The 72,089-nt window shown below is 36.6% G+C and overlaps 1 protein-coding gene across 1 annotated transcript; it reads right to left on the bottom strand.

Annotated features, from left to right (window-relative positions):
• Nucleotides 1-28,889: 28,889 nt before the first annotated feature.
• LOC106148612 lies at nucleotides 28,890-62,893 on the bottom strand. The gene is made up of 5 exons (XM_013514754.1): nucleotides 62,720-62,893; nucleotides 40,557-40,922; nucleotides 39,117-39,237; nucleotides 34,388-34,501; nucleotides 28,890-29,121 (listed from the first exon to the last, which is right to left on the bottom strand). The coding sequence occupies exons 1-5, from the start codon at nucleotides 62,891-62,893 to the stop codon at nucleotides 29,018-29,020; spliced, it is 879 nt and encodes a 292-aa protein (XP_013370208.1). The 3' UTR covers nucleotides 28,890-29,017.
• Nucleotides 62,894-72,089: the final 9,196 nt, after the last annotated feature.

The following is a 72,089-nucleotide window of genomic DNA, read 5'->3' as shown; positions in this document are numbered from 1 at the left end:
TTAGGAATAGGAGTGCTAAGAAAAACAAAAACACCAGATATTTTTATTATTTCCAAAAAGGTTATGCTACTGTGCATTTATACCAGCAGTAAGTGATCATAATTTTTTCCAGCATGCTAGATAACAATATATGTCACTCTTTTTAATTTTGGCTGATCCATAGTAGTGATATTTTATTGCTATACTAATTTGCATTTTATAAACTTACAGTAAATTTAAGCTTCTTTTCATGGTGTATTGCCATTTGAATTTGCTCATTTGTGAATTATTTAAATCCCCTGCTTATATTTCTTAGAGTTCTCTTTCTTTTTTGATGAATTCTGGTCAAGTATGTAGCTATGTATCCCACACCATGAGCAAGAACAACAAGGCATTTGTCACATCCGAAAGCTTCCTGTGTCCCTTTTTAGTCAATTCTCCCCTCTTCCATTTCTTTCAATTACTTTTTGCCTTTCCTCAAAATGTCATATATGTGAAAGTCTATAAAATACCATCTCTGCTTCAGTTTTCTTTCATTCATCATAATGCATTCAAGATGCATCTATATTTTTCATGTCCGTGGTTTATTTGCTTTTCAGTCACAGAGTGAGTACTCTATCGAATTCTCAGTTTGGTTTCCTAGTTACTCGGTAACAGACATTTTGCTTTCTTCCCATTTGTGGTATGATTAAGTACATATTCACATGTAGGTTCCTGTGTGGACATATGTCCCTCAAATGCCTGAGAGTGGGATCGTTGCGCTGTATGGTAAGTCATGTTTAGCCTTCATGAGACACTACAGAATTGTTTTCTAAAATGATTGCATATTTTGCATCTTTGCCAGCAGTGTATCAGTTCCAGTTCCCCTGAATCTTGGCTAGGATACGATGTGAAGTTTTGTGTGGTTTTACTCATTCTTAAAAATGTATAGTATCAGTGAGATTTTTCTAGTCTTGTTGATTTTAAAATTTCATATGTATGATAGTAGAAGGTTGGGTTAATTCCTCCCTATTTTATGATTTTTAATTATTTCACTTCTCTTTTTCATATTTATTTTCTTTATTGTAGTAAGAACATTCCACATGAAACCTAACTTTGTAACAAATTTTCAAATGTGCAGTGTAGTAGTGTTAATTATAGGTAGCAGAAATCTAGAGCTGAATCATTTTGCACAAGTGAAACTGTGCCTATTGAACAGCTGGTCTCCATTTTTCCTTCTACCCTACTCTCTGCTTTTGTAAGTGTAACTGCTAGATATCTCAGTGAGTGAAATTATGCCGTATTTGCCCTTTTGTGGACTTTATGTAACATAATTCTTCAAGGATTATCTGTGTTGTTTCATATGGTAAGATTGCCTTATTTTTAAGGCTGTAAAATAGTTTATCACAGCGTATATAGTATTTTCATTATCCATTCATTTATTGGTGGACACAATTATTTCCACATCTTCAGTACTGTGAATCATGCTGCAAGGAAGATGATAAAAATATTCTTGATATTCTTATTTCAGTTCTTTTGGATAAATACCTAGAAATGAGATTTCTGGATCATGTGATAATTTAAACAAATTTTTTGGATGTGTCTTCATTCTGTTTTCCATAAAGGCTGCATTATTTTGTGTTTCTATCGACAGTGTACAAGAATTCTTTCTCTACATTTTTACCAATACTTTTTTCTTAAAGTGACGGAAATCATACTCATAAGTGAAATAAATCAGACCCGCATGGGTAAACACCATATTGTTTCCCTAATAAGAATCTGGAAGAGTAAATAAAATCTGAAAGGTACAATAGATATTGTGAAAGGGAATGAAACTTCCCAATGGGAAAGAACAACTGATATGAGGAAAGGAGAAAAGAAAGAGAGAAGGAAAGGCAAAAATTCACACATATATATATACACAAGATAGCTAAAATTATTGTACTACTAATTTCTATTGGTTTATTGAATGGAACAGGTAATGTTCAATTGTTTGATCAGTCTTGCATACCTATATCTGGTAATCTGAGCAACTACTCTGAAGATAACCATAGGTAATACAACAATCATTGCTGATTTCCTATCATCTTGTTTTGAGATTCTGTATCATTTTTTATAGTTTTTGTGTTTTGTTTTTCTCTTTTTTGTTATTTTGTGTTCATTCTTTTCTCTTTAAAATAAAAAAAATATATAAAAGGTGATGGCCCTCCTAACAGGCATGAAGTGATATTTCCCTGGAATTTTAGTGTGCATGTCCCCGGTGATCGATGTCACCGAACACCTTTCATGCATCTATTGGTCATTTCTGTGTCTTTTTTGAGGAAATGTCTGTTGAAGTCCTTTTCTTAGACTAAAACAGAGGTTTTTTTCCCTAGGTAGACTTAGAAATGAAGAAATGTGGATCTTCCAAGTTTTCTGTTTTTGAAAATTGTTTTGGCTACTCAATAAGAATGTGAGGGTAAATTTTTCTACTTCTGAAGAAAATGCTATCAGAATTTTAATAGAGATTGCATTCAATTTGTAGTTTGAATAGTATATACATTTTAAAAATTGAGTCTTCCAATTCATGAACACAGAGATCTCCTCATGTACTTGTGTTTTCTTTAATTTCTATTATCAATGTTTTTTTCATTATAACGTTCAAATCTTTCATCTCCTTGGTTAAATTTATTCCTAATTATTTTTTGCAGATACTATAAAAAATGGGATTGTGTCTTGGTTTTTTTTCAGACAGTTTATTGTTAGTGTATGGAAATGTTACTGATTCTATATTTTGTAAGTTTACTGGATTTAATTAGTTCTAGTAGTGTTGAAGCTGGTCTGCAAAGCAATCCTGGCTCTGGGTCAGTTACAATGGGTCATGAGCCTGGGTCATGAGAGACAGGGACTGCAGGTTCTAGCCTGGAGCCTGGGGCTGGCTTGGCATCAGAGGAGGCTGGGAAGCCACAAGGCCAGTGTGGCTTAAATGTGAGCCTGGACCTGAGTCCATACACACAGGTGTGGTGTATGCAGGTGTAGCAGAAAATGCTCCACACCCCTCCAGCCAGTATGTTAGTTGCCCAGATAATAGTTCCTGTTCCAGATCCGGTTGCTCCTGTCTCTAACAGTGGCTGGTTACTATGATGCACATTATATAAACCAATACCTAATAGACAAGCCATTCAGCCTCTGCACTTCCTGCTTGCTTGTCCCATGTAAGCCCTAGACCACCAGAGATCAGGGCCTGATATTCTGGTGGTGATCCTGGTCAGTGCTCATCGATGTACATAAATCTGCCTCTAAATCCTGGGTGTCATTTCGGTGCTTCTGCTTGCCTTTGCAGGGCCACAGGGCTCTTGATGCTGAATTGGACCTGGAAACCAGGAGGGCACGTCATTGCCTGGTTGTGGTCCAGGACTGAAGCTGGGGGTTGCTGGCCTAGGGCTAGGATTCTCTGGGGGGAGGCCTTGTGCTCGTGCTTGTGCAGTCAGGTGCTTATTTCACCGTCTTTCCACCAAACAGAGGGTGTCTCTCTCCATACTGTGCTCCACTGGTGAAGAGATGATGTGGGTACAGTGAAACTCTCTTTCTTCCCTGCTGCAGTACTTCTTTTCTTATTTCTGTTATGTGTCCAGGCACTATAAGCTCTCCTCTAGACTCCACAGGTCTTGTAAAGCCATTTTCCTGTGTGGTGGTTGTTCCATTTGGCATTTCTGCAAAGTGGGCATGGGGAAATGCTATTCTTCCATCTAGTTACAATCAGTCTTTCACATAAGTCTCTTATGCTTTGACCTATTAGTTGTCCCAGACTGTATTGTTGGATACTTACATATTTATTAATTTTCTAGTATTTCTTCTACTATTGATTTCTAGGTTTATTCTCTTTTCTTTTTGGAAAAGTAGTTTGATATGATTTCAGAGTTTTTAAATTTAAGCCTTGCTTTGTGACTTCATATATAATCTACTTGGAAGAGTGTTCTGTATGTATTGAGAAGAGTGTGTATTCTGCTGCTGTTGGGGGGAGTATTCTATATACGTCTGTTAAATTCACTTGGTCCATATGTTATTCAAGGGCACTGTTACACCCTTACTGATTTTCTGTCTTGGTGTGGAGAGGACAGACACACAGTGACCTTTGTATTATAAACTAAATAGTATTTTAAAGGTCTTTAATTGTAGTAATCAAGAAAATACTTTTTATAGGCTAATTTTTTGATATTTATTCTTTTTAATTAGATTATATGAGATAAACTTTTCATTAGCAAATTTTTTTTTAATTTCCTTTTTCGTTTTTGTTTTTGTTTTTTTTGAGACAGGGTCTCACTGTGCAGTTCAGGCTGGCCTTGAACTCACTTTGTAGCCCAGGCTGGTCTCGAACTTGCAACGATCCTCCTGCCTCAGCCCCTGAGTGCTGGGATTACAGGCGTGCCCCACCATGCCCGGGTGTTCATTAGAAAATTTTAAACAAATATAAATTAAAGTTTCCCACCACGCAAAGAAATCTATTGTTTTGTTTGTTGAATTTATTTCTGATAATATTTCTTTGCACATAGATGTATGTAGAAGAGTCTTCAACTGAAGGAGACTGCTGTTCATTTAAGAACATGATCCTGGTTTCACAGCAGTGCTATGTTTACGGCTTGTTACTGCCTCACCTGCAGTGAGGAGTTACGGATTCTGGCCAAAGAGGGGTCACCTGTGGATAAGAGGTAACGTTTGGGGTTTTATTTACTCTTTTAGGTTCTTACACTAGGGAGACACTATGGTGTTTACACATATGGGTCTGATTTATGTAGGTCTGATTTAAAATCTGTTTTATGCTTAAATCAAAGTGCTTTGATCAAATGCATAATCTGCCATATTTTTACATATTCTTGGACAATGATTTTTTTCATTGAGGATTCTTTGAACATATATTTTTATTCTTATATTTTTATTCTTCAACTTTCCCCAGCTTTCTATCTTGTCCTAAGACATACTTCTTTTCTCTTGTTACAGTAATGTAACACAATATTAATTCCTTTTTTTTTTTGAAACAGGGTCTTATAATGCAGCATAATGCAGTTCAGGCTGGCCTTGAACTCACTATATAGCCCAGGCTGGACTAGAACTTATGGAAATCCTCCTGCTTCAGCCTCCTGAGCATTGGGAATACAGGCTTGCATCACCATATGCAGCTATGCAGGTTATAGATTTTTTTATTTCTATAGATTTTTAAATTTTAAAATAAAAAATTTATTTTATTTCTATAGAATTTTTTATTTTAAAAAGAATAGTAAGAAAAAAGAACAATAGGAAGATAGCATCATCACAAACAAAAGCAAAACAAATGATAGGAATTAAAATGATAGGAATTAACAGTGGTTGTTATATTACATATTGTTATCTTCAACAAAGTTGCTCAGATTACCACATATAAGAATGCAACATTGATCAAACCGTTAAAGAGAATAAAAAAATAATAATTAAAAAAACATTAGAGATGATACAGAGTTTTCACTAGACAAGGTGGTAGGAATTCGCCAATGGTTGTTATACGCATATTGTTGTCTTCATATCAGTGGCTCAGATTACCAGATGTAAGCATGCAAAATTGGTCAAAATAAAAAATCAGTTTTAAGCATTAACTGTTCCTTTCAACAAACTACCAGACATTAGCAGTACAACAGCATAGTTATCCCAGCTATCCTTCTCTCTCTCTCTCTGTGTCTCTCTTTCTCTCCCTCTCTCTATAATTCTTTCTTTTTCTTCTTTCCCTCATCCCAGTTGTTCCTTTCTTTGAGCGGTTTCTTTCCCTTTCATATCATCTATTGTATATTTGGGATTTTATTCACTCTTTCAGGTTCTTACACTAGAGAGACAATATAATGTTTACACATGTAGGTCCAATTTATTTCACTTCTGAATATGGTCTCAAGTTGCATCCATTTACCTATAAAAGCCCTTATGTTTCTTTATAGCTGAGTAATACTCCATTTTATGAAAATACCACATCTTTTTGATCCATTCCTCAGTTGATGGACATTTGGGCTGTTTCCAAGATTTAGCTTCAACAAATTGTGCTGCTATGAACATGGGTGCCCATATATCGCTGTGGTGTGTTTTTAATTTTTCTGGGAGAATTCCCAGAAGGGGAAAAGCTTGGCTCCATGGTATTTCCAATCCTAGTTTTGTGGGGAATCTCCACACTGATTTCCCAGTGGCTTCACCAATCTACACTACCACCAGCAGTGGAGAAGTGCTCCCTTTTTCCCACAGCCTTGCCAGCATTTATTATTACTTGATTTCTTGATTATAGCCATTCTTTCTGGGGTGAGACAGCATCTTAGTGTTGTTTTAATTTGCATTTCTTGAATGACTAATGATGTTGAACAGTTTTTCATATATTTGCTTGCCATTGGTATTTTTTTTATCAGAGAAGTATGTTCATCTCAGATGTCCATTTTGGGGTTGGGTCTTGAATTTAGGTGGGCTGATTTTTTAATTCTTTATATGTTCTACGTAAAAGTCCTTTTTCTGAAGGGCAGTTGATTAAAAATTTTTTCCCAATTCATGGGTTTTCTTTTTACTCTGTTGGTGATTTCTTTTGATGTGCAAGAACTTTTCAATAAGATGAGACCCCAGTTGGTGACTCTTTGAAGCATTTCCTGTGCAGTTTGGTTTTTGTTCATGAACTCTCTTCCTATCCCTATGTCTTCAGGATTTTTACCTACTTTCTCTTCCAGTAGATGTAGTGTTTCTGTTTTAATATTTAGATCTTTGATCTATTTTGACTTTAGTTTGATGCATGGTGATAAGTATGGGTCTAGTTCTAGTCTTTGGCATGTGGAGGCCCACTATTTCCAGCACCATTTATTAAAGGGGCTATCTTTCTTCCAGTGAACATGTTTGGCCCCTTTATCAAAGATAAGGTGGCTGAATGTGTTAGTAGATGTGTGTGCATCTTCTCGTCTGTTCCACTGATCTTCAGGTCTGCTTTTTGCCAGTACCATGCTGATTTTATCATAACAGCTTTGTAGTATAATTTCAAGTCAGTGATTGTGATGCCTCCTGCATTTCCTTTGTTTCTCAGGATTGCTTTTGGTATTCTAGGTCTCTTCTGGTTCCAGATGCATTTTAGGAAAATTTTCTCGATATCTATGAGGTGGTATGCTAATGGTATTTTAATTGAGATTGCCTTGAATCTGTACAACAATTTGGGGAGTATGGCCATTTTCACGATGTTGTTTCTTCCTATCCATGAGCAAGGAGTATCTTTGCATTTTCTGAAAACCTCTTTGATCTCTTTTTTCAGATGACTGTAATTTTCAATGTATGGATCTTTTATTTCTTTTGTTAGATTGATTCTTAAGCATTTCATTTCTTTTTTAGATGTTATTGTGAAAGGTGTGGTTTCCCTAGCTTCTCTCTCAGTCTCTTTGTTGTTTGTGCATAGCAAGGCTATTGATTTTTGAGTATTGACTTTGTATCCAGCTATGCTACTGAATTTGGTTGTTAAATCCATAAGCCTTTTAGTGTAATTCTTGTAGACTCATCATGGACCTTAATCTGGTATTGCTAATTTATTTCATTATTTTTCTGACTTGATAATTTTTTAGTTTTTCTTAATTTCAATATGTTTTCCCACAATAATGAATTTCCCATTTATCACAGAAAACATTGATTCATTCTTTATGCCCTTGTGTGCCCCAAATATTTTTCCTTCTTTGCAAATAAGGCAAATGTCAGATAATTGCTTAATATTTGGATTAAAGAGTGTTTTAATAAAATTTTTGAACTGTTTTGCCTACTACAAACAGTTTCAGATAAGATGCTAAAATAAGCTTGATTTTCTTTATTTTTTGAAGTTGATCCAGTTATTTTTTTTCTATGGGGATATTTGTATGATTTCTTTCTCTCTATCCTTGACAACTAGAATTTCATCAGCATGTGTTCAAGAATTTGTCTCTTTGCACTTACTTTCCACAGCATACTATAAATGTATTCCAGTCTGCAGATATTCACCTACCTTTTTTATTTTTAATATTCTGAAAATATTTCTACTCCCAGATTCTTTCTCTCCCATTGAAACTTATTACTGCTAATTTGTATCTCCACACTCTGCTGTCTATATTTGTCATTTTCCCACCAGCCGCATCCTTCTCTCTCTACTGGGGTATAGTTCCTCTGGTTCACCTCATGAATCATTCCCACATTTGAGTACATATTAGACTCACTTGGAGAACTTTTATAACATACCTTTTTAGGTCCTATTATTTTAACTGAATCAGACTCTGTCGGGGTGGTGTCATTTCTGTATGTTTGAAAAGCAGTCTTTGTGACACTAATGCAGTCTCCTTGTTGACTGGCAATTGGGAGCTGGTATTCTACATAACACTCCTATCTCCTTTAGCTTTGTACTTCACTGCCTCAGACATAAATTTTAAATGTTGTTTTACTTTTTCTGAATTGTTTTCTTGTATCTCCCCATCTTACTTTTGTCTTAGCTAGTTTTCTTTCTTGTCATTTCAATTTATATCTTATCAATGAAACAAGGTGTCACAATTTCTTCTTAACAGGCATGCTTTTCCTCCAAAATATAAGTAGGCTAATATCTTGCATTTATGCATTCCATCGGCTTCTTCAATTGGAAAAGATATAGCCAAGACTAATAAACCATTTTTTATGGTTTAGATCTAAAACATCTCCCCAAAGCCTCAGGTGTGTGCAATGGGGTTGGGTCATGGGGGCGCCATTTGCATCAGTGGATTAATCCATAGCTGAGTTGCTGTTAGGAGGTGAGGCCTGGTTGGAGGAAGTGGGTCACCTGGCATGTAACCTGCAAGAATCTGTCTCCCTCCCAGCTCCCACCTTCTCACTCTGCATCCTGGCTGCCTGCCATGATGTCCACCATGCCATTTCTACCTTGAAGCTAGCAGACCGTGGATAAATCTACTGAAACTGACAGCCAATACAAATCTCTCCTCTTTTAAGTTGCAGATGTTGGGTATTCTGCCCCAGTGATGAGAAAGTAACCAAGACACCATTTGACAGCACATATGCATTTACTTTGAGTCCTCTTAACTATATATCACTGCAAGTTTATACCTTCTCAGAGTACGTACTAGAACAGAGGTTAATCTACAAATAGTTGTTCATGAAATTTTTATTTTGTGCATTATTTTATTTATTATGTCTTTAACGTCAGGTAGTTCTTTTTCTCCAAATATTCTTTTGGATGTGAATAGGTGATTTCCTTCCTGAAGAATGTGTTAGAAGAAAACTTCAATTGCTTATACTCCCTTGGTCTTTTCAGGGCTTGTCTATCTCTGTCTTTACCTATCAACAAGCAGATCTTAAGTTGCACTGCATCATAGCATGACCTCTTTCTTCTTGGCCAAGTTCCAGGTCTAGATAATCTGTGTGGTTTCATTAATGGATGTGGGAAGGAAGTTATTGATAATGGAGGTATGGGAGAACAAATAAATTCTAACTTCCTCAAAAGGTACATCTCATATGTGGGAGGTGGGGTCACTGATGCCTGTTTTATTTCTTTGCTATTTGGATTCCCTGGACGTGACAAGAAGCTTTCTCTTCTTTAATTTGTTTCTAGCTACACTGAGACCAGAACTCACTCTTGGAAATATGCTAGACAATGTAATTAAAAATTTTCCAGTAATCACATTTTAAAAAATTTAAATGAAAAATAAAATTGATTTTAGTACTATGTTATATTTAACACAGCATAAAAGATTATCATTTAAACATGAGACCAGTGTAATAATTCATGTGATATTTTACATTCTTATTTTAGCTCAAAGTCTTTGAAATCTGACATACATTTTACACTTACAAAACATTTCTCTTTGAAATAGTCATATTGCCAGTGCTCACCAACTGCATAGTGCTATCACATAGTCACTGTTGGACACTGATCATTTTTCAATCAACTTAACTTTGCAATTAAATTAGAACTATTCCCAAAAAGTTTGGCAAAACTTTTGTGGATAACTTTGGCTTCTATTACCATTATGATTTTATATTTATCTCAATATTTTTGCAAAAACTTTCCTAAGACATTTGGTTGTATACATTCAGTGCGGCCACCTAGTCATTAATATTACCCCCTCCTCCACCCTAGAGGAACCAGACATTTAAAATTAAAGCATAATTAATTTTATCATTTGAATATTAAATACAGAGAACAACTCTTTATTTGCATTATTACAATTCAAGGAAAAGTCTGATAAGAGCTGCTTATTTACTTCTGCTGCAAAATACATTTAATATCCACATATTGTGTTGATTTAAACTGACTTAGATAATATTTATGAAAAATATTTGGAATATGTGTTATTTCCTTCCCTCAGGGTGCAGACATTTTTCTTGTGTCCATGTTTTAAAAGCCTATAAAGAAATCAAATGTTTTGCAATTTCCAGAATAATAGCTTCCTCTCCCCTGATATTGTTGAGTACACCCCACTATTTCCACCCTCACCAAAGTGAGATAGAGGGTTGGGGACGGGGGAAATAAAGGGTTGTCATCTCTGACACTGTGTGTGATCCCTTTATATTTTTATCTATTACTGTGCTTAAGCTTTCTAAGCCTTTAAAGAACATATGTTTGTCCCTCAAACAAAAGAGAGATTAAACCATTCCAATCAAGAAAATCAGTAGCCTTGTTCTATGGGAAAGTCATGTCAAGTTTGAGACATAGTTCAGTCTATGGTCTGTAGTAGAAGTCATTGTTGTATTTGCTCCAATTAAATGTGAAGTGCTGGTAGGGCTTCTCATATTCTAGTTTATTCACTGTTTTTCCACTGGTCATTTATTCACTTCAATCTAGGATATTCTTGGAGAAATCAGAACAATCCTATGGTGTACTTTTGCAATAGTCTTGTTGAGGACTATGAATAACACCAACGAACATTCAGAATTATCTCCACTTCTTGACGTTACTAATGGTTTGCAGAAACCTGTCTGGCCCAGGTTGTAGCAATATGTGCCATATGATGTGACATGATGTGATTATACTGGGACAGGTAGGATACTTTGCGGGTGCTGGTGGTACATTTAGCTGGTGATAATTTCATTTAGCATAATATCCAGTTAAAAGTATCTCTGCAGAGTAAGCCTTTGAGAATACTAAGAACAGTTTTGAGGCTAGCTAGTTGCCCTTTTCTCTGCAGTGTTGAAAGAGATCATTCAGGCTAAAGTGAAACCAAAAATAAGTCCAAATCACTTATTTTTGGCATCAAATGAGTGATTCTTCCCTGGAGAAAGACAGAAATAGCTCTATTCTCCATTAACCCATAGGTCCTTTGAGCCTCACTCGCTTTTCTTCAGTTTGCTTTACAAAGGTTACTGAGAACAGCTGAGAATGAAATTTAGACAATCCTTCAAGATTCATTTCCCCATGAAATGTTGTCCTTTCTGCCTAGCTTAAGTAGAATTTCCCATGGTGCTTGTTTAGTAGTTATGAAAGCATTTCATCAAAGTGGTGTTCACACTGAAACCACGGATGTGAAATTAATTGGGGAACTTTGGGAGATTGGATATTTACAGGTACCTTTTTGTACTGTATTTTAGTGACACAATTTAATAATTTTAAATTATAGCTTGGAAAATTCTGGAAAAACTTGTGGCATCTAAAAAATATCCTGTTTTTGAGTAAATTCTTATTACATTAAGGTGGATTATTTTCTTGAATGAAAGATGCATTGTCGTCTATGTCAGACCAAAGAATAAATAAGATGACAGTATGGTCTAGATGTAGCGCTGTTGAGAAACATCTGCATAGCAGTTCTCTACTCTAGGCATCTATTTTCTGGGTTTTCTACATGCATAGAAAATAATGCTCGCTCTTTTCCTTGTTTTATAAGAATAAATGTCATAGCAGCAGATATATACAGTGGTGGAAGGAACATGTCTCTGGAGAATAACAGAACTAGGCTAGGATGACAATTTTATCACACATCAGTAATGTAACCTCTTGTGCTGTATTTAAATTCTCCTGTGTTTTTCCTTTGCATAAAAGATACCTACTCCAGAGAACTGTTGCAAAGATTCAGAGTAAATGTGACCTCTTCAATTATCTTACCAAATCTACAGTGGTCATGTAGTAGATGATAGCATGTTTGCCCTGTGTAGAGTCAAGAAATTTTTGTTATTTGGTAAACTTCTGCATTTATCTACTTTTAAATTACTATTATTAATTGATACTTAATATGAGAGAATATAAAAACCATTACAGTTTGCTAGTACAAAAGTCATAGAAATATCTGATACAATAATATGAGGGAATGTATCACTGGCCTGTGATTGTTATACTATTTAGATACCTAATACAGAAACAAAACATACATGTTAATTACAACTCCACCTTTCCTCAGAGGCAAAGCTCGAGAAAACAAATTCCTTTTAAATATTTTTAAATTATTGGAATTTAAAATAAAGTAGTTCTTTCAAAAATCAAATGTAAGGGAAAGTATATTATAGCATACTTCTGATTTAGAAAGAAACTTTATTTGTGGACAAACTCTACTACATTTTTTGTTAATTTGAGTTTATAACAAGTAGTGTTAATTTTAAATTTTCGTGAAAATCTATGGTGCAAACTTCTTTTTTTTTTTCGAGATGCCTCCATAGAGAACTCCTCTTAAAACTGGTGTCCAATGAGGAAGATAAAATGAAACATATTTTACAGGAGAATAGAGGTTTCATGAATAAATTGATGTGTGCCAGTAAATTCAATGTGAAACATTCCTTTCTTGACACAGTAACAATTCAGCTAGAAGCAGGTTAAATTTAGGGACTTCTTAAACTACTGCTTCTTGGTACTCCTTGTGAATGATAAGTACTTCATTTAAAAAATTGTCTGGGGAATCTGATGGACGGGGAAGAAATTATTTTAGTTTTTCCTCATGCTCAGATGTCTTCTTTATTGTTATTTTCAGTCAGTTTAAAGAACCTTTTGCACAATAGTTGTCATTGCAAAATGTGTTACTGGAAAGAAGTTAAAGGATGAGTAAAAAGACAAGAAAGGAGAGGATTTATTTAAAACTTGTGCTTTTTCATTGACACCGTGTGTAATTGTAATTGAGAGGCACCTTAAGAAATAGCAACTTCTAGGGGTCTGTGCACTCGTTTGTCTTCATGCCCAGTCGTGACAGGGGCAGAGTGGCACGTGGCAAACTGTGCTCCCCAAGGACGTTTTTGTCATAGTGGTTGCTGTTTGAGAGATTATTCATGCCTCCTTCCACAATCATTCCTCTGACTACAGCAATCATTTTCCCTACTCCATCTCGGCAGCTAGTCTTATTGGTGTTTCCTCTACTAATATTTGTTTGTATATATTTACAGAAATTTCTTTCCCCTACACACTGGAGCAACATTTCATTCTGTTCAGATTTTGGCCAGACCTAATTTTTATAGCTGCTTTATATTTTCCTGGAATGAACTTCAGTTTATCATCCATTGGAACAAAAAAATTACTATTTATTCTCATGCCTAGAAAATCAAGCTATGTCTGTGATGAAGCAGTCTATGCAGGACAGTAAGAGCATGAGTACAAGGTGGGCCGTGGAATATTTGATAATGTGTAGGCAGACAGCAGTGGGTTAGTAGCCGCTTCCATGGAGGGAATGTTTTAGTTTAGAAGGATGTGTACTAAGTTATGATCTCAGGCAAAGCTTCTCAAGACATTTTGATAATGAATAAGCATGTATGTTTCCAAGAGTGGTCCAGTGTTTGTGGAGTGGCTTTGTGTGTTTGTATATGTGAGAATACATACAATCCAAAGACAAATTATATGAAATTATGGAATATTTTTGAAAAGTAATTTTGCATGTAGACCCTATAGTATGAAGATATTTTAGAAGAGCAAATGATCTACAAACTTGTAACAGCTTGAGGGGCACTATACTTTTGTTCATCTGTGTAATATGTTGCCATGTATAATAGATCTCTGTTAAACTCTGGAGGAAAAATATGTCACCAGTGAAGAAGTTTGTCCGTGGCGCACTGAAAGGCACCACTGATGTTACAATCCTCTGATCGCAAGTGGTATGTAGGTTAGATGAACTGACTCATCACTTCTTCCATCCACCTTTCTGTGCTTTGCATGTGGCAGAGATGAGAAACTTAAAAGGACATTTCCCAGACTGCCTTTGGAACAGAAGCCCCAGATATAATTTAACTTCAGTCAGTCAGATGCACTTGATAAGCTTGAATGGAGAGCAGGGCTGGGAGGGGAAAGAGAGCCTGGCAGGGTCATGCACTCTCCTGGCGCCGCAGCAGACCCAGGAGCCTGCAGTTCCAGTAGCAGCTTCCTGATCCCTAGGGCTAAGCTGAGGGACTGCCTTAACTCTACATTTCTGGATGCAGCTCAGCTAGCAGTTTCCTTAGGAAGCCAGTTTTTTAGTCATGAACTGGATATCATTCCCAGAGGCTCAGCCCTAGGCAGGTTCCTCAGGGCCACTTAGCAATTTTAGGCACATCTCCCTCCTGGTATTAAATAAGTCCCTTTAGCTCTGGCACCCAGAATGTCTGCAGTTATCTGCTGTTGAACAGTCGCTAGCACACAGGTACTTGATAAATCTTCCTCTTCATGTTACAGTTCACATTTCATCAGTACCTCCATTAAACAATTCTAGTTACGGGCAACATTAGCATCCTACTCATCACAGCAATACATTTAATGGAAAATCAGTCCAAAAGTTTTGGGGGTCAAGATGGTATAAGGACACTGTCACTTTTCATGATCTGAGGACTTTCAAAGCTAATGACATTTATTGAAAATATAAGTAGTCATCTATTTCTAAGAACAACAACAAGCCACTTATAGACCTAGAACTTAGTCAATAACCATTTATGTTATTATGGATGAATTTTCAAAAAAATTTATAGAACCAAATGCTTTGTGAAAACTTGACAGTTTTTCTGCTTGTCTTATAAAACTCTGTAGGCGTTACAAGCAGAACCAATGGGATGATCTTTTAGCAAAAAGGAAAAGTTACATTTTGGATGTCTTTTTGCTGATATATGTTTTTCTAATTTTTGATGTATTCTTTTAAATTGTTCTATACAGATTTAGTAATGTACAGATGGAGTTGTCATTTTTTAAACTTTGAATATACTTTAAAGAACATTTTTTAGACTTCCAGAGAATTTGTGAACATAGTGTGGAGAGTTCCTATATATCCCTTCATTTAATTTCCTTTATTGTTAATATTTATATATAGTATATTCATTATAATTAGTGAAGCAGTATTAAGACATGTTAATAATTACAGTCCATAGTGGGTTTAATTTTCTCCTAATGTTTTCTTCTGCCTGAGGATCTATCCAGGATACATTACATTTTGGTTTTCTGTTATTTGTTTGTTTCCTTAGGTTTCTATTGAAGATGACAGTTTCTCATCTTCTCATTGATTGTGATGACCTCAACTGTTTTGAAGAGTGATACTCAGGTATTTCATAGAACGTCCTTTAGTTGAAGATTGTCTGATGCTTTTCTCACAAGATGACTGGAGCTATGGATTTTTGAGACAAAATGCAATTGTCATCACATCATATCACAAAGAATGTAGGAGACCAACATGACGTATCTCTTGATCACCTGGATAAGGTGAAGTTGTTAGCACTCTCTACTATAAGCTTCTCTCTTTTGTTCTCTTTCCAGACTGGACAGATGGAAGTCACTGTGTGCAGCCCACCTTTGCAGCTGGGAAGTTATGTTCCATCTTCTTGAGAGCAGGGTATCCGTTTTAATTATTTAGAATTTGTGTGGGAGATTTTTTCTACTACTCCTCTGTTTATTTCAGTATAGACTCATGGAAATTTATTTTATGATTTGAGTTATAGCCAGTGTTCTTCATGTTTTTCCATCTTTGACCCTTGGGGATTCTTTCAGTTGATTCCTGTGTCCCTTTGACATACCACATCATTGAGCTTCTTGCTTTTTTGTCTTAGTGCTTCCTTGCTTTCTGGGACTGCAAGATGTCTAGCCACGTCTTACATAATCTGTTCTCGTTTTTCATATCAGTGCTTTCTATCAGGATCTGTGGTTCATTTAAGTGAAGAATGATATTGGAACCTGTGATCTGAGCATTGAGGTGTATTTGCCTGTAGGCTTTTTCAACTGACGGAGCAAGGAGATAAAGGAATATACACTAACCTCTCTCTCTCTCTCTCTCTCTCTCTCTATATATATATATATATATATATATATACATATGTCTATACGTATGTCTTCGTGTAACCATCCAAATCTACATTAAGCTAGATACAAGATGATATTTATGTCTCCAGTTGTTATAACCCATTGCCATATGGGTCCTTCTAGTCTCTTCTTGCTCTGTAGCCTCTCATTCCAATAGTGAGCCATCTCCCACCATCAGACACTGAGTTACTTAATGGTTCAGTCTGAATGTGCAGATATAATGCAGTGCAAATGCTTAACTTGTACCCTTGGGGGAAACAACTTTCTCAACTAGCGTACTGCCAGTCAGCCTTCGTTACTGTGACAAATCTTGGGATAAATCAACTTAAAAAGAGGAATGACTTTTTAAGGGCCGTGGTTTCAGAGGTGTCAGTTCTTGGTTGTGGTCTCTTAGGGTCTACATCATGGTAAGAGCACGTGGCAGGGGAGGCCTACTTATCTCAGGTGGTCAGGAAGCAAAAACAGGGACAGGAAATAGTTTGGGTCCTCTTCAAGGGCTCTCCTCGAGCGACCTAGTTTCTTTCCACTTGGTCCCAATTCTTCAAGATTTCATCACCTCCCAGTAGCACCAGAGGTTGATGACAAAACCTTTAATATCTGTTGAGCCTGTGTTTGGCTACTACTGAGCTACCTTCCAGAGTGCTGTGTCAGACTCTAAGCTATCTTCCAAAATGGCTATAGAATTTTTCATTCCCACCAGCAAAGGATAAGAATTTCTAATGTTCTACATCCTCAGTGGCATCTGATATCACCAAGACTTGGATTTTAATCATACGGATAAGTGTCATTTACTTCATGACTGTTTCAATATGAAATACCCTGAAATGCCACACTTCTTTTACACATTTCCTTGTACTAAATATCCTCTTTGAGAGATTCCTATTCTGATCTTTTGCCCAATTTTTAATTAAGTGGTTTCTTTTCTATTGAGTTTTGAGAGTATTTTGTATAGTCTGGATTCAAGTCTTTTATTAGATATATATTTTGTAAATGTTTTCTCCAAGTCTGAGACTTGGTCTTTTATGTTCTTAACAGTGTCTTTTACTGAGCAAAAGGTTTTATTTATTTTTTTAATTAATTAAGTTTATTGGTACACTTTGGATATACACAATGATTTCCATTCATCATAGGGAATTTGTATCTCTACATAATATATGTTGATTTCTTTTTGTCCCATTTTCCTCCCCTGCCTTCAACTCCTCTTTCTTCTTATTTATGAAAGCTTTATTCACATTTTTTCTCCTTTTCTCTTTTTTCTTTTTCTTTCCTTCTCAAAAGGTTTTAATTTAATATATTCTGGTTTATCAATTTTTTCTTCCATAGATATGTAGTTAGTGTTGTACTTCAATACTTATTACCAAACTCAAAGCTTGATTTTCTTCTGTCATCTTCTAGAACTTTTAGCATACTGTATTTTATTTGTAAATTCATGATTTATCTTGGTTTAATTTTTGTGAAAAATCTGTGTTTGGATTTCTTTCCTTGCACATGGGTGTCATTGTTCCAGCAGCATTTATGGAAAATGCTATCTTTTTTCTATTGAATTTCCTGCATGCCTTTGTCAAAGTTCAGAAGAATATATTTGCTTGGGTCTATTTATGGAGTCTATTCTGTTACATTGATTTACGCAATCATTCTTTTACCGTTGCCACAGTGCCTTGATTAACACACTTTTCTACTAAGTCTTAAAGTCGGGTAGTGTCAGTTCGTCAGCTGTGTTCTTAGTCAGTAGTCTGTTAAGTATTCTGGAGTTTTATTTTCCATATAAATTAAAAATCAGCTTTTCTCAATATGCACAGAATTCCATGATACAATTTTGACTGGAATTATACTGAAAGTATAGATCAATTTGGGAAAACCTGACATCTTAACAACATCAAATCTCCTTTTGAATCTAGAACACCTTTCCATTCATTTAGGTCTTCTTTGATTTCTTTTATCAAAGTTTTATAGTTTTCTACATATAAATCCTTTATATATTTTATTAGATTTATACTCATAAAATTGTTTAGCAATAGTACCAGATATAGTTATGTATAATGGCAAATTCTACTATTTATTTCTGATAGACAGGGAAGCAACTGACTTTTGCTTTTATCCTTGTATCTTGCAACTTTGTCATAATCTTATGAATTCCAGGAGACTTTGGTTTTTGTTGCTGCTGCTGTTCTATTCTATTGTATTTTCTATGTAGACAATTATATCATCCGCAAACAAGCCTCTTACCTTCCTTTCCAATTGTATGCCTTTTATTTATTCATTTGTTTATTTATTTTTCTTGCTTTGTTTCACTGCGTAGGACTTCCAGCAGCTGTTGAGTAGAAGTGTTGAGAGGAAATGTCCTGTCCTTGTTCGCAGTCTTAGCAGAAATCATCTAATTCGCATTATGAAATCTGGCAGTTGCTACAGGTTTTTGTAGATAGTCTTTATTCAGTTGAGGAAGTTCTTTTCTAAGACTAACCTGATGAGAGTCTTTAGGAAGAATGAAAGTTGGATTTCATCCAATGCTTTGTCTCCGTGTGCTCATCTGAATATTCTTCTTTACTTTGCTGGTCTGATAGTTTATATTAATTAGTATTCGTATGTCAAACCAGGCTTGTGTGCCTAGAACAAATGCTACTTGGTAATAGTGTAATTCTTCTTACACATTGTTGGATTCAATTACCTAGTAGTTTTGTCTTTTTATTTATTTAGTTAGTTTTTATTTTTGAGAATCTGCGCATCTATGTCGATAAAGGATGCTGATCTGTAATTTCCCTTTGTTGTGATACCTTTATCTGACATTGGTATGAGGATGATGTTGGCTTTACAGAAAGAATTAAGAAGCTACTATTTTATGGGACAGATTGTGAAGAACTGATATCATTTTCCTTAAATATGTAGTATAGTTTACAAGTAAAGCCACCAGGAGCTAGAACTTTTTCTCGGAATGTATTTTTTAGTTAATTTAATTTCTGTAATGTGTAAGTCTATCCAAATTATGTATTTTGTTTTGATCACTTGTACCTTTTAAGGACTTGGTTCCCTTCACCTTAACTGTAATATTTAGGACTACTGATATGCACAACATTCCTTTATTATCCTGTAATATCCATCGAATTGGTAACAATGATTGTCACATCATCTGTTCGTCTCTCTTTTATACTTGGTTAGCTGACTGTAGGCTTTATCAAATTTGTTGATTTTTTTAATAAATAAGCTTCATTTTCATTTATTTCTCTGTTGTTGTCTTTGTTCAATTTTATTGACTTCTGTTCTAATTCTTACTTATTTTTCTGCTTATTAGGCTACAATTACTCTCCTTATCTAGTCTCCTAAGGTAGAAGTTTAAATGGTTGATTTCTGTTCTTTTCTAGTATATGCATTTAGTGCTGTCCATTTTCCTCCAAGCATGCTTTTACTGCATTCCACATAATATAACAAGTTATATTTTTTTACATTTAGTTAAAATGCTTTGAATTTTTTCTTGAGATCCTTCTTTGACCCATGTGGCATTTAAAAGTTTTGGTTGGTTTCCCTAACTTTCTTACATAGTTACTTAGTGTTTATCTTGTATTTACCTAATCAATAGATGAAGAGAAACCTTTTGATCTGAAGCATCTAAATAACTATATTTCACACCTAGGTCTTCTAGCTACCAAAAAGTAAATACAAAATTTATTAATGTAAAGAAAATAAAAATGTAACAAAACTGACCAAATAAACCCATCTTTTTAGCAAGCTTAAGATTTACTATGGATAAGGGTAATATTCTTTAAATTTTGGGGTTTTTTTGAGACAGGGTCTTGCTATGTAGTTTGGACTGGACTTGAACTCACTATGTAACGCAAGCTAGCCTCCAACTAGCTGAGATCCTCCTGATTTGGCCTGCTGAGTGCTGGGATAACAGGTATGTGCCACTGTGCCTGGCTAGTCTTTAAAATTTTATAAGACAATAATTCAATTTGGATAGAATGAAATACTTTGAGTCATATTTAACAACAGATGATCACTTCCAATCTTTTTTACTTTTTTTTTGCGGTACCAGGGATCAAACTCACCACCTTGCATTTATGCCACTGAGCTATATCCCCAGCCCCTCAGTCTTTTTTTCTAAGTGATGGTAAAAACCTACTCAAAGTTTTAATAAAGTGATTGCATAATATATCTATAAAGTCAAATGACACCTATAAACAATTGACTTTGTGGTTACAAAGACTTTATATAATATGCAAAGAATTTTGACATTATTAAAAATGAATTAATGCTACTGGAAAATGTTATGCTCTAAAATTTCCAAAACTAAGAAAATCTGCTATGTTCCAATTTAATTTAACACAGGGGAAGGGAATTATTTTAGCTATAGTTCTCCCTAAATCTATCTCAAACTTCAAGTTTTAAGTAAAAAAGATGACAGTCTGGAGACACCAGGATAGGCCGAAAAACCTTTAAATATTCCACACAGTTGAGAGGACTGTCCTATATTTTTGTTGCTTGTAAATGCTGCTTAGTTCTGCCTGGCCTAAGGATCACACCAGTATAACAGTGCAGTTAGGCCTCCTTGCCACATATGTCTGAAAACAGTGTACTTCCTCTCTGCAACATGGCTCAGTGGGAGGCCTTAGCTTGCCAGTGCATTTCCTGCTGACCTATATACAGTCTTAGAATTTGAAGTGTAGCAGAGGAATCAGAAAAGGAACATGAGAGTGAGGTACAGTGGCACACTCTTGAAATTCCTGTGCTCAGGAGGCTGAAGCAGGAGGATCAGGAGCTCAAGGACAGCTGGGCACAAAAGAAAAAAAAAAAGAACTGTGATAATGCATTGGTTCTCTGGAAAACTTGCTATACCTTACTTTTATACAAAAGTACAAAGAAATAAAATTGTGTCTCTATTGAGAAAAGTACAACTGACCTAAAGGACCATATAAGCTAGTAAGCATTCCATGAGGAAAAATGGAACAGATGAAGATGTACATTGGTTAAAATTCTTTCTGTAAACAGCTGATGAAGCAAGGAATTTATTAAAATGTATTTGGCAGAATCCCTGTAACTCGCAGGAGAGCTAGCTTAACTATGGGAATAAACACAGTGTCTCCCTCCCCCAAAAAACCCGTGGGGAATTTCTAAGAAAAATATGATTATCCTTACCACTTAGTTCCTTGGCCACTCAGAACTGAGGGTCAGAGTCTAAAACAAGCCAGCCAGGAGTAATATGCAAACACAGAGGCTTTGGGGCGTAAATGGCCCTGATATCACTGCCCGGGGCCAGAGACAAAGTCTCCTGGAAGATCAGCTCCTTCACCTGAGTACTGTCATTTAAACTTGGAGGATAGAAGTCATATATGAAAAATTATTCATACTTACAGGTAGTATTTCAAGAAGATAAGCAACTACAACAACCAATATGTCATATCAAGGATCTAATTCTCTTAATTTTCTGCCAGTTAAGATTATGCCCTCTAGATTGGGAGAGGAATGGGGGTCAGTCTTATTCTGACTTAAGATGCATAAACATCCTTACCACCTTCAGTAGGTTTGGAATCGCAGTGTGTGATTGCTAATTCTCTTAAGAAATTTATTAAGATCACCTTTGTTCTCTAGATTCTATTTCTCAATCTTTTTGCTCTTGTTGTTTAATACATATTTATTCTTTTTATCATTTTGATGAGTTCTTAGGAGGCAAGGAATATAAATCTGCTTTAAGTCTTTCATGGTGACCTGCAAATCTCTTGAGAGTATTTTGTAAAAATTACTTTGTAATTCTGCTATAATCATGGTATTAAAAAAATGCGTGTGAAATCACTGACTATTCTTTTCCTAACATTAAATTAAAAATGATAATCTGTTCTTTTTCAGACGATAATGTAGCACATCTAGTATTCTGTTCAACACTCATCACTTTCTTTCATGTAATCCCATTCAGCATTTTCATTCATTTTCTTGGTTCATTCTGCTGTCTGAAATGGGAAACAGCTGGCCACCCACAGGCCACCCACAGGAAAAAGGATGACAAGTATGAAAAGTTTCCTGTGTAATTTTGGTTATACGCTTTAAAGGGGACACACAGGCCAAAGATATTTGGAAATGTTATGCGTGCAGGACAAGGAGAACTGGCCTGGGTGTATCTCCTCTTCCACTAGACATCTACAACTTGACACAGTGCAGAAATACTTATGTGTGTGTGTTTATCTCCTATTCATCTCAGTTCTGGGATGATTTCCATCCTGGAATTATGGGGTTGGCTGAACATAGGACACTCAACACTGGGCAGGTGAGACTCACCGCTTGAACTCACAGGCTGGGGGAGGAGGACACTGCCTACCATGGAAGGCTCTGAAGGGGGTTGCCCTCAGGAAAGGTGAACACCCAGGAGCTAAGATAGGTAGGACTTCATACTAACACTAGGCTGGGATGAATCTGTGTTCTCAGAACAGGAATAGGATTAACTTGAAAGAACTCTACATGCTGGGAGGGAACTGAATCTGCTAGAGATAAGCAGGCACTGTCCCTTGTTCTGTTTGATAGAAGTCTTCTGTGGCTAGGACAGATTGTGTGGAAAACTTGTATTCTGGCTGTTTGGGCCATAGTGATCTCACCAATGTTAAAGAAGCACATAGTACAGGGCCTTAATTGTGCTTCTTAAATCACAGTGTATTCCATGTGTGAATAAATAACAGGCGAGAACACTGAAAAAATAAACATTGGTTTATTTTTTTCCCCTGTTACTTAATTAGATTTACCAGATTTGTTTCCACAGTAGGCACATTCTATGTAATCTTGAGAAATCTTCAGTCCATGGTAGTTTGACCCTGTTCAGAGACATTGTTTGTTAAAATTTTGAGCAAAGTTTTTCCAAACTAAAGCATTCTGTCTGTCTATAAAATGTATGCATCAAATCAATAAATTAAGTGGTGCAAGGAGTCCATCCTGGCCCTTCCCTCATTTGAAATCAGAGCAGCTGAACACGTATTGTGAGAAATAAAACTTAGAGTTCTCTTTAAATAGATTACTATTGATAGAAATCCCACATACCTCTTTGAATACTTATTGATGACTTAGTTATACACTAATAAATTCTGGAGACAGTCTGTTACAAAGCATAGAAGGAATTTAGAGTTCTGACTTTGAAGAAGGAAGACTTATTAGGTAAATGGAAAAGAATTTAAACAGAGTAATATTTGGATTAAGACTCAATCGGCTATTTTAATGATTAATGGAAACATTTGTGAATGAAAGTCTGTTTGAGCCATGGAAAAATAAATTCATGGTCCAGTTTAGGAACTGTCATTGAGGGGAAAGGAAATCAACAAGGAGAAAACCTGGCAGAGGGTAAAGAAAACTGGACTGCGTCAAAAGGTCCATGGTCTTGTTTAGAGATAGGACTTTGAGTAAATTAGTCGATCTGTTTTTGTCTCAGTTGTTCCGCATGCTTGTAAAATGAGGTATCATTCAAAATAATCTTAGAGGCCAGCTCCAAAACTTTGTAATGCAATGAACGTCTGGCGTATACGACAATGTCAGAGGTAGCATTTTGACGGTGCTGAGGACATCTGCATTCTATTAGGATATGTATCAGTTTCCTTTGCCACTCACATTTTCTGTTTATGTGGAACCTTTTTTTTCCAGTCATTATCCCTCTTGGAAATTAAATAAAAGTCTAGCAGGAGTGCCAAAGCATAAACAGACTAATAAATGTTTTAATGTAGTCACCTTGTTAATTTTCCAAGAAACACCATAAAGAAGTCATAAAATACATTCCTCAGCTAAAAATATTGTCTGCTGCTGGTTAGGACATGACTCTCTGGTATCTTAGAAACTCTTTACCAACAGCTGAAAAAAGTCTAGTATTTTTGAAGTGATACTTAATACAAGATGTATGCAAAATGTCATTAAAGATTAAAAAGAACCATAATAACAAAGCTGTTTGTTAGTAAGCTAGCCAACTGCCTGACTCCAGATATTGAATTGTCCTAAGTTGTAACATTGAATTGCACATAGTTTTTCCTTTGGCCTCACAAAAACTCCTAAAATAATCTTGTTCATCAATCTTGAATAATAATAGTTAATAATAATAATAATAATAGCTAATGTCTATTCAGTACTTACTATTCAAGTCTTTATATAAAATTTAATCTTCACACCTCTGTGACATAGATATAGTATCATTGTTTTCTACAAGAGAAGACTAGAACAGAGTGTAAGTAACTTGTGCAGAATCATGCAGCTTTTCAGTGGCAAGGGCATGATGTGAACCTGTCAACCACCTTCAGTAATCATGGTCTTAACCTGGAAAAGCATTAAGGATAAGAGTGTAAGAAGCTGTAGTCAAAAAGACAAGCCAACCTTACCAAATATATCAAACAAACTGAGCAGAGGTGAAAGAGAGGAGCCTAATATAAATAGGAAGCTTTTGGGCAAGGGTTGATTAATATTCCATTTGGGGTTTAAGAAGAGAGAAGTCATTTTCCTCTTTCCCTGCTCTCCAGTTTTTCTAAATGTGTGCATCAGAACACAGGCAAGTGAGGCCTTGGAGAGGTGAAGGAAAGATCCAGGGATATTTGGTTTTGACTGTATAGAGGGGGAGATATGGCACACACTGTATGAGCAGACATCTTCTGTTACTTATTTTTGCTACAAGTGTCTGCATCTCATAAGAAAGGTCAAAAAAAAAAAAAAAAAAAAAAAAAAAACCAAACAGGTACTTTCCCAAGTCCTCTATAAGTAGATATGGTCATGTAACCCAGGTCTAGCCAAAAGGATGCTAGAAAAAAGTTGGCTGAAGAGTTTCCTCACAGAAAGAAACATGTAAGGAGGACCATCTTATTTTTTCTTGACCTTGGGAATTGTCCCTGTGATAGTCAGATCTACTGCAAGACAACCTGAGATCAGCGAAGGTACAGAGAATGTTGGGGGAGAGAGACAAAAAGAACCCAGATCTCAGATAGTTTTGAATTACTTCTTCTAGAAATTTTAGTTTTAATCCTTACACTTAGATCACGATCCATCCATTTGGGGTTAATTTTTATAGCGATGTGAGGTAAAGGGTAGGTATTGTTTCTTAATTGAATATTTAAAGTTATTTCAGCACCATCACTTGGAACACTATCCCTTCTTCTTTACGTTAGATTGGCACTTCTGCAAAAAAATCAATAAGCTATGTATGTGTGTGTATCTATTTACTTTTGTACTAGCTGTTCATTCTGTGCATCAATATAGTTATCCTTACATCAAAATACAATATTGTACCACAGTGAAGGTCACTGTACCTTCACAGCAAACTATAAAATCTGATAGCATGAGTCCTCCAAGTTTTGAAACTTGTTTTTGGCACTTTCAGGAGATATATATGTGTGTGTGTGTATGTGTGTGTGTGTGTGTGTGTGTGTGTGTATATATATATACTTGACTTTTTATATAAAAAAGCTTTTCTGGGATTTGGTTTGTAATTAAATTAATTCTATAGATCAATTTACATTTTATGATTATGATCTGTCTTTTCATTTTTTTGTTTGTTTGTTTGTTTTTTTCCAGTACCGGGAATCAAACTCACAACCTTGCGCTTGCCAGGTAGGTGCTGTGCCACTGAGCTAAATCTCCAGCCCCTATGATCTGTCTTTTCATCTTTTAGGATGTGTTAATTTTCTTAGCAGTCACCTATATTTTTATTATACAAGCATTACATATATTTTCTTAAATTTATCCACAATAAATTTATATTTTGATATTTTTATTTCAAGTTATTTTGTTATAAATACAACTTAATTTCATGATACTGATGTTGTGTAGTGACTTTACTTTTTTGTATCTTCTTCATGATTTACTATAAAGATGATTATTTCACATCATTTACAAATATTTTTTAAATTTTATGCTGCTTTCTTAATAGATTCAAAGAGATGGTTTATTTAACATCTCTATATTTAGTGCTTATATTTTGGTTGATTTGTGGTGGTCAGAGAACATAGTCTCTAAAGGTTTCATCTTTTGGAATTTATTGAGACTTGTTTTATAGGCCTGCTATATTTTCTTTTGGTACTTTTTCCAGGTGCATTTGAAAAGGATGTGCATTCTATAACCATTAACTATAGAGTTCTATAAAAGTCAATTAGATTAAAGTGGTTGATGGTGTTATTTGGATATTCTCTACCTAGACTATGTTCATTTTTCTTGTTTTATCAATCGCCAAAACTGATTTGCTAATTCCATTTATGAGAGCTCATCATAAAGACTCCACTTCCAAGTAGCATCACTGTGGGAGTTCTGTTTTCAGCATATGAATTCAGAGGGACCATGAATCCACAATAATTACTTCGGGTAAATCACAGGAACTTGGACACAATAGATTTCAATTACTGTTTCTTCTTCAATGGTTTTGTGTTCATGTACACACATTATACTTTCAGTGAGACAGTGTTTGTATTTATCATAGCTCTTTAAACAGTTAATAAAGGAAAATATATACTACCTTAATTTTAATCACATATTTACCATTTCTGACCATCTTCACTTGATCTCTAGCCTCTTTTCTTCATCAGATTAAAAAACTGTGACAATTCTTATGGTCCATGGCTGCTGCCAGCAAATCTCTTGTTTTTGTTTCTGTTTTTGTGTTTGTTAATGTTACAAAACTTTTAACATCATGTGAACATCTTTGTCCTTCGTGTTATCGTTGGCTCCCATATCTACTTTGATTTAAATTCATATGCTCATTCCATCTTGATTTTAATTTTGTGAGCAGGGTGTATCTTTTTTTCCCCATCCTTTTACTTTTAACCTAGTTGTATTTTCTCTTCAATGTGGTTTTCTAGTGAGAAGCATACAGCTGGGTTTTTCTTTGTTTTTAAACCATCCTGAGAATTTCTGATTTTTAATTGGTGTTTTCAAGCTGCGTACATTTACTCTAAATATTGTCCCTTTGAATACTTTTAGGGCCTGAGCTCCTTTTTTTTTTAAATACACAGGCACTGATTGCTATTCAGCTGAAAACATGAAGAAGAACTCCAGATCTGTGGAATTCCTATTCTGTGGATTGCTCTTTTCTTAGATACTAGATTCTACAAATTCTGCCTGTCTTGGTTTTCCCAGACTTTCACCTCCATCTTCTCAACTCAGGAAGTTCACCAGACTCTGCCTGGGGTATCCTTTCTTGTGCTGTAAAATCTCACTCCAGACATTAATTTGGAGAATTGCAATTGGGCTAGTATTTTTGCACACAATCTTTTGGAATTTTCTGTATGTAATAATGTCCATATTTTGTTTGGATTTTTAGATATCTCAGCTGGGAAGGTAAATCCAGCCTTTGATACTCTGTCTTAATCAGAAGTGAATGACTTAATCTGTAATTTTAAGAAATACAAATACTTTGCATGGGTAATCTAGCCATTAAACCTTTATATATACTTAATACGAAGTGTATTATATATATTTTGAAGTGCACGAATCTTAAAAGCACACTTAGATGAATTTTACATATGCATATGTATATGAAAGTGTTCTATTTTTATAGAAATATAGGCCATTTCTGTTATGTCAGAATGCTCTTTTATGTTTCTCTTTAACCTCCACCATCCCTGCTCTGAAAAGGTAAAATTCTTGTGACTTCTATCATCATAGACTAATTTCATTGTTTATAAATTTCATGAGACAAATTGTATACATTCTTTTGTAAATGGCTTCTTTTAGTCATAATTTTTGAGATTTAGCTATGCTGCTGTGTGTATCAGAAATTTAATTTTGTACAGTGAACAATTCCATTGTATGAGTATATTATAGTTTATTAATCCAGCCCGCTGTGGGTAGTTATTTAGCTTGCTACTAATTTGGGATGCTGTGAATAAATTTACTATGAATATTCTTATAGTTCTGTATTATTATAATGTTTTTCTGTGAGAAAAAGAAAAACTTTTACAGAAATAAGTAGCTGATAGTAAGTCATGTCAATGACAATTATTTAATCTTAAATATCTATCTGTCAGACACATCTGTGCATCTACACTCCAATCACTATTTAAATTGTACCCAAAAGTGACACAAAATTACTACATATTTTGAAATGCGTAATCTTTAAAGAAAGATTTTTAAATAATTTGTCCATTCATCATGCTAAATGCAATATAATGAGTTAATTAATTTATATAATTTTATTTATTAATACTATGAACTAGCTGATGCTAATAACTTATTAGATACTGTCAATATTAAAAATATTTTACCATTACAATGATTTTTTTTATAATTTTATTTTTTATTTTGAAGAGAAAAGAACAAGAACAATGACAAAAAAAACCACAAAAAACTATAAAAGTGATACAAAATTTCAAAACAAGATGATGGGAAATCAGCAATGGTTGTTGTATTACTTATGGTTATCTTCAAAATAGTTTTGTAGATTACCAGATAGTAGGTATGCAAGATTGATCATCACAATAATCTTAAAAAGTAGGAATTGTTTTTCATGTACCATTTGTGAGCTAACTGAGGCTGAAATATCCTGAGTTGTCCTAGGTCATATATATATATATAAAGTATATATATATATAACATATATATAATGTATAAATATATATAATGTATATATATAATGAAGGTGGAAGTTGAATCTAAATTGATCTGGTCCCAGGACCTGAGATTTCTTTACCCAACAGATTGATAGATGCTTATGGTAAAAAAATAAACGGTTAATTTATATGTCAGTTGAACATTCCTGATTACTAGCTGATCATAGTACTATGGTTTTTGATTACCAAGTTGCGTTTTTCAAGTACACAACACATTGTAATTCTAAATTCATGTTTCAGTAATAGGCCAATGTCAATAAAACAGTTACACACTTGTTCACATAGCAGTTATTTTTAGTGCTTCGGGGATTGTGATATATTGATGTCAATGTGATGATAGCTTTTATACATCTTCAATCTGGCTATGGCAGTCTAAATCAATCTTGATTATGACATCTTCAGGCATCATCACACCCACAATAAATCTTCTCTTAACCAAATGGTGTTCTATGAGCAAAAAGCAATAAACCAATTTCATTCCTTAAAGTCTCTTCGGTTTTATAAAAATGACTAATTCTAGTTTGCAAAATTATTAAAAGTTTCTTTAAGAAAACTATTTAGTGATGGTCTTATTCCATCCATTCAAATATTGATTTATTAACAACAATAATGAAATAATCATGGAGTACAAGTAGCAAGATGAGCACACACTGATCTCCTGTGACACTAGCAACATAATGGCACTGTACAATGATGCTCTTGTGATTCAGGAAGTCCATTGCAAGAGTGTAGTAGGATGTAGTTAGCAAAGGTATTTATTTTAAGAGAACCTGTTAGTCAAAACCTTCTGTCAGCACTAAAGTCTATGTTTTCCAAGATGGTGCCTGGGTCATTTAAATGCTTTCTAGGGGAGGGCTTAAATTACAAGGACCTACACTGTCTTTGAATAATAGACTCAGAAATAAATGCAATTCAAGTTAGTTGCATTTTAAGCCAAAAATATTATTAATAGTTCTGTAGATTGGTCAGGGTATAACTTAATAGTATCAGTGATTCAGAGATCAAGGACTAGAACTCTGCACTGTTGAATATAGATTATAATGTGAATTTAATAAGTGAATGTAAATGTACAATAAAGTAGCTATTTTTCAAGTGGTCATAAAGGCATTTTCTTCCAAACAATGAAGCAAGGATGAGGAGAGAATATGAAGAATTTGGACATGACATGAAGAATCCTAGACATACAGGGAGAGGGAGTGTAATAAGGGAGGGATTTGAAGGAAGGCTGAAGGAAGCTGGATTTGAGTATTCGCATTGTATGTGGCCCTCAGCACGGTGCACAACCCTCGCAACATTCTGTTTCTACAGCCATAAATCAAAGTGAGAAGCCCATTTGTTCTGACCCTGTGTCTGCTTTCTTCTTTATTGAGAACACAGTTCAAAACTATTATCGTTGAAGGTGATGTACAAGCCCCCGATCTGTGAAAAAGAACTTTAGGCTTATTTTATTTTATTTTATTTTATTTCTTTTGGTTTTTCTCCGGTACCGGGAACCGAACTCATGACCTTGCGCTTGCCAGGCAGGCGCTTTGCCGCTGAGCTAAATCCCCAGCCCCTTTAGGCTTATTTTACATATAGGGCTAGAAAAGATAGGAGAATCATTTCAGTCATAATTTTGAGTTAAATTGTTCAGCTTTTTGTTTCAATTGCATGGTGGAAACTGGCTATTAAATTCTCATGCTTGTTGATTTCATTTGCAAAATTTCTTGCAGACATTTTTGCCATTTTTGATTTTGTGGACTCAGCCAGTATCTCTAATAGTTTCCGAGTAAGGTGTTCCTAATCATTAGGTAAGAAGCCCATATTTAATTAAATATATGCAGCATGTGGAAAAAAGAATAGTTTCCTTGTAGTAGTGAATCTGAAGCATTCTGAAATGAAAATGTGTTCAATGAAAAGAATTCCTTTTTTTTTGCTTACTTTAATCTAAATGGTGGTTTCAATTTGTTTATTGATTAAAAGACTATAATAGTTATTGAGAATCAATGGACCAAGCATTGTTCCTAGAACAGAGAATGAACTATTTCAGAGCAGGATTTAGCTTAGTAAATGAAACATGACATTAGGATACTAGGGTCCATATAATTTGTAAAACTAAAAAATATTAATAAGTAATCGGAAGTAGTGTTAAGTACAAACTAGAGCTAGTTGCTAAGCAAAAGTGTTAGAACTTGAGGTGAGAGCAATAAGAGAAAGGTTCTCTGAGGGTGCTACTGTAAACTAAGACTGAGTGAAAAGAAGATAGGAATTAAAGGAAAAATTCAAGGCAAAGACTTCCAAACAGGATACAGCAAGCAAAGGTATCAACTTGATATGGTTAGAGTGGGGCAAAAGATCAAATGGCTAGACTCTAGTGGGAGAATGAGGAAAAGAGCTCTCTGAGACTGAGTTTGCTGAACTATAAAAGAGAGATTATAACATTCCTTGCAGACATAAGAGAACTAGAGCGTGCCTACTGTGGACCAACATTTACACTATAGATTAAAATATGGGCTATGTGTCAGCAAGACTGGCATGAACAAGATATTATTTTTTACAGTTGTGGTATTTTACTTTTGCAGAGTGAATAGTTACCAATTATAGATCATTTTATGCATCTTACCCATTCGATTACTGAGTAGTATACAGAATTACCTGGGCAGAATTTTATGTACAGGCTCATTTACCATGTATGTGTGCCATTATCACTTTATAGCTTATCTTGACTTAAAAAGTAGTTATTGTCAACACTGGTTGTAAAAGCCAAAATAGTATGCACAGATTCAGAAAGGACTCTTGTTAAAGAAATTTGCTATTTAGGAATATTCTTCCTGGAAACTAAAAACAAACAAACATAAGCACTTGAAGAATTGCAATGTTTTCTAAATCTATAGTGAAATGAAATTACACCCTGAGAGTTCACTTCATTGTAGCACATGTTATTTTAACATATTTGAAGTCACATTATATAATAATAGCTTAGAGGCAGGAGGTACTTTAGAGATTATCTAGTCTATTAATTTCACATTTCACCAGCTGTATGCCAAAGATTTTGCTAGATACTTCCAAGCATCCCTCTCTCTCTCTCTCCTCTGTCTTTCTGTCTTTTTCTGTCTATATCTCTCTGTCTCTCTGTCTCTGTCTCTGTGTCTGTCTGTCTCTCTTACCTCTCTCAGTTGAACAACAGGATTTTAAAACAAATTTTGTGACCTTCTGTTTCTTCAAGATTTCTCACAACTTTTTTGTTAATATGATAATCTACATATCCTGAATTCCTAGGTTAAGGGTATAATTTTTAGTATTTATCACACTTAACAAATTCCTTCTTTCCCACTTCCACTCATGAACAGTTTTCAGTATCTCATATTACTAGTGTTCTGTGGAAAATGTTGGGAAAAAGTGGCTGTCTTAATAGGTTTTCTGTTGTTATAACAGGATGTCAGAGGATGGGTGGCATATAAAGAGAAAAGTTTATTTAGCTCACAATTTTGGAGGCTGAAACTCCAAGTTGGGCTAGCCCCATACATTCTGTCTCATGCCAGATGGTGTCACAATGGCAGAAGCATGGACTAACCAGGTCACAAAGTCAGATAGCAAGCGATAGTTTGGGAGTAGACTTGGACTTTTATCAAAACTCACTCTTGGGACTTGAGCCCCAATGAAAATTATATTAATCCCTTCCAAGGGTAGCACCCCACTATCCTAGTTACCTTACAGTAGACCCTACCTCTTAAAGGTTTCCCCTCCGCCACTATACTGGGAACCAAGTTTCTCATATATGAACTCCTGGGGAAAGTCTGAGACCACATGTAAACCCTAGCAGTGGCCTGACTCAGCTTTCTTCCCCAAACCTAAATCTTCTGTTTTAAGCATTCTTTACATATAACTATTTAACTTTGGCTTGAATCATTCTAGTAATGGACTTTTTCCAACACACCTGTCCATATTTTTCCTGTCACTTTAATTCAACCTAAGTACAAAGATAGAACTAACACTTATGCAGTACTTAGTATTGACAGAAATTATTTTTGAATACTTTATTAGTTTGCTGAATGTATACAACAAATGTATGAGGTATGGTGCTATTTTGTTCTCAATTACAAGGAACTGAACACAAGGAAGTCAAATATCTTGGCCACAGACATAGAGCAGGCAATGATGCGGTTAGGGCTAAAACAGTGGTACTTGGTCTCTTGGGTCTAAGGTCCCATCCTTATATCAGGAAATAATCTCTCTTAGAACCTTCTTTACTTTCTCTTTAAACAATAAGAAACATCTCAAATCCTTATTTTTGTATAACTGTTGCTTTATAGTTTTAATATCAATGCATCACTCTGTCATGTGACAGCATTGTCAGATCTTCTGTAAGACTTTTTACATTAATCATCCCAAATTCTTCATTATAGCCTTCACTGTATTTATCCACTGTGTCCTTTTATTTAGTATTCTGGTTTGATGAATATTTTCTTAAAAGTCTCTCTGATATTTTGAATTGAAAAATAATATAAGCTTTGGAATCTGAGCTAGATATAGATACTACTCACTTCATTAACTTGTATTGACAGAACTCAGGTCTCTTGTGAAAACCAGAATCAAATTTCCTCATAAGGTCAACATTGAACCTAACTATTGAATTTGATTCAGTTTTTGTCCAGTTCAGTTTGCAATCAGAATTGTGGGAAGAATTAAGTTCATGAGCTGAGGTAACGCTATCTTTTTAACGTTGGCCTTGAGCATTAAATCAGATGATGCATAGCTAGGCCATATTTATTGGGTCTGACATTGGGTAGGAACATGGTCAGTGTTGATTCTTTTTCCTTTTCCTCAATGCTGATCTGATCTATATACATGTGTTCCTGGCCCTGCTAGACTTTTCACCATTTGCCTATCATTCCTTCCAGCTCAATATCTTCCCTGGAAGATACATTTCCTCTGGGAATATTTATTCCCAGAGATTCCCTCACTTTCTAATGAATTTTCTTTCATCTTGTCCCTTAAAGATGAAAGACCCAAGTCTTGACTTTGTGTAGGTTGAATAATAGCCACCCTTAAAGATGTACTGATCTGTTTTCTGTTACTGTAATGAAATATTGAAGGCTGGATAACTTATAAAGAAAATAGGTTTATTTAGCTCACAGTTTTAAAAGCTAAAATTCCAAACAGCCCGCACTGGCTCTGGGGAAGGACCTTGGTAGTGACTGATCATGGGAGATGCACTCATGGCAGAGGCACTGTGAGAAGGACAGATTACATGATGGGACATAAAGCCAGACAATGGGAAGGAGCCAACTCTGTTCTATTATAGCTGCCTTCTCATAAGAAGTAACTGGTGTCCCATGAGAGCTACTTAATCAGTTCAAGTATGTTATCCCCACTTACCTAATCACTTCCTACTCAGCTCCATCTCTTCAGGGTTCCATCATCTCTTAATGTTGCCATGCTGGGGACCTAAATTTCACCACATGAAGCCCTGAGATACAAACCCCATCCAAACCATGATATCTGCATTGTAAAGCTTAGAACCTGTAAGTATGTTACCTTATATTATAGGCATTTTGCATGTGGTTAAATTTAGCGTTTTGAGCTGGATAGATGATCTTAAATTATCTAGGTGGGCCTGATGCAATCGCAAGCATCCTTAGAAGGAGAAGGCAGTGAAGGTAGGGTCTAAGAGAAATGTAAGCGTGGAAGCAGAGGTCAAAATATTACAGTGATGTACACTGAAGCCACAAACCAGTGAATGCAGGCAGCCTCCAGAAGCAAGAAAAGGCAAGAAGACAAATTCTGCCACACAGCTTCCAAAAGGAGTTCAGTCTTTGTTCACACTCTAAACTTCTGATCTTCGGAGCTGTAAGATAATGAAATGCATTGTTCTAATCCACTGAATGTGCAGTAACTTATTTTATAGCAGCAGTAACAAACTACTTCAAAGTATGGCCATATGGTACTTACTACAAGTTTTTAAAGGCTCAGAACCTTATCAGCTCTGAAGTTTCGATGCAAGACATGGAGAAATCTTTTACAAATTCCTAGAACACAATAAACATTTAAATGATAATACCAGTAGTAGAGGGAATAGTGCAACTGTTGGACTGAAATCAGTTTCACTATTAAGTACACTCCATAGATAAATTCTGAATCATGCACTATTTGAGACTACTACTGTGCCTGGTTCGAGAATTATTCTGGTTTCTGGATTTAATCTTTAAGAAATATGAATTGTATGTTGTGTCTGATTAAAACACTAATAGGCCTCCATTTCAATGAAAATAATATCTGAACATGTAACATGGTTCCCAAAGCCTCCGGAATCTGCCTCTGCTGCAGTGACAGATCACCCTTTGTGCACCAAACATGCTGCAGATCCTTACATCAGGGATTCTCACTGTTTTTATCTCTCATGGTCCAGGACTGATTCCTTATTATTCAAGCATTGCCTCTTCAGAGAAGCCTTCTCAACTTTACTTCAATGTCTTGAAAGATACTTTTTTGGGGGGATATTTTCTGGGTTGATATTTTTTTTTTCAGCAGTTTAAAAATATCACTTCATTATATTTTTCTTTACTTAGTTTCTGACAAGTAACCTGTTCAAGTTATTATCTTTATTCTTTTATTTGTACTATGCCTTTTTCCTTGGCTGCCTTCAGGATTTTCTACCACTGATTCACTATAATTTGAGTGTCACATATGATAGGTCTTTGTCTTTTGTTGTATTGTTACTTTATTTTTAATTAGTTATTTATCCTTGAAATTCTTTAAGTTCTTTGGTTATTTGGTTGAGTATAGCATTTAATAATTTTTTGGAATAATTTTTGCCTTTGGCATTTCATATATTTATCCTCTTTCTCAATTTCTTTTGCTACTCCAGTGACATAAATGTTACAAAATTTGACATTATCCAACAATGTGATGCTCCTTCTGTACTTTTTCACTACCACCCCTCTTGTTTCAAGGAGGATAGTTTAAATCCATCTATCTTTAGGTTCAATGACTTTTTGTTAAGCTCTGATGAGCCTGCTAAAATACTGCTCTGTTACTCCACATTCTGTGGTGAGCATTTCCATTTGATTCTTCCTAGCAGTAGTACTCATATCACCATTGAAATTCTTCATACGAACTATCCACCTTTCCTACTTTACCTTTAAACACATTCATCAGTTATTTTACAGACCCAATGTGAAAATTTTAACATCTGGGTCACTTCTGACCCTCATACTATTTATGTATTTCATTATCTCTTAACTACAACCTCCCCCCCTTTGCATTTCTTAAAAATTTTAATTGGCTCTAAAGCTTCAAGTATAACATGGATGGAACTGAAGAAATATTGCTTATACTCAGAAACAGTTCTTCCCTCTCAGGTCACTTGTTCAGGTGATTGAGTCAATCTAAGTAGGAGTAGCATGTGCTTGTGTTTGGTCTTATCAATGCATGACAGGCTTTAGATTCCTCTAGTTTTGGGCTACACTCCTGTGCTTATGGTGAGGGCTGTAGTGACAGCAGATGCTCTGAGCATCTGCCCTCCATTCTCAGTGGTTTGATTTTCCTCTACATTTCTGTGGACTTTTTCTCTTTCCGTGTTGTGGCCCCTCACTTAGGTAGATGACTATTATTTCCCACTCAGTAACAGCTTCATAATGAGGACTGCAGTGGATTTCTGTTGCTGTGGTCCAGCTTCATAGTTTGGCCCTGAGCATTGGGTTGGGGCTTTCTTGATATTGTCATCTCTCTCTTCTATAGCAATTGAACTCTTTTTCTGTGGTTAATCTTGCCCAACACTTCCCTCCTCTTTTCTAATTGTTAGCAAACTACCTCTGCCTGGTACTGGAAACAGATCCTGTGACATGAGGATTTCCTATGTCTTCCGGGTATAGAAACATATTGTTTTTATACAGTAACCTCAGCTGCAATTGGTCTTCTCCGGTCCTTAAAGATAAAGGTGTTTTCTACCCCTTCCTTAGTGTCTTCAAGCTTTGTTTCAAATGGGACCATGTGGAGACATAGTTTCATGATGTTCTCTGCACAGCATCTGCTAATCACCTGCAGATTGTTCTCCTCTAAGGTTTTTTCCTGGAGCTCCTGCTCGACCACATTCTTTCTCCTGAGCATCCTCAGGAGGAGGGGAACTGCTACAGAGTAAAATGAGGAGTCAGCTAGGTCTCCAGCCCTCAGCTTTTCCATCAGACACATTAGCCCATGCCATCTAACAGTTTGTCAAAATGGTGTCTGGTTTCTTTCAATCTATTTATATGGTAAACACTCCTTCCTCCCCTCGTCTATCGCAAGTAAACCAATCTGCATGCCTGTCTCTCTTTGCAAAAGCTTGGGTATTCAGCTGATGGTCTTCCTGGCTTATCAACTCTTTGACTGGCAAACCAGATATACGGTTTTATAGTTTCTACTCTTTTCTCAGTGTTTATGTTTACCTGTTAATGTACCAGTGTTCACAGCCTTCTGTACTGTAACCAAGATGAGAAACTCAGCCAATTTGAAGGCTGGTTCTACCTCATGAAAAGCCAACCCTCCTTATTCATGGCTCTGGCTTCCTATCCTCGCAACATCTGCAATGTAACAGATGCCACATTTTCCTAAGTGTCATTTGTACTGTGTCTGTTACTTTCACACTGTAAACATTCCTATTCCTAAGGCATGGCGGCCTCACGGATTAGCCTTTAGGATTGCAGCTTGCCATGTGAAGGATGCCTTGAGTATGCTGGGAGGTCAAAAACAACTTCATGCTTAGAATGTGTGCTTCTTTCTTTTCTCAGATTCCCTTTTGCTGATTTTTTTTTCAGAATTTCAGAATTGGTGGCTTTTTATAATCATATCATTACACAGTCAATAGCAAAAACTGTTGTATTAAAAGTAAAACAATGCAATATACATGAAATCATATTTGATTTCAAGTAAAGGAGAAAGGAGTGTTTCATTAGAGTATAATAATTTTGGGGTGATTTTTAAAAATGGTCATCATTGTATTACTCTGCCATAGGGAAAGATAAAGGGGACCTTTGTAGGAAAATGGGTGCATCTTGAACCTATTTTTAAGCATGGTACAGTTTCTCTTATATGCACAACCCCGAATTATAAATAAAGAGCAAAGTAAAAGCAAGATAATAGAAAGTAGGAAGCTGGACATGGTGGTGCACACGTGTAATCCTAGCACTTGGGAGGCTGAGGCAGGAGGACTGTTGTGAGGGCGAGGCCAGCCTGGGCTATAAAGTGAGTTCAAGATCACCCTGAACTGCATAGTGAGATCCTGTCTCAAAAAAAAAAAAAAAAAAAAAAAAAAAAAAAAAGAAAAAGGAAGCTTGATTATTCTCAAATGAAAAGGGAATAAAAGATGGGGGATGGGGAGGTGAGGGAGGGAAGGGGATGAAAAAAAGGAATTAAGATGTTGTGTCCATGTACTAACTCTGCACGAGGGATGGAAACCTGTACACAAACACATACTAAAAATAATAGACATCATCATATAACTAAGAGGACACATTTGTATAACATTTCGTCTTTTAGATCAAGAATCAGTGCCTAGTAGTGAGAATAAAATTAGGAAAACTATCAGCCTGGAGGCGTCTGTTTGGGAGAGAGTGCTGTAAATTCAGAGGTCATAGGTAAATGCGAATCTGCCACACATCACAGAGGCTAGATTTTAAAGTAATGATTTAAATGCATTCACCAGAAAGAGGTTTTCTTTGACTGGGGAGGAGTTAAAAGAAGGCAAAGTCCGCAAATGGATACCGCTTTTATAGCAAAAGTACACAGAGATAAACTCATCCCCCGAGGAGTGTCCCCAACTGTATGAAGGGCTTGTGTGGAACAAAAGAGTCTTAATAATAATGAGCAATAATCGGCTCTTACAGCTGACCTTTCCTGTAAAATCCCCTGAGGACTTAACGCACATTGAACGTTATACCAATCTGAGATAGTACAGGGGATTGTTAGGCATAAAAACTATTTCAAATACTGGTAAGACCCATAAACTGTGACAGAGAAAAATTTTAAAGGCTATCCAGGGATTACAAAGCAAATGCCTCCAGGTATTGGGCAGGTAACATAAATGCGTGAAGCTGGTCTGTGGTAAGATAAATAGGAAGTGGGTAGTTTTGAGTACTCTGTGTAAACAATTTTAAATCTCAAATGTTAAATCTGTTTCAGCCAAATTAAATATACTGGTAGGCTCTGGGGTCCCTCCTTTTGCCATTCTTTCAACAGTCAAGTAACTAAAATGTTCAGTTTTATAACTTGAATCTATATATCTTTTTATGTCATCCAGCCAACTCTTACATGACATATTTATTTGCCAGCTAGAAATTGAGTGTAAATCCTAAGATCTTTTGCAACTCAGAGTACTGAGAACTGAGATGTCTGCAAATCTCTCCTGAACTTAATAAATTATCAAAACCCCACACAAGTAGTACTCCTTAGATGGAAACCTTGTTCATCGTGTAAGGGAGGTTTACCTGGATCACGCTGACTGAGAACTAGGCACAAGTGCCTGTCTGCAAGTCCAAGTTGGAGCCTGAAGAAGGATGAATGAAGAGAACTCTTTGCTTTCTTTTTTCCCTTTGGAAAATATTGGTCCTAGAAGACATACTTTATCTAGCAAGTACTGCTGTTTAACATGTAGTAAAAAAATATGACTTGACTATTAATTTCATAGGTAGCAGCCATACATGCATAACCACACACACACACACCCATGTACGTGCTTGAGATCGAAGGCTATGTTTAGTCAAATCACACTTCCAATGCTCAGAAAGGAGATATGTGCCTCAGTGGTTAAGATTAGTATCCGAAAAGGCAAAACTCACAGGTTGCTTATCTGTTGACTGAACTTGAAATTGTTTTGCGTGACTCAGTTGTATGGATTTTAATAGCATGGAAGTAAACAGGCAGGAATTGTAGAGTGGGAAATCCTTACAGGGTGTCTGAATGTTTTCTTAACTGAAATTCAGAATATGCAAGGTCACAGATTAATGGCTCTCTCTGATTTACTCCTTTGGGTGCTGAATTTATTTTGACAGTCAGAAAGGGTGGTTTGATTATTTGGTATGGCCCCATTTTAAAGCTTATCTATTATTTGTATTCCTTTTAAAGTCCCCACACAAATTCTTCTAAGATTCTTTACATTGTCTTAATTTGGTTTTAACATAACATTAAACATTCTCAAATATAAAATAGATAAAATTCCATATGCTCGTAGCCCTTAGACAAGTATAATCCATGTAAACTTGCTGATTCCATATATAAAAACTGTGAATAGAAAATTTAAACAAAAATTAATAAACTAAACCACATTGCTTTGCCCACATAGCATTTTCCTGTTAAAATATGAATAAAAGGGAAGCATCTTGACTGGCTAGCAGGCAGCGGTGTGAGAGACAGTCTGATTATTGTAGCAGAGAAAGGCAAGTAGATTGGTTCTGAGTGATAAAGATAGCCAGATGTGGGAAAGTTTAAGGACTGAGAAATTCCCTGGACCGAAAGCCAGGATGACGCGAGTGTAGGAGGGAAACAGGACCACTTCCGGATGGCAGCATCCCTTCTTCCCTCCGGTCCAGCCAAGCACAGTGTCCATGGCATCTTGGGGAGGGCTGGGCACCCTGAAGGAGGGGAACAGGCACTTCTGCGGTGGGCCGCAGGGGGACTAGGCTTCCAAGCAGTCTACCTCTCCACGGGGAAGAGGAACACAGTGAGTGAGAAATTTGCAAACTAGGGCTTCAGAGAAACTTAAAGCCGGACAGCAGTGTCAGAGAAGTCACTTGTAGCCCCCAGGAACTTGGAAACAAGCATGCCAGTGCAAGTAGGGACAGAATCTGAGCTCTGGGAGGCCCGCGCCCCTGGGGCAGTGGGAGCCGGGTCTAGCAGCTGTGCTAGCAAGAGTAAGTGAATCTGAGCACCGAGAAAAGTGGATCCTCAGGGTTGCGCAAGGAAGCAGCATCTGGAAGCGGCAGGACCGGGGAAAGAAGAGGCCACGCAGATCGAGAATGACTACTTGCCCGTCCTTTCCCCACACCCGAGGGGTGTGCGCTGCCCACGCAGGCAACCTTCCACAACCCCACCCCACCCGCCGGGACTGGTGAAGCAGGGAGCTCTGCGGCTTTGCCAAGCTTGCAGACCGGATGGACAGTGACTCTGGGGCAGGGGACTGAAGGAAAAGGACTGCAGTGGGGAAGAAGGAGAGGTGCCCAGTCACAGGGATTCCAGCGAAGTGCTAGCTGCAAGGCCAGAGGAGGAAAAGCACTGAGGCAAATGAGAGATTTACCCTGAAGGGAAAGGAATGGAGAGAGGTCCTGTCTGATTGTCACCTATAGACAGTTCTCTTCTCTCCCTCTCTGCCTACTGACTCAGTCCCCGCTTTACCTGTGCCCCTCCCTCCACATCTCAGTCTCTTTGCAGTCTGCTACAGTCTCAAAGGCCATTCATAAAAAGGTGAACTTGTTCAAACAAGCTTCCAGGTACATAATTGATGTACGGTTGGCCGGGCATGGTGGCACATGCCTGTAATCCCAGCACCCAAGAGGCTGAGGCAGGAGGATCCTTGCGAGTTCAAGGTCAGCCTGGGCTACAAAGTGAGCTCAAGGTCAACCTGAACTGCATAGCAAGACCCTGTCTCAAAAAGACAAAAAAAATTTAGATGTATGGTTGGATCTATTGATGTTATTATGGACTCTTTTTTTAGTACCAGGAATGGAACTCAGGACCTTGCACTTGTCAAGCAAGGTGCTATGCCACTGAGCTACATCCCTGGGCCTATTGATATTATTATCACCAGTAGAAATTCCCTCCCTAAAATTCATAGATTTTAGGATAAACTTAAATATAAACATGTCACTCCTGTATTCAATAAATGCAATATAATGAAATGTACTTTTATGTATTTTACCTTACTATTTTTATCATTGCCATTATATTAACTTCTATCTATTAAAAGGCACTTGTAAGAGTAGACTAGGAAGAAAAGATAAACATTTCTTGAAATATAGAGCTCTAATAAGTGAGAAAATGTTCTAACTATTGTAGGATTTGGCAAGGCAGTTTTCCCAGTTATTCCTCTCCTCACATGCAAAATCTGAATGGCTTTAAGATCACGTTTCTCTGGTTAAGTCCCTTTTAAAGAAGAGTGCTTATTTCTGAACAAAGCTTACAGAGTAGTTTCTTTTTAAAATCCATTGCCCAAGAACTGAAAATAAAAATCCATAAACCTTAAAGTCAGGTGGTTTCTTGTGTAGTGGGATTATGTCTAACTACTACTGCATGGACTGCTACAATATAGATGCTCAAACTAAAATATAGTCCCCGAAAGGTCTAAAATTACTGTTGCTGCACTACTGTTATTTTCATCAGCTACGGCTAGCCTTAATGTTCTAAAGAGAAACCTAATCTCTAAATCTCCCAAATTAAAAAGCATAAGCATTTGTTAAATTGAATTTGGAGCTTTCGCTGGGGATAAACTCACTACTGATGTAAATTCACTAAGGTCACTTAAGACGTGGAGGAGGGGCAGTGATATAATAAGTTTTTGTTTATTTATCAGGCTTACTCTCAAGTGAGACCTTCTTTAAAAATTACATTAATGAGCACAAACCATATGGCTTGAAATGGTGCAATTGCAAGAGTGGCATAAATCCAGCTGTCCATTTCCAGCACATAAGCTTGTTTTATTTGCTCTTTAATTGTTCTTACTAAAAGAATTTGTGTATGTGCTAAGTATACACAAAGTATTTTATTTTCTTTTTATATGGTTAATAATGGATATTCCATCATCATTATTATTTTGCATTTACACAGCACCTTTCCTTTGAGTAATTCATGTAATTTATAACCAAATCAAAAGACCATTTATGTAAATACTTTGCATGCCTATTTAACAACCTTGAAGCTTGCCATGTGTTCACATTCATGAAGCCACAAATAATTTATAGGGGGTCAGTTATAATGACATGAATTTTATTGATTTTATTTTCTATTTATTCAAGCTGTAGAATTATGAAGTGGAAGCAGAGGGAGCAAAATAGGGAAGGAAATGTAGCATGCCAGTCTTGGTTTCCTGTCGCTGTTTGTAACACATCTATTGGAGAGGGGAGTAGAAGGAAAAAATGGAGGAGTCTTGAAAAAATTGTTCTCTGAGGCAATACAATGAATTAATGTAAAATCTTTCTTATTTTTAAAATTCTCAGATAGTTTCAAGTGATTTTTTAAAATCACCTTTTAAACTTAAGTATGAATAACATTTGTTTTACTCTGTGTACATTCAGATATTCTTTACCAAGGGCCACTGTGTCCTGGATACTTTATTACACACTGGAATTTTCCCTTCCATGAGAATAAGTGTTAGTTCAAGGCTCATAAACTCTCAGTCCATAGGCTCAGTCAGACCTATACTATAGGTTTAATTTTATTTGCATAGTGTTTTATGAACGTCTCTGAACTTGGTGCAAGTCTTAAACATTGAGATATTGTTCAAAATAGTGTATATGAAGCCTTCTTGTAGAAAATGTGAAGCTTTGCAATACTGAGCTCAGATTTCTTCATAGCAATGGTTTTCTTTGGCCCATTAGCTATGGCTCCCTGTTAGAAGGGCACGCCGCCTCTAGGGGTCTACTTCTCCCACCACTTCCTGGAAGTAGTTCACAGAGTTAACAGAGAATGTTTGAGGCAAAGAAAGAGCAGAGATTTAAATTAAGGAAGTAAGAATCTTGATGAATCTCACAGAACATTTTAAGGAGTTTGGACTTAATTTTATCGACAATGAGACTTTGGAAGATTGCAAAGTAATTTTATTTTTATTTTAGAAGAACTACTCTGATAACAACATGAAGGGGAGGAAAGATTGAGAATCAATAGAGAGGGCCTACCTCAAGAGCCTACTGTAGGTGTATAGAGGAATGATACTGGTCTGAATAGGAAGCCGGATAGACAAGGTTTTATGTTGAAGTAGTAAGACAGGTCAGAGTTTAGGCTAAAAGGCATGAGGCCAAGTAGATGGGTGGCATCAACAACCAAACTGAAGAAGAGATAAACAGAAGTAATTTACTTTTTAATATCTTAAGATTGGAGGGTTTGGGGCCATCTAGGTATAAATATACCATATGTAGTTGGATGTATTGTAACGGCAAACATTCTAGCCAGAGAACTATTACTTCTTACCAATCATGGATATTCTAGTAGTTGAATCTCTGTGGAATGTTAACAGACAACAGTTATATTTCTTTTACAAAGAAAACTGGAAGTCGAAAATCATACATAGTATTGTTTTTTTTTTTTTTGGTTTTTCTCTGGTACCGGGAACTGAACTCACGACCTTGCACTTGCCAGGCAGGCGCTTTGCCGCTGAGCTAAATCCCCAGCCCCCATACATAGTATTGTTATATAATAAGCATGATGGCATTTTTGTAGCACAATGGATGAGCCCTTTTAGTCATCATCCCTACCTAATACATAAGGAGCTTTCATCCAACTTGGCCTTAAACAGGATGCCACTTAAGAAATTTGTGACATTGTCCGGGCTGTTTAATATCTAAGCCTCTGTAAATGTAGTGGCATATACATAGCATATACATCACATAAGTTTTTGTTAAAAAAATTGTTCACACGATGACCCATGAACCTCCTATTACACATATCTGGAGCACAAGGGAAAGGCAGATGCCTAACATTATGTATCTTTTAGAATACTATACATCTTGAAAGCATGAATACATTTAATATACCATGAAATTAACAATAACAAGTTGTCATTTTTTTTGAAAACAACTTTCTGACAGTGACTGATGTAAACCCATCATAATAATATATTTTGAATAATGTTTATTGTGGTGTCTCCCATAAGGCTATGGAGATTATTGGGGCTCCTTATTAATGAACAAAAACTGGTTAATGTTATTCCAGGCAGCTGTTTTTTATTCATCAGTCATAGCCCTGTCCAACAATCTCTCTCTACCCTACAAAATTTTTATTTAATTATCTTAAACCATTTTTCATGTCCTATGAATGTCCATCATAATACTTGACACATCCATTTTGAGCAATGAGAGACTCTCAAGTTATAATACATAAATAATAATATTTATATATTTATAAAACCAATTTTAACATAATTTTGACCAGCCAGCAGCTTGGTAGAAGCAAATCTTTAATTTAGATAATATTTATCTATAAGCCAAATTAGATTACAGACAATTACTTCAAAAATCAAAAAATATAAAAAGAGAAATTTGTTGAACTCAAATAAAACAGCTGTTCACATATTTGACAAAGAGACAAACAAACAAAACATACACAAGACAATTTGTTTATGAATTCAGAGTGCTTTCAAATATAGTTTTGGCCATATTGAATTATAAGTTTGTAATTATAAGTCTAGTTGGACTTTTATTTCCTTTTTTTTTGATAGGTCAATTAGTATAGATCTCTTATAAAAAGAATTTGGAAAAAATAAAAACCTTTTACCTGTAATTAATATACTTTCAGTATTTTATTCTGTCTTAAGAATACCCACAGCTTTTGTGCCCCTTGCGGTAGTTTCCAGCTGAGACATCCTCAAACACACTCTGTCACGTACCCAGGCCTTCTTCCAAGTGCTCCTGTGATCTCTCTCTGTAAGACTTACTATAATTTAGGTTAATATTATCACTTATGTAGACTTCCCCCTCCCCCCCTTTTTTAATAGCACTTGTGAAATCCTTCTGTAAGACTTTACATAGCAAAGATATACCTAAAGAAATTATAGAGATTTAGACCAGCCTTTGGGAACTGTAGTTGGTCAGCAGTCCTGTTATAGCACCCCCATAGGAAGTAAGCAAGCATTTACATCTCTTAAGTCTTGTAATAACCTCCATTTGCCTGATTTCTTTGGAATAACAAAGACAGGAGTATTCCAAGGAATGACTGAGTTTTCCAAATGTCCTAGCTTAAATAATTTGATTAGTTTCTCCCTGGTAAGTGGTCATTGATTTACCCAAACAGGTTTCTTAGTTTGCCAGTGTAAAGGCAAAGCTGTTTGGGGGGCAGTAGTATTAATGGCCCTTGTTAAAAAAACCTGTTGATATCCGATACTATGCCTGTCATTCATAGGTGTAGTTCATACAGGCTCTTTGATTCCTTGTAAGTTTTTTCTTAGCCCTTTGTCTTTTGCATATCTCATGGTGGTCATCATTTGTTGAATTTTAGGATTTGGATCTATTTGTTTAATTTTAGTATTAGAATTTGCTTGTTTAAATTTAAAATCAGAATCAGAATTACTAGTCAATATCAATTTCCACTTTTGTAACAAATCTCTTCCCCACAAATTGACCAGAATAGGTGCCACATATGATAAAAAAGAAACCCTTTTGTTGGTTTTGCCCCTCATAAAGCAAGGGTGAGGCACTTTATAGTACATGCTGAGGGTCTTGCTCTCTCATGAGCTGTCTGTATTTAACAGAAGTTTTATATATAGGTAACAAAACCAACTGTGTTATATACTCTCCTTGTTCAAAGAACCAGAGATCCATGGCACATGCAAAAACTTGTATCTCATCTTGACAATCACCAGCAATCACACTAAGCATAATAGTTATTTTTTTAAAATTTGGATCAGCTTTTCCCAGTACAAGACCAACTGTTTCCTCAGGGGGTGGGTCTCACACTCCTGTGGGAATTGGGGTGGGTTTTAAGCTTGGGGAAAGGCTGTCTGCAGTGGTGAAAATAGAATGCCACAGGGTCAGTGCCACAGCTGAGGAGAAATCTCCTGCTGAGGCAGGCAAGTGGGTATGCAGGATGAAGGGCAGCTGAGTTGGGAGACAAAAGGATCAGCTTTCTCAGGTGCCGAGGACAAAACAGGAGGTTTCTGTTTAGGGGACCTTTTTCAAAACACACATCACCTTTAAACTTATCATGTAATTCAGCACCGTTGCTTTGCTATTGGCAGTCCCCATAACAGAAATAGTTTGACACAATAGCAGTGATTCCCTGTGGGGTCAGGATCTTTTCAAGCTTCCAAGTAAACAACTCCCAGGGGCAGAAAAAGCAGGAGGAGGGTGATCAGGCCGCTACTGCCCAAGCAACAGATTTAATTGCAACCTGAGGCGGGCGCACCAAGGAAGGCAGGTGCATGGGGCAAACATAGAATGAATGAATGACTTAAACAGACAAACAGCACAGGTGACAAAATCCTGGGAAAGATAATTTAGTTCCTCTCCAACTCGTTTTGCCAATTCAAATTGGAGCCTGAATTGGAACAAAAAAAACAAAACCCAGTTCTCTCTCAGCACTCACCAGAGAGATTTATTCTCCCCTCTCTCAGCTCTTGTTGAAGAGGGTGAGGGCTGCGCCTGCAGCATGCCATGTCACGCCGCTCTCCCGGCTCTGGAGAGGGTGTGACCGAGACTGCTACTCACGTCTGAGAGCAAGCAGCTGAAAGTTACCCACGTCTGGGAACAACCAAACTAGATACCCATGTCTGGGAACAAATCAAGCCAACAAGGGCCCTTTTCCAAGCCAAAACCCAGTCTCGGGAAACAAAATTGAAAGCCAGTTAAATCTTACCCAGTCAGAGGGTTGAGACTGCTGTTTGTCCATTTTGTGGCTGAGGCCTGCAGTCCTTAGCTGCTCTTGGATGGAAACTGAAATCAGATGGGGTGCCAAGCCATTCAGGAATGGCTAAGGGGTCCAGAGGTCTGGGCCCCCTCAGAACAAGGGTCTGCCTGTGGAATCTCCTGAGTGAGCCCCCAAATATAATGGCAAAACTTTGGGTTGTATTCCACAAGAAACCGAAGGACTCTATTTAGAACAAACAGAGTTTTATTAATTTGAGGCTAGCCACCTCTCATCTCTGACTTGCAGGTCAGGAAAGTGGGCCCCTGGCCTTCTTTGTTCCCACCTTAAATATAGTTTTGGTTTCCATGGTAACAGATTGGAATGTTGTAGCCCTGGCCACACATTGTTTTCCTTGTGTCATGTAACCAGGTCAGGCTCCGGTCCTAAGCCCAACCACAATGATACATGCTTTCTGTACTCTGTTCTGTATGTCCCCCTTTAAATAACTATACATTTCCTTTATGGTTTCAATGTTTATCTAGGGCCGGGGAAGAGATGAACCAACTCAGGCAAGGTCAAAGGTGGTTATAAGGGCCCGGGTGTTCTTTGTCTTTAGAAAAGCATTCTGGGCCAAAGTCAAGACTGAAAAGTTAACTTTTTACAACCCCTCCAGGATGTTTCTCAAGACACATTTTGAGGCTTGTACTAAGGCTAAAACTATTCTATCTTAAAATGATATGTTAAGAGTCACCATCCCCTACAGTATGAGAGAGAGAGAAGCAAATTACCATAAAATAGAAGTTTGTATAAACAAGTATCCACTGGATTTTGCAATTAGGCTAGAATAGCTTGGCAAATACTTTGGCAAAGTGAAAAGAATGTCTCATTGTAGTGTTTATAAAAAATTAGAAAGTTAAAAGAAATTTACATTTGTTATCTATTTCTAATAATATGGGAGATAAGATACATAGGTAACTAATGTCCAAAAACTTTTTAGGAAGTTTAGATTAAGAAAAAACCAGTAATTCCTATTGTATAATTGAGCATTTAAAAATGTAAGAGTAACCTCCTGGTACCAAAGAGAAGAAGCTACTTTAAAATCAGAGTGGTAAAGTGGTAAAACAGGTTTTATGAGATTTGTTGATCTATTTAAGCAAGAAACTTGCCTTTTAACTTTGCTATAAGGGCAGATGGTAAGGCCTTATGTCAATAAGGCAGTAAGTACAAAAAATATACACCAGAAAAGGAATACTTGAAGGCCTTATACTCAGTAATACAGATTGCTTAAAATAATAATAATAATGATATGTGTCCCTCTGGCTCAGAGAGATATTGTGCCTTTGTCTGGGAATTTGTGAAAAGATAATTTTTTCCCACAGACCTGTCTTCATATCATACTAGGAATCTGACTCTACTACCTATATCAAACCCTGAAATTGATACAAAAAATTCACCAATTTGATGATAATAATTTAACCCAAGATTTTCAGAGTGCCATCAATTCAGTTTCACCTAACATATGCTTGGACTCCAGATCAAAATGCATGAGGAAGCAATCTACCATGAGCAAGAGTCAGTAGACAGGATATGTAGTGTGACAAACCACTATAATATTTGCATCATAGATTTATTGAACTGGGGGCTGGGGATTTAGCTCAGCTGCACTGTGCTTGCCTGGCAAATGCAAGGTCCTGAGTTCGATTTCCAGTACCAGAAAAAAAAAAAAGAATTATTGAACTGAAACAACTAAATAAATATTACCTTGAAATAAAACATGAGGGAAGACCATGGTGTTATCAAAAAGAGAAGTAAAAAATAAATGTAGGACTTCTAGAAATGTAGAATAAAACTTTTGACTTAAAAATCTGTAGTGAAGATTAGAAACAGTTGAGAAGATATCAGAAAACAAAAAAATGGCCCTAAGGAAATAACTCAAATGCAGTATATAGCGATAAAAAAAAGGTAAATATGAAAAGAGGGTGAAAAGACAGTAAGATGTAAACACATAGCAACCTGGAGTTCTAAAAGATGAAAACATAATGAAAGTGAGTGATACATTCTTTAAAAGCACAATGGCTGAACATTTGTTAGGGTTACTGAAAAAACATAAACCCACAAATCCAATAAGACCAATAAGTCAAAAATGGCAAATAAAATACTTACTAACTACATCATTAAAAAGTGTAGAATAATGAGTAAGAAAATGTCTTAGGAGCATCTCCAGTGTCTTTAGAGATGAAAACAAGTTCATTTACAATAGATAGAAAATTAGACTGACTGCAGTTTTCCCTAAACAATAACAGAAACCAGATAGGATGTAATGATATATTCATCAGAAGCTTGGCTTCAGAAAGTGGCACAAAGGATCGGATAAATATGTTCAAAGTGAGAAAGAGTGAATATTTCAGGGGGATTGTTGACAGTGTTTCTTTTACTGTAATGAGGTCTTTATTTTTATTTAAACATCCATTATTGTTATTTTTGTTTTTGTTTTCCCATGGGAAAGAAGTAAAAGTTAAAAGTGACTTTGAGAAACTGAAGGGAAAAAAGGAAGTGGAGAATTGATCAAAAACTAGGAAGGTAATATATAAGGAATACCAAGACCCAAACTGAAGTCTCAAAGCATGACTTTCTTACAGTACTCCTACCATTTCTATTTTTGAAATAAGGAAGAATTACATCTCTAGAAGTACAGCAGTTTCTGAATTTTAGTGTGAAAGCTTTGAGCAAGCAATCTTAGCTAGAATTTTAGTCATTTGGTCCTATCCATGCCTTCAAGTATTTAAAATCAATGATTTCAAGAGCAAATGCATTACTCTACAGTGTGAATTTATTCCTTTGCGTGAAATATTATTTGTTTTGTAGTAGGCAGTGACTACAAGGTTAACTTTCTTTTCTCCCATGGCTGAAATTTAGGCACCAGCTAGAATGCTGGATCTTGAGAAAACTACAGAATAAAGGAGACTGGAGTTGGAATGTGGATGCCCACCTTGTGATTTCCCATTTTTTCCCCACCTTGGGCCCACCTCACCTCATGGTTTTGCTGTATAAAAATCCCTGGAGAAAGACAAGTTCCTTGGGCAACCCACTTGGGCCTACCTTCTGTCTGTCTTGGACAGAAGCTTTCTTTCCTTCAATAAATATATTTCACTCTTAACCTCCGACTAGCATGACTGGCAGGCTGGAGCACAGAGCCAGGTGGCTCATTTGGAAGTTTCTATGAAAAGTCAAAATTGAGAGCTACTCAAAGCAGGGAATTTGTTGCACTGATACCTGTTGGGTAGTTTCAACCTTTCTTTCTACTTTGTTTTCACTCCTGCATCTTATTGTCAAGATTAATTTGGGAGCCAAAACAAGTGACTCATGTGTAGGTACTGGCACCAGGATGAACTCTGGATCTTCGACAGTCACACAGGGTTCGAGTTTGAATCAGGGCTGATCTGGATACTGGAGCAAAGGTCACCCTTAGAAAACAAGACACTTGTCAAGGGTTTCAGAATCAGTTTTCAAATTCTCTTTCATTTTTTATTACAACTATATTCCTTAACATCCAGAAGACAGAATTTCTAGCATAATTTTTCTGGTACTCTTTTAAAATCAGTGTTTAACAAATTATACTTAATTGTATTTTCTCAAATCCTTTTATCATTCTGACATCAAACTGTTTAAGAAAAAGAAACATATTTTCCTTATTACCAGAGTTCAAATCCTGGGTCAAAGTCTTCTTTCATATTATATATTATTTCTTCTTCATTAATTTGTTTTCCATAGCTTCCAAAATCTGCTTCCGTGTTGTTTGTGCCATGGGATGCCTCGCTATCTCTACTTGTCTCACCAAAATACCCTCACTTCAGGGAGCCTTACCTCTCAGTTTTCTTCTAACACTATCAGCTCTGTTTTACCTTTATGACTTTGTACTTTTCCTATCATCTGGAATTCACTTCCCTGATTATTCAATTCCCACATCCTCTTGCTTGCTGAATATTATACATCTCTAACCAGTTATCTTAGGGAAGATAAGATACCTCAGCTCTTCATTTGTATCTTACGCACACCTGGCATAAAGAACATAAAAGGTAATTAATATTCAATAATTATTTGCTCAGCTGAGTCTGTATATTATTGTTATAAGCAGCTGAGTTAGATAGAAATAATATAGGCAGCCAGACAGGGCCAGGCCCTCCAAGGGGCCAATATGGAAGACAAGATACCTTGCAAATGGAGCCGTACTTGCTGCGGGCTGGACCTCAAGACAAAAGATTGAACAAATGCATCCACATGCCTCTCTAGGGATGGACCTCAGGGATTGATATTTTAAATAGGTAGCAATCACCTGGGAGAGACACTGACCCAACCTCTTAGAGGAAAAGCCCCTGTTCTATGTTCCTGCCTACTTGCTACATGATTCCCTTCCCCATTTGATCCTGATTTAATCAGTTTTACCCGAACAATTCTTATTGCCTGACCATAGTTTTGTCCCACCTCATGCCCATCTTGTGATTTCCCATTTTTCCCCCACCTTGGGCCCACCTGACTGCATGGATTTGCTCTATAAAAATCCCTGGAAAAGACAAGTTCCCTGGGCAACCCACTCAGGCCCACCTTCTGTCTCTGTCTTGGACAGAAGCTTTCTTACCCTCAATGAATATATTTTGCTCTTAACCTCCGTTGTTCCTAAAATTCATTCTATTTTAGAGAACACAAACTCTTCCCACATATTGTTCAGATTGGAAGGTTTTCTTTTCCCTCTATATCACCATCTACTAGGGCCTCTGTCTCTGTCGTCTGTCTCTGTGGAACAGGGTAGTACCGGAAAATGCTAGTATCTGTCTCATGATCGCAAAGGTACATAGTAAAATGGAAATGAAAATTTTGTGTCCATGTTCACAATCTCAGATAAAGGCACTGAAATCATTAGACTGGTAGCTTTTTATAAACTCTAAATTCTCATGGGCTTGATTAAAGAAATTTAAGTAATACCAGAGAGTTTCAGTGGATGCATTATTTGGAAATGAAACCATGAAATTAAGTTTTACTTTAATAAATTTTCTTATCCCACATTATCTTTCAATAATAGTCTTATCCTGTGTAGTTAAAATTTCAATTGAATACAGTAGCTATAAATTTCATTTGGTGTCCTGTGTATTTCTTTTAATAGATGCACATATTTGTAGAAACATTTCTCTATTATCCATCTACCTGAAATATCATCCTTAGCAAAAGGTTAATCCTGTGCTGTGTTTCTTTCCTGGTATGATTTCGATGTTATTTGTCCTACCCAAAACTTTCACATGTTGGAGACTTGCTTCCTAGGGTGGTGGTATTGGGAAATACTAAGAGAGAGACCAAGCAGAAAGTCTCTTGGTCAGTTGGGGGCATTCTTGGACGGGATTGTGGAGCCTCAGACTTTTCTCCCTCTGACTTCTTGTTTTGAGATGTGATCTTTCTTGATGCACACATGTCTGCACCATGACGCGACCCAGGTAAGAGTGTCCGCACCAGAGCTGAGCTTTGGCTGTTGCCACTACCTTGAAATCTCCAAGACTGTGAGTGAACTGTACCTCTTGTCTTTGTAAAGTCAGCTGGTATTTTATAGTTGTACCAAAAGGAAGGAATACATTTATCAATTAATGTTTATTTAATGCCTCACTGTTCAGCGTTCTCCCAACTGTTTTTCTACCACTTGGGTTATTTTGATTACTTCAAAATCTTCTCACATTCCAGTCTCAGTTTAATTCTCTCCTCTCCATCAAGCCCACAGTGCCAACTTCCTCTCCCCTTGAGTTCTCTCTCACTGATTCTGATAGATTCTTTGCATCATGAAATTCAATATTAGCATGGTGTCTTATGGTTCTTTCCTTGTGTGACTATTTCTGTTTTGTTTCTTTTCTCGCTCATACACTGTAAATATCTAAAATTTATACTTAGCTTGTATCTCTCACTTTTAAAACTAAATAAAAACAGTGTGTACATTGTCTGGTTATAAATTAGTATATTTTTAGGAAATAACAAAATTTATCATTGGTCAAAATTGAAAGTAGAGAGGTAGGAATGCTCCTATGAAATAAAGTAATGTCATCATTCTTTTGTTATTATAGTGTATTATATTCATTATATTTATTTTGAAGGAAAAATAGTTGGTGATAATGATATTACCAAGAAAATAATTAGTTGTACTCATTTTTGAAAATGTCTGTTAACACATATTTTTGCTATAGAGTCACTAGTATTCAATTTAATGTTTATTTGTTAACTTTGAGCTTTCTTTTAACCCCTCTATTGATATGTTAGAGTATTGATTTCTGCAAATAGCTTAATGGTCTCTTTGGATTGCAGGTAACTCTAGTGATCCTGTCTTCTTCTGTTTAAAGCTTTGTTTCAATCAATTTCCCTTATACTCAGCAGTCAGAAAAATTCTTACCAATCTTAGTTTAAAAATTTATGCTACTGAATGCCTAGATATATTGTATGAAATTTGATTACAGAGTTGGCTGGGGGCAGCTCAATATTATTGTGTTTAAAAAGAGATTAAAGACAATGCACGTGGATATGACAATGGGAAAGTGTTTTGTAAACTAGAAGATTACCAAATTCTATGAAGATAGAGTAATTGGAGATCCATAGATGCAAATTCGGGGCAGATCAATAATATTGTCCAAGGAATAAATTTCAATACTAATATAAACAATATTTGAATAATATTATCAAAGCAAAAGCATGCCATATTTCAACCAATATAGCACTAAAAGTCTAATTTCAGGGGCTGAACAATTAAAACTCTGATAATGAATGTTAAGAGGTACTACATCTAGCAGATCAAGAAAGGAGTAAATTTTTGAGTCTTTTTTAAAATTAGAAATGCTTCTCAGACAGGTACTGGCTTAAAAAGAAAAAAGTTAAGAAAATTTGACTTTAGTTCATGTCAAACTATATGCCATTTAGCAAAACATGAACAAATAAATACACCTCTTAGAAAGAAATCGTAACTACTAAAATGAAGTTGTCCACACAAGACAATATTCTACTGAAATGTTTTTGACACTTGTAAAAGATTTTCTTCTGCCTGCTAGTGATATTTGGGTCATATGTAAAATAGGCAGGTCCAAACTGAAGTTGTTTTATGTTTTCCACTTTTTTTTTATTGCACAAAATGTCTATAATAACTCCACATAGCAGCCCTGCTTTGTGGAAGACACTGTGAGGTAAGCAAAAGAACGAATCAGTGCAATGTCTGTGTGTCACTCTCACCTGGAGGGAAAAATCACACCCTCGGCAGACAGCTGGTCTCTTAGCACACTCTTTATAATAACAGAAGCTCTCTTGAGGCTCTCTCGTAAATCCTCCTCTTCTATGCAGTTTCTTTTGTGGATCATCCTTTGAGTTTAATGCCTGGATGTGAATCTAATCTCTGACATCAGTCTTCTAGCAAAAACATATAATTATTCTTTTTTGAATAACATAATTTTGTAAATAGCCTAGTGCTCATATTTACATAAAATAAGGTAAAGGTTACCTTATCCATCAGGTGTTCCACTGTGAATCTTCCTCAGGATGTTATTTTACTTAATATATAAACTAACGGATGACAAGGGACTTTGTTTCCTTTGACTAGTTGTTGCTTAGAAAAGAGACATATGGTTGCATGCATTTAAATTCTTCATTAAAAATGTCTACAGGGCAGGGGAAAGTAATATAATCTAACATGGCAAACATTATAGAGGATTGCAGAATTCAGCTCCAAAGAATTCTATATCATTACTGTACTACTTAGAAATGAACATTATATCTAAATAAATTGTTTATACAAACTACAAGTAACTCACTTCCCTGAATAAATATTTAGCTTGAAAGTATTCCCCAAACATTTAATTATTCTAATTTACATAGATATGGAGGGAATGTATATTTACTCATGTTATTATATGTATTTTAAAGATGAAAGCATGCTTTGTTAGTGCTTTATTGTTTTAACTAAGAGTCTAATTTATTTCATTTTGTTTGTTCTATGGTTTAATATTATTATAGTTGTTAGGAATAAATTTTATTTTGATTTAGAATTACATTGGCAGTCACAGCTGGCAATGCACATGGTTTATTGTTAAGTGGCTTCAGTGTCCCTTCTATCATCTTATACCTGGTGCATCCCTCCCACGAAGAAGTAAGAAAGAACAGCTAAGCTACTCTAATCAATAAGCTAGTTCAACTGGCTAGCCCAGTTTAGTGGACCATGAAGATACCAAAACCCCAATTACAAAGAAAGAAGAGTATACATCAGGCTCATTCACCTAAGATTGATGAAGAACATGATTGAAAAGCTATGATCAAAGAGTGAAGAGGACAAGCAAGGTGGACATACCTATATTCCCAGCTATTCCAAATGCTGAGCCAGGAAGAGCTCAAGTTCAAGTGAGGGTTAGGCTATTGAGTGATGCTCTATCTCAAACTAAAAAGGACTGAGGATGAAGTTCAGTGGTGAAATGTTTCTGGGTTTGATCTCCAGGACTGTAAAAAGCAGGGTAGGAGAGTGATATTGTAGTATTTTTTTTCTCAAGAAGAACTTTAAGCTACAATATTTAAAACAATACCACAGTTCCATCTTACTCCAGAAGAATGGATATCAACAAGAATTCAAATAAATGCTGGCAAGGCTGCAGGAAGAAAGGAACAATTTTATATTGTTGGTGGAAATGTAAACTAGCACAAGCTCTATGTAAAACAGTGCAGAGAGTATTTAAAAAACTAACAATAGAAATTCCACCGGACTCAGCAATCCCTCTTCAAGGTTTCTTGTAGAAAGAGTTAAAAATATCCTATTAGAGTGGTACATGCATACCCATGTTTATAGCAGCACAATTCGCAATAGCTAAATCATAGAAGCAGCCTATTTGGCCATCAACACATGAATGGAAGAAGAAAATATGGTCTACATACACAATGCACTGCTACTCAGCCATAGAGAATGTTCTGAGGCATTTGCAGGAAAGTAGATGCACCTTGAGACTATAATATTAGGTGAAATAAATTGGATGCATACGCTTAAATATTGGGTGGCTTCTCATGTGAAAAACTCAAAGTATAAATGATACAAAGAGAAACATAAAAGGTGGATAATAGCAAACAGGGAGGTAGATCTTTTGCAAAGGAAAAGAGGATCTAGAAATCTAGAGGTGGAGAGAGCATGGAAGGACAGGAGCTCAAAGGGAAGTAAAAATACTTAACATGTGTTAATTACAGGGACCCAATCCCACAATGAATATATCTATTCATACAGAAAACACATACCAAGTGGTAGGAAAAATATTTTTTAAAATTCTAACCTGAGAAATAAAAATAAAACAATATTCTAGATATTATTCTAGATAACTATTGGAAAGAAGAATATGAGAAAGGAGCTCTAATCTGGCTAAAGGTTTAACTCACATTCACACTAGCAGAGCAGACTCTTGGTAATAGGTCTCTCGTCTCTTGGAATCTAGTATTCCAGTGTCAGTACCAAGTGGGGAGACATTTTATGGTAGGTAAAGATTGCTAACTTAATCAAGGGTATGCTATTAATTGAAATCCTCTTGTTTCCACTTCTATTGATTATCCACGTCCCTTAAAATAATGCTAAACCCATGCTTTCATTAGACATTGTTTATCGTAGACTTTATAGGCTTAATGCTGACATTCATACATGATCTTTTGTCTTTTTAAGAATACTTATAATTTTACTTCCAATTATCTCATCAATATTTAACAATACTTTCAAATTAAATGACAATATTTTTCATTTTCTGAATTTTATAAGGAGGTAATGTAAACTTTTTTTTACAGGGGAAATGAGGAAGATATATAAATAAGCACCTGGAAAATTCCCCCATCCACTTATTACACACACACACACACACACACACACACACACACACATACACACACACACACACTTTCTCTTTAAACAAACCAACACAGCAAAATAAATTGACAATCAGCATATAAAAAGATAACAATGCCAGAATGAAAGTGATACAAATCAAACATTAAGATTCAACTTTCACTTCTCAGGTTGGAAAATAGTTAGAAATTTCTGTCAGTGTGGACCATAGTATAGGAAAGGGGGGCATTCTTGTGCATAAGTACAGGAATGGCTTGGGAGATTATTTGAGTAGTCACTCTAGGGGATGGTCTTTTTATTTAAAAATTATTACATAGTAAATACACTTGTTTCTGGAAGTATGGTTCCATGACTATTAACATTATAGATTCCTGAAACTCTTATTCAAGAAAAAAATAGGTCTATTATCCAAAAGAACTCCCTTACACTCTCAGTTTATGGTCACTCCTCCCCTCACTCACCCCAGGCAACTGCTAATATTTTTCCCTCACTATGAATTTGTCCTTTAAGGCTCTCGTATAATGCAGTAACCTTTAAGATAGGCTTCTGTCACTGAGCATACTTCTGAGCCCCAACCAAAGTTGTATAACAATACCTCTCCGCAGTAGTTAACTTTTATAGAGTACAACATTTTAATTTTGATGAACTCTAACTTATTTTTTTCTTTTATATGTTATGTTTTCAGTATTCTAAAAATCCCCATGTACTTCAAGAAAGAATAGTTTTCTATAGATTTGCAGTTTTGAATGTTATGTTTAGAGCTTATAACTATTTTGAGTTAAGTGTATTGTGTTTAGAGCTTATAACTATTTTGAGTTAAGTTTATTGTGAGAAGTGAGTAATGCTCCCACCCCTAGTTTTGGAGATCCAGAACCACTGGTTCAAAAGTGTCCTCCTCTTTCTCCATTGCCTTGTCTTGGGTCTTTCATTGCAAATTAATTGAAATCTCTATACATTCATTTTTTTTCTCCCTCTACTGTTTCATTAATCTGTGCAACAGATTTTCCAAAATACCAAACTGTCCTGATTACCACAGCTTTATATCAGCTCTTAAACTCAGGTGGTAAGTCCTTCACCTTTCTTCATAGCTCTAAAACTTCTTTGTTTGCCCTAGGAGTTTCAGAAACATTTCAGTCATTGTACTTCTCAGTTTTAAAATCTCTGTTGTGTTCTTTTTCTACTTCTTTACTGAGAATGCCTTTCTTTTCATTCGTTTCAAGTGTGTTTCCTTTATCCCATGGAATTTAGTTATAACAGCTGCTTGAAAGACTGACTGATAGTTCTAAAATCTAGGCTGTCTTGGGGTTGTTATCTCTTGATTATCTTTTCCCTTGAGCTTTAGTCACATTTTCCACTTTTTATGTGAAGTGATTTTGGAATGCATCCTAGTCGGCAGATTCTGAGTCTTGTTATGGTCCTCTGAAAAATATTATGGTTTTCTTTGTAGCAATCAGCCTGGCTAGGCTCACTGCATAAAGCCCATTTGTGTCTTCTGTAGGGAGCCATTCATATTTCAGTAAAGACCTCTAAGATCTCTAATGTGTGCATTACAGAGGGCTTAGGCAGAGTCTTGCATGGATTTATATATAGTGTTAGGCATTCTTCTTTTGGAGCTTTCTTTCCTTCAGAACCTCTGTACCAAACTATCTGTCCAGCAGAGACTCTTTTTTATATTCTTTTGGCCAAAAAGATGAGTTTTCTATCACAGTGTTCAAAGCCCACAATGGCATATCTCTCTGCAAAGTGAAGGCTCCTCTTGGGGAAAAGTTTAGACAAGAAAAATAAAGATTACAAGTTGAGTCCTTCTTTAATTTTTGGACTCCCTGAACAATCTGTCTTCTGTTTATTTCCAGAGTTCTCACCCGGCAGTTGATTGTGGGGTTGTTTTTTTGTGATTTAATTAGAGGGAGGATGGGCTTTGGGGTGCTATGGTATCCTACTAGAATTAAACTCTATACTCTTTTGATTACTATTTTTATAAATAATGGGTAGGCACAACTTCTGCAACAGAACCACTTTACTTAAGGATATATTAGTCAAAGTCCAGATGTGTAGTTTATAAATCTATTTCTTTTTTGAAACTGACCTATTTGTTTCTTTCTTTGTTTTAACACAGATTTAAACTTGTTGGATAAGTCTGAGCTATTTAAAGGCCCCTAAATGCACGTCCTTCTTTTTTTCCTCTTAATCTTTTAAAATCTGGTTTATTAGAATGGCTGCTCCATGGAGATGCTTTCACTCCTTCTTTATTAGCTCAGATTTGCTTTCTGAAGATTAAGTGAGTCCTACATGGAAAAGAGTCTACTGCTGCTTTGAATAAGGATCACCATGTTGTATCGTCGGCTGCTTGCTCTGCTTTTCACTTTAGTGGGCAAGTGTGTTCCCCAGGAGGGCCTTACTTTCCCTGTCACAGGTGACTGTGTTTACTGCCACTTATTGTGGGCTCCTTTTTTCCATTAACTCCTTAGCAATAGACTGCAAAATACCTCACAACCAAAGCCTACCTTAAATCTTCATCAGACTATCGGATACCTGCACTCTGCCGCATAACTTCACAATCTGCCTTTTTGCTAGCAGCTGGTTGCATATCAGTGGAGCCTGGTCACCCCTCTGCTCCCTCAACTGCCCGCTGTGTCGGTTGCTTTCTTTGGGGCTTTTCTGCCACTGCTGACTGGGACTTCCTGTGGAAACCTTCTTAGCCACACTGCTATATGCTCATACCTTGAACTGGGGTTAATATTTCCTAAATCTCCTAGCAGAAGTTGTTCACAAACTCTGCATTATACATCAGAGTCACTTGAGGATCTTTTAAAAAGTACTGACTTCTGCCCTTGGGCATTCCCGTGTGACTGGCATAGCATAGACATCACGAGTCGTAAAAGTTCTCCAGGTGATTCTAATGTGCAGCAAGTGTGGGGAATGCCGCTTGAGGAGTAGTCCTTGAGCCATGGGGTTTGCTGTCCAGGTAATAAATGATCCTTCCTCCCAGATCTTGGATGAAAAATTCTGAAGCATTTGAATTATTTATTTCAACCAGTTTAGGCACGTGTATTTAAATTGCTGTTTCCTCCTTCCTTGTTTATCCTTTCCATCCCATTCTCTCTAGCTCCCTGGAATCACTTATAATTAACTACACAAAGATATTGGTCTCGGTGTCTGATTTTATGGAGAATCTGAGCGAGACGGTTTGTACCAGAAATGGTCCTGGGAAGCCCACCATTGTAGTAAAATCCTGAATTAGGAGAACTTGCCGGCCGAAAGTGAAAGGACCACACGGTTGACAAGAACAGTGTTGCTAACACTCTAGTGACCACACAGCCCCATACAGATCGGAATGGTGCGATGGAACATGGAAAGAAGGTCAGGGAGTGGCTTATGTTTCAGATAACACTTAAGCGGTATGCAGATTATGGATCTTAAAGGGATTATGAAGTTAGCTAGCTTTTGTTAATACATATAAAACCTTGTAAAAAGAAACTGATAGATTGAGCTTATCCAGCTATGAACTCAAGGAAAACTGAATATCTGAAACCTCCACTGGAAAGGTTAAGAGACCTGAATTCCTTAAAGCAAAGAGCAGCAAAGCTAAAAGTGAGGATCAGTGGATAACTTTGGAAGTCATCACTCTAAAGTTTGGGTTCTGTCAGAAAAAGACCCAGATTTGGGGGTATGAAATAGGGACATTTGGATAGATAACCTAAGAACTGCTGATTCCCAGATTTTCTGTACTGTCTCAGTTAGGACAAATAGTTTCTTTTAGTTTTCTAGAAATGAGCTATTTTCTTTTGCTTGAAGAACTGTGGTAGCTGCCTGACAAATGATGCCTAGTTGCTCAACATTGGCTTCCTACCTCCTTCCTTGATTCAAGATCATTAACTGGGATCAGATAATAGCACAGCCTAGGAGGAAACAGTATAGTCACTGTAAGAACTGTAAGATCCAGCTAATATGTGCCCAGGGGCACAGGGCAAGCACATGCAGAGATGATCTTGGAGGAACTGCACCCAAGAGAGAATATAAAGCTGGTTAAGGAAGAATGTGTTGGCATGAGAGCAACTCTCCTGTGACTTACAATTTAATGTCTTGGCAAGAACATGTGGATCTGGCCCTAATATGCTGCTAGAATGGCTCCTTGAAGCTCATATACAACAATGGCCTGTCGTTAATGAGGTGGAGATGCTAGAACTGCCCTGCAGAGTATTAAGAAAGGGATTTGAAGGCTTGGAGAGAGAAAAGTTAGATTGGGTTTATTGTGGGAAAGAGGGAACTTACAGCTTCCTGTGCTTCTTGGCAGGGCTGAAGAACCTGCCTTCATTAACACGTTGAGGAATATACTGGTGAGGACTTGCATTTTTAAAAAGAACTCCCTGAAGTCACCCTCTCACATCAACTCATTGGTGAGAGCAGACACTGCCATTTAACTGTGCTCTGAAGTACCAGTAGGATGTACATTCTAGAAGAGCAGAGGATCAAATGGCAGAACTTGCCTGAGTGCAGCAGGGTAATGTGATAGGCAGCAAAGCCAGAATGGCAACTCTGGTGCCCTCACTTGCAGGGATTTGTGACCATGACTAATTGTGCACTTATGGATGAAATAGAGGAGCTGCTGACAAGAGTTTTGCTTAACCTGTACTAAAAAAAAGCAAGAGGTAGCAAACAGAAGGCTGGTATTAGTCCCTGCAGTGAAATGGGAAATTATTGTCCCCTACCAGCTTCCAGGTGTAACAGAGTTCTCATAGTCACAACACATTAATGAAAGCAAAGCTGGGGCCCTGGAGGAAGACTACTGCAATGCCACTATAGTATGAATGATCCTTAGCCCTCAATCTATCCCTGAAAGGACGCTTTACTGCAGCAACTGTATTCTGAGGACAGGGGAATTTGGTACTAAAACCAAAGGATGGATGTATATTTGTTTTTCCTCTCCATCTCTCCCAATAAGCCATGTTACAAACTTGAGCTTTTCCTCCTGATGCCTGAGGTTCTTCTGATGTAGAAATCTTGATTCCCAGGGTAGAGAGGGCACTGCCACTAGAAGACACAGTAAACATAGTGAACTGGAAACCTGAACTTTCATATGGTCACTTTGCCTTTTTAAGCTGGTGGATAAGCTAGCAGAGATAAACCAAGTTACCATGTAGCTACTGGCAGCTACTATGGATCCTGATTACCATGAATAGCTAGAGTAGTTGCACCACAATGGGAGAAGATAGAGGGTAACTGGAACCTTAGAGGTTCACTCCAGTGTCTCTTAGTGCTTATTAAAGTTGGTGATAGCATAAAGGAATGACTGTAGCAACCATGACTAGTAAGGGTAAATGCACTCTATCCCTACAAGATTAGATCCTGACTCACCACCTCTGACCTAATCTTCTTACTGCACTGGCCAAGAGAGGCAAATATAATGGAAGTGATGAAAATCTATCAAGTTATAGCACTAATTGCAGCAGAGACTGTCTCTTCTTTCACTAATCTTTCTGTACCGAGTTTTTGCATAGACTACCAATACCTACCATCTTGGGGTGTAGCTAAAGGAGTTTGCATTGGCTACAGGCAATGCAAATGGTTAAATGGTTGATCAAAATGTATTGTGTTAGGCAGTTTTCCCAGTGCTGAGACGTAATACCCAATACCTATAACTTAGAGGAGGAGAAGCTTATTTTGGCTTACAGGTTCATTTTGGTTCAGTCCGTCGTTGGCAGGCACCAGTGCAGAAATGGCATGGAGGAGGAGGGAGCTGCTCACTCCATGTTGGCCAGGAAGCAGAGAGGAAGAAGAGCTGGGTGCTGAGAACACACCCTTCAAGTCATGCCCTCTTTGACCCACCCTTTGATCAGACCCCATCTCTGACAGGGAATTTTTGGGGGACATTTTAGACCTAAACTATAAGAGTTACCGTTTAGAAAAAGTATATATTGAATTAAAAGCTAAAGTGGCCAATAGACAGGTGTATGCCAGAAACCACACTTTATGCTGAATTTATCTCATATGGTCTTTAAAAATAAAGAACTAGTAACTAATTTAGAACTACAAATTATTACCATAAAATACAGAACCAGAATATCTACAATCATATTTTTTCTATTTCCACGATATTGTTATTTTTGTCATTATTTTTAAAATTGTGAAACCTTCCTAAGACTTAACATTTTCCTCCATTTGCTTTATCTTTCTTCCTTTCTTGCTCCTTATTTTATTTTTTACCTAGACCTATCCCTGATCACTTCAGCATACATTTCCTAAGTTTAAGCACATTAGCATATGTAACTACAGTATTTTGTCACACCTAAAAAAATTAACAATAGTTCTATAATGTCATTTAACAACTGAAGCAATCTAAATTTCCTCAATTGCCCCCGAAGTATAATTTTTTTCTATTAAAGCACATTTAAGCAGAAAAATAAAAGTATTAGTGAAAAGAACACACTCGTCTTTAGCAGTACCTTGTTATATTGTTGGCATGGCGCTCCTGTCCTCTTTTGGTTAAATGGTGGTTCTACCTCCTTTAGGTTCAGGGTTAAGACTTAGGGAAATGTGAAGCAGCGGTGATGCGAGCTTGTCCTCTTTTGTGCAGGGCGTGTTGTGGATGTTAATCATCTCTGTGGAGGGCAATTTAGGGAAATGATGCCCGGTGCCCATCCTCTGACTGCATAAGACGAGGGAGAGATCTGAGTTTTTTTTTTTTTTCTTGTGCTCTGGGCAAATTTGAACACTTATTTCAGATTTACCTTGCTATAACAAATTGGCTTTGCAATTCCTCTCCACAGAGTTTGAATCTCATCAAACTGCCAACAATAACTATTTTATATCTTGAGGCACTTTAGATATTTGCTACATCTCTCTTTATATAAATTGAGTAATATGCAGTTTAACTCCTCATTGCTGACTGCAGGGTTTTAAAGCTTAAGCTATTTTTTTTTCTGTGAAATGCTTTTCTATTTCAGATTTTACTTTTGAAGGTGTCAGTGTCCCCCCCCCCATTCCTTTCCTTTTAGGTGCTTCTTAGAAAGTTTGATTTATTGTCAATTTGTCAGAGTATTTTTCTGAAACCAAGATGATGCTACACATGTCTACCATTATACTGTGTGAATATTACTTTCCCAAGCCTTTTCATAGATTTTTTAAATTAAAAAGCTAGGAAGGCAAGAGATTGCTAGTTTTAGAATCAGGCCATTTGGAGAAAAGTCTACAGGTTAATTTGCAGGGGCAATTAATGCTGTGACTACTGGACTGTGGAAATAAAAGGTACAAATTTGACTGGGTTAAATATTCATGAATGACCTTATAGAATAGCTCTTCCATTTGGCCTTGAAAAGATACATAAAAATTTTCCCCGTACTTTCTTGAAATTAATGAAGTTAAACTCTGATTTTCCTGAGGATCATCCTTCTCCAACCTCTGGGCAAGTCTGTGGTTTCTAAGTAGGACCAGGTTTGGCTAGGGGAGCAACTGAGCCTAAAATAAAACTTCTTATTTGAGATATAGTACTAAGTAGAAAGCTGTGAAAAGGAACAAATAGTAGTAGTAAATATAAGTTTGAAATGTGTGATGTACATTCTATTTTAATATAAGCAAGGGAAACTGTTGGTGTTAACATTTGACAAATTTATGGATTTCAGTGTGTAGTACAAATGGACTATTTATTCTGTAATGTTAGATACATAAATGAAATCTCATCTTTTAAGACATGATCATATTTTAATATTAAAACTCTAAGTGCTACTAAAAAGACTAGCTAATTTATATTGAAAAGGAGCTTCACATTTCAAGAGCTCACCCAGCACTGTAACTTGTTATTCATGAATTGAGCCAGATATGGCATGCAGCTTCATATTATAAGATGAAATATACTACAATACAGCCTTTGGGGATTATCATTCTTATTCTGTAGCATTAGCTCCTGAGAGGCTTCACGTCAGACCATTAAGAGAAATATTTAAACTTTCTTTGAAAAACATAGTCTAAGGGGCTTTAGAACTCTGTTTTTTTCTTTCCTGTTTTACTCAATGAGCAATTGTGAAACATCTCTATTTTCCTGAATAATTCTGGAGAAATGAAACCTCTCCCATCTCCTTTCCTGCTGTCGATTTAATTGGGCGCTAAAGTGTGTGTAAGAACAGTGTATAAAGCACAGTATAAGATGCTTGCTGGTAGTTGTGGCTACAACCTGCACTGCTAGAAGCGCCACACTTCAATAATCCACCCCCCAGCTGATGGGTCTCTGTCCAGCGGTTGTTCTTCAGCAAGTCCTTGTGCCCTGGCTCATTTCTCCCGGGCACTGTATCACTGAACACTCTGCTTTTGCCAGATCACTTCTTCACAGGCTCTTTGGAGAGTTTAAAGGAGCCAAAGGTCCCTTTGTGCCATGAAGACTTTTCATGACAGTAATCTCGCTTTATCAGAAGTGAAATGTCCAGGCCACAGAGGGAGCAGCTTTTGCTGTGACTGCTGCTTAGACAGCGAGCACGACCTCCTTGCGCTGTCAGCCTCGTGTTTGAGGTTGTCAATTCATTCCTCCTGGCGTCTGCCCACTGCCATACTGCCTTGCAGAGGTACACTACAATCTCTGTCTGAGAATGCTGCCGAAAGCCCGCTGAACAAAGCTTCTCAGGTTGTGCTCTCTTTTATTTACATCCTGAGCCTGGCGCTCTCCCTATCCAAGCACCAGTCTTACTTTGTGTTAGAGATGGGAACCTTTGCTTTCCCTAATAACAGGTTTTAAATCAGGAGGAAGAGAACTTTAACTCAGTTGGCATGGAGGGCAGAATATATGGTGCAGGGAATAAACAAAGACCTAGAAGGCTTTGTCAGACTAAAATACTCCCTGTGATTGTTTTTGATAAAATAATAATAATTATACTGATGGCTGATGCTTGCCATTGAAAACCTGTAATTTCTAACAGCTGTGGCAAGACCATGATAGCTACTAGCACATATGAAAAAGTGCATTTCCTTGCACTGAAATCACCCGTATATGTAAATACACTACTTACTTACTGTACCTGTTATTAAATTAGTATTTCACCTAAAATACTATAAAGATTTCTTTATTTAAAAAATTTATCATATGAACTCTTAAGAGATTTGGAAACCAATGAATTCTTTCAGATAAATTAATTAATAGGGCTTATCAGATACAGCTTATTAGATGAAATTGGTTATGCCATAGCTCAGAATTGGTTATGCCATAGACTGTCTATGCCATAGATCACACAGATGTTGCAAAGCTAACATTAATGAAACAGTTATTCAATAGGCAGAAATGTGCCCCTTTCCCAGCATCGGTACCATCAAGAGACCCTGGTAGAAGAGGATTGCATATGTGATTTTCATAGTACGCAACTAGTGCCTCGCCAAATTTGCATTTGCACTGTCATTACAGTTTATCAAAGGGAAGAGAAAATCCTCTGCAGTTCTCTGTTTATTTTAATATTTTGACAGATGTTACAGGAATTAACACCATTTGCTAAATACCTGCTACCTGCAAAGAAGACACTGTGCTTCATATTATAATGAAAGAATAAAGTACCTGCTTTAAGTCACTTCCAATTCATTAAGCAAGGAACACATATCTTTATCTCATGTTAATTGTAAACAAGAATAGCTATGGCTATTCAGAGGTGAAAGTTTTGCACTTTGGTGTGAGAGGAAAAGCTTCAAGTGAAGAAGTGAGGACTGTTGTGAACAGTAGGCTGAGACAACAGATGTGTTTGGTTCCCCTGTGAATCATTTTCCTGCAGTTGTACAGATGTTTAGAACTGGGGTGGGGAAGGGACAGAGCTTCCATGGAAAGAGACCAGCAGTTTTCCAAAGGGAGAAGGAGAAGCAGGTGCTCAGGGCAAATAACTGCATATGTGGACATTACAGATATTGAATGAGTCCCGATTTCAAGAACAAACAAGGAAGAAGGGAAGAAGTTTTAGGCCAGGGGAAGGGCAGGAATGAGCGAGATGATCCAGCTTGTGCAGAATAGATGTCACTCCCTTTGGTGGGGCAATAAAGCACATACTCTATGCCTCATTCCCAGCAGAATCAGGATTGGAGACAAGACTGATTTCATAAGTAAACTTGTATCAGAATGTGATTATGTCCTTTTAATTCTTTCTTTTCCTCCTGGAAATTTTGTTATTATTATAAATGTAAATGTAAGATTATGTGTCAATCAACAAAATGAACTAAATCCTGCCTAAGTTGGTGTGAAATCATAAATATGTTTGAAAACAATACTTCATGCTGGCTTTCCATAAACAATTTGATATCCCTTCACAGCTTGGATGAAGCTGCTTTGCTCAACAGGGAGGAAGAGAAAATACACAACGTTGTGGCCTCTGGTCCTAAAATAAAAATAGTGGTTTGATTAAATGCCAGTTGGTTGTAAATGATAACCCACATAAACAGTGGGAATTCATTACGCTTAAGCAGTGAATTCTAATTTAATTTTATGGCCTTTAGAAAAAAATCCCTTAGGCCAGCCAGCAGAAGCTAAGGAATGGTGGCTGAGCTATGTTGGAGAGATTATAATTCTGTTAGCCGAGCTGTAAGGTGACTTATCTCTGCAGTGTGTAAGTGTCTACCTGGATTCTTACTACTGTTCTTGAGATGGGTCATTTGATGTTTGGTCATGCCACCAAACTAGTTTGATGTACATAGGTTTTCGTTATTTATTATATTGCTGCATTAAAATACCCACCAAACTTATTATTACAACAATAACCACTGTGTTATACATAAAAATTTTGTGTGGCAGGACTTCTTGGCTGGGAGATTCTCTTCCTTCATAAAATGACATGTGGGACTCCCTGGTGATGTTCATCTGCTATCCTTGCCAGACTGATGGGAATAAGAGATTCACCCAAAAGCCTGGTATTTTGATGGTGACAGCTTTAAGACTGGGTTCACCGGACCCCTCTTTCTACTCAAATAGTTTTAGGACATTTGCATATTGTTTCTCCACTATGGTTGTCAGACTTATTACATGGAAGTTCAGGTCTCTAAGAGACCAAGTAGAAGTTGTTAGAATAGCATCATTTTCACTGTATACACTAGTTAAAATAGTCACAGGCCATTGCAGACTAAATGGTAGAGTAAGTATATTTCACCTCTTAGTGAGGATGGCCAAGCTTTGTGAGCTTCTTTAATCTACCATATCCTGTACAAAACAAGGTCCCCTGGGGCACCAAAATTTGTTACTATGTATAGATAAAGGTCCATGAAAATTGTCTATGCTGCAACTATTTCTTCACTTCATGCAGTCCTGATGAACAGGTGTTGCTAGGGCAGCTTACTATTGGGTAGAGAAAATCTTAACAAGTAAAAGATTTTTATGGATATCTATGAACATTTAATATACTGATCTGAAAGTGAGCTGTTCCCTTGCGACCTCTATTTTTTTTGTGTAGTGACTTGGATTGTGTTTCTGTTCTGAGTTTGTCCCTCATTAAATTTTTGTTTGTCATAAATGTCCTGGCTTTGTATCAAACTCTAAGTGGCATAACTTATTTGCTGGAGGTTGTGTATCCTAGGCAATAAATGCAACACACCCTGTTGTCTTGGGAGCGTGCATACTTTACACACCACGCTGCTTCTTGTACTCCTGCTAAGATGGTCTGTTTGGCACTAACAGTAAGAGCAATAATATGTAAAGACACTTGCCGACATTGATTTGGCTTTGTAGTCAGAAAAGACAAAGGGAGATTATTCTTAGCATTTTGTGCTGGGATTGTTTATCTAATCCGATCTATACAGGGGCTCATATAAAGATGCAAGCTGTATTAGGTGACATCTGGACTGTCTGGCTGGGAAAAAGTTATTGGATATTAGAACAAATTAGGCAGAATTAGTATACACTCAAATGGTGCCAATACAGGTGGCGCGCTGGCTGTCTGCGAGAATATGTCATACATCAACACCGTCACACTCAGTAAAGGAAGAAATACTTGCATAGACATCGTCTGAGAATAAAAGTATCACAGGCCATTTTTTAGGTAGTTGTGATACTAATGGATTTATTCAAACACTTATAAAGCCCACCAATATTTGCTCCCAAATATTTTTGAAGTGTTTTGGACCAGAGGAAGAAAGGCAAAATAAAAAGTGGAAGGCATTTTCTAAAGCTTATTTTTGATTACTTTGCTTGCTTCTGTGATTCAACTCAATGAGAATTTATTTTAATTTGTTTGCACATTTCTTCCGTATTCACACAGTGAACAGGATTTATTGAATACCTGCTACTTATGAGACACTGTGCCAAAAGTGCAGACTTGCTAGGAAGTAAAGAGAAGCAAAGCTTCTCTTTAGCTTTTAATGAGCTTCTAGACAATTTAGGGAGATAAATAAATATATCCATAAGTGAAACCTAAGTTATCTGTAATTATTATTGAGATAAGTGTTATGTATAAGGTAAACTACGTGCTCATATTTTTTTAAATCCTGAGAATTGTAGGGGGATCATGTGAGTTGATTCCTTATTCTATAGTGCAACCCGATTGTCCCTTTTCTGGCAGCAATTTGGATATCTCTGCGTAAGCAGAAATTCAAGGACCTAGTTTCCTGCATAGTTTGGTTGAGTTTTTCCCCTGATCTTCAAGTTTTTCTTGTTTAGCTGGTGTGGACAACACAGGGAGAGGATTATGTGAGGGAGAGGGTTTAGTGGGCCTCCTTTGGAAATGGTACACCTCATTCCTGCCCAAATTCGGCCATTCAGAACTCAATCAAACGGTCACATGTAACTTCAAAGAAAGACAGAAATATAGTTCCACTGATGACCCCAGTGAAGGAGGGAAGTTTTTAACTGTCTGCCATATGCTCTTAAATGGAAAAGTATGTTTTCAAGATGGTATGGATAAAGGAAAAAAGATAAGACAATATAGAGGATATACTTAAATAATAATGTGACCAAATTTATATTTGAATGAAAACTAGAATATTAAAGGGACCATCTTTTGCCCTCACTGAGTCTAATTTCATTTTGCTGTAAAGAACTGCACTGTAAGCTAACCTACTTGCTAAGCCAACATGGCTAGTGTCTCAGCTGTGCCACATATGTCAAAAAAGTTGGCACTACTCCATGCTCACAATCATCCTTACCCACATAAGTGATTCCTAGTTTCTACCTACTCTCAGATAAACCAGCATTTGTAGCTGATGGTTCTTACTCCCAGTGCTGAATTTTCTTGGAAGGAATCCAGCTGAGGGAGCCTTGATACACCATAGAATCCCAGCCCACCACAGCCTCAAACAGCCCAGCAGAGAAAGCCAAGCTGGAGAAACCTATGCATGAAGTCTGATCTTACTTAATAGGTTTGATGGGACAGGGTCAAAAAGTCTTCTAGAGATAGCTAAAACTGATCCACATGGATAAATTTTAGAGCCATCTTTCCTGGGGGCTTGGCTCATGTGCCATTTGGGCAGTGGAGATTGACTGAAAGTTTGATTGTGTTCTGAAGTGCTGGCCATACTGAAGCATGGGCTGGCTAGAAAGGCAATCTTACACAGGAGAAAGGAGCAGTATTCATTGCATACCCTTATCTATTGATATAAATGGTGTTGTGTTGGAAAAACTGAGGTGTGTCCAGTATCTTTTGGAGCTAGTTTCTTGAATGAGAAATACAGAGAAGTGGAGATATGGTTCATATGGATTACCAGTCACTAAACAGATTGAAGAGAGCCTATGTCAGGTCTGGTCTTCTTTAAATTGTTATATTTTCTGAAAGTGAAATGAATAATATATAATATACAAATAAAGTGGTTGGAGAATGCAAAGTGGATATAGTTTTAATGTAGGCAGCCTTTAGGGAAGAGCTAGGGGTTAGGAAGTATCTCTAAAAAATATAGTTTGCAACATGTTTTGCTTCTTTAATCAACCAGAATGTTCACTAACATGTAGACTCCTAGGTCACCTCCAGGTTTGTGAATAGGATTCTTAGTCTTTTGACCTGAGATGCTTCAAGTTAGCCAGATATCCATTTGGCTAAAAGAGAAGGCACTAGAAAGGGGTGGAGGAAAACCTGAACACTTGTATAGTAATGTAAATCATCAGATTTCTCTTCTGCATTTTCTGTGTAATACATCAATTTTCAAAGTAGATATTTTCTAGCCATTCCAAGTTTGGATCTAATGAAAGTCTATCTCTATGCATGGTCTAATCAAATATATAATATTTCACTCTTGGTTCTTTCAAACTAGTCAAACGGAATTGTTTGCAGTGATTGCTTTTTGCTAGAATCAGCTGTCATGGATTATGTCCGGCATGCCAGAGGTCTTGTGAGAATCAGCTGTCAGCATGGAATAGAATTGTACAGTTGCTACAGGTCAAAGGATTGAATGTATTTTGCTCATAGAATTTTGACATTGTGTCAGTGGTGTTATAGCTAGTTATATTTAACAAAAGTGAAGTTTCCAAGAAGATCCATTAAAAATCCCTAAAGCACTAAAATATCTCCAAGTTCTAAAAGATTTGTGAGTCTAATTTCCTTCACAGTGATAATGAGATACCAAGTAGTCATTTTCAGTACTAAATTCTGATCTAACAAATTTTTGTGAAGACTTTAAGAGGGACTCACATTTGAAATACTAAATCTGACATTCATGATATTACTTTGGATTCTAGACACTATTAAACTGGTAATATTAATATTCTTCATTTAAAAGATAAAATATAGAAGAGACCAATGATGTTTTTGATCAATACTCAATAAAATATTCAGAACTATGTGAGCCTTCAATAAATGCAAAACCATGCAACTGCCAATCCAGATTGACATCACTAGTGGTCAGCTGAGTGACAAGGCTCTCTCTTCCTCTCTCAGAGAGGGGGGCATCTCTCTCTTTGGAGGTAACAATTTAGCCAACTACAGGGTAATTTGTGAATATATTTAATTTAGAAGAAGAATTTGTTAAGCTTTTAAATGAATTGAATATATTTGAAAATTAATGAATTTCATATACAAACCCAGATTTCCTGAATTTCTCATAAAAAAAAACAGAGCATAATCATATTCTCCTTGGCAGCAACTGCAAGAGGCAGGTTCCTTGGAACAAC

The sequence above is a fragment of the Chinchilla lanigera genome, unplaced genomic scaffold (assembly GCF_000276665.1).
Source record: "Chinchilla lanigera isolate Chin_1 unplaced genomic scaffold, ChiLan1.0 scaffold00002, whole genome shotgun sequence".
In the NCBI taxonomy this organism is placed as follows: domain Eukaryota; kingdom Metazoa; phylum Chordata; class Mammalia; order Rodentia; family Chinchillidae; genus Chinchilla; species Chinchilla lanigera.
This window is presented reverse-complemented; position numbering and strand designations above follow the sequence as displayed.

Excerpts from the sequence above, each read along its gene's own strand:
- LOC106148612 (XM_013514754.1), bottom strand. The coding sequence starts at position 62,893 with ATGGGGTCTGATCAAAGGGTGGGTCAAAGAGGGCATGACTTGAAGGGT. Across the intron at positions 39,238-40,556 it reads CTGAGGATCCACTTTTCTCG|GACCAATATTTTCCAAAGGG; the intron begins GTGCTCAGATTC and ends TATGTCTTCTAG. Across the intron at positions 34,502-39,116 it reads TCTCAGTCAGCGTGATCCAG|CTCCGAAGATCAGAAGTTTA; the intron begins GTAAACCTCCCT and ends ATTATCTTACAG.